The 60948-nt window shown below is 43.5% G+C and overlaps 2 protein-coding genes across 2 annotated transcripts; one reads left to right on the top strand and one right to left on the bottom strand.

Moving 5' to 3' along the window:
• Window positions 1-15601: 15601 nt before the first annotated feature.
• On the bottom strand, window positions 15602-27465 carry HSPE1 (heat shock protein family E (Hsp10) member 1). Its single transcript, XM_085870880.1, has 4 exons — window positions 27296-27465; window positions 16781-16945; window positions 16445-16534; window positions 15602-16039 (listed from the first exon to the last, which is right to left on the bottom strand). The coding sequence occupies exons 1-4, from the start codon at window positions 27296-27298 to the stop codon at window positions 15989-15991; spliced, it is 309 nt and encodes a 102-aa protein (XP_085727006.1). The 5' UTR covers window positions 27299-27465; the 3' UTR covers window positions 15602-15988.
• A 179-nt stretch (window positions 27466-27644) lies between these two features.
• On the top strand, window positions 27645-58538 carry HSPD1 (heat shock protein family D (Hsp60) member 1). Its single transcript, XM_085870879.1, has 12 exons — window positions 27645-27921; window positions 35756-35935; window positions 40146-40398; window positions 40581-40663; window positions 44178-44273; window positions 46139-46232; window positions 48407-48575; window positions 48742-48841; window positions 54266-54511; window positions 54618-54792; window positions 57435-57613; window positions 57854-58538. Exons 1-12 carry the CDS (start codon window positions 27814-27816, stop codon window positions 58010-58012), a joined length of 1842 nt encoding a protein of 613 aa, XP_085727005.1. The 5' UTR covers window positions 27645-27813; the 3' UTR covers window positions 58013-58538.
• Window positions 58539-60948: the final 2410 nt, after the last annotated feature.

Consider the following 60948-nt stretch of genomic DNA (forward strand, 5'->3'; position numbering starts at 1 on the left):
ATATATCTACATCTTCACATGTAGACAACAAATCTCATTTGAGTCTCTCTCAGCAACTGCTTGTTGGAAACAAAGTCTGACCAGCAACAGCCAAGGATTCTCCGAAGAAACCTGGTACCAAAGGGATTAAGTCTCCATCTCAGAGTCCAAGTCTCATATCCGTAGAGCAAAACTGGAAGCACCAAGGACCTGAAGACTTGGAATTTTGTCCTCCTGCACAGGTACTGATTGCACCACACCCCATGATCCAGTGAATCCATGACTCCCCAGGCCTGCCCCAGACATCTCTTGATCTCTGAGTCACAGCCAGCAGAGACATGAATATCACTGCCAAGGAAAGTGAATCTCTTCATGACCTCAACATCATCACCACAAACAGGTACAGACAAGATAGCAGCATCCAAGATGTCATTGAAAACCTGGATCTGAGTTTTGACCCAGGAAACCCATAATTCCAGTGGCTCCGACTCCTCATTCAGCTCCTCGACGGCCCCCAAACAGATATCCAGAGTCTCCACAAAGATGACTGCATTATCTGCAAATTCAAGGTCGGAGATATTGACACTCCCAAACGATGCACCGCAGCTTGATCTCTGACATCCTCCCCAGAATTCAGTCCATACAAGCGCTGAAATGTGTGGGGGCCAGTACACACTCCTGATGAACTCCAGTAACAATTCGAAATAAGTTGGAGATGGTATCACCACATCTCACAGCACTCTCATTTGCAGAGTGTAGTCCAGACATCAGATTGATTAGTTTTGGTGGCCCCCCAAGAAGACCAAGTTTCCTCTCGAGGGCAACCCCATTCACTGAATCAAATGCTTTGCAGGGATGAACATCGGCTGCAAGCATCCCCTGCCGAAACCCTCGCCTGTGTTCAGTGAGGCCCTGAAGGGCAAGGATACAGTCAATCGTTGACCTCATTGGTGAAAAGCCTAAATGCTCTGGGAGCTGGTGCTTAAGCAGATGGTGGCGAACCTGATCAAGAATTATTCGAGGCAAGACCTTGCCAGGCTCTGAGAGCAGCGTCTCCCCCTCAGTAGTTGTTGCAGTCCTGGCGATCACCCTTCCCTTTCCAGAGAGGGACAACAAGGGGTCTCTTCCAGTCAGTTGGGATGATGCCTCTGTTCCAGGCAGAGCACAGACCTGCATGCAATGACACAAGTGCAGCATTTCCACCAGCCTTGAAAAGGTCAGCATGGATGCCACAGATCCCATGAGCTTTACCCTATTTCAACTGGTTCATCGGAGCCTGTGTTACAAACGAAGGTAGATCACAGCTGATTGGAGGGTCAGCAATAGGGATCGTAACACCCGTGACATCCAACTCGAGAGCTGGTGGATCAGCCTGGTGCAGCCGCTCAAAGTAACCGGCCCACCGGGCCTTGACTTCTGACTCCTCTGTCAAGAACCTACCACCCTCTGCTCTAACTGCAGTACACCGAGGGATGGGCTTGGATGAACGAAATGCGTGAATTCCCCTGTAAGCAGGACGAGAATCACTTGACCACAGGTGATGCTCTACCCCCTCGTAGATTCCTTGCCCATAGCCCTCCTTGCCCACCATCAGGACATGTACATTTTTATGCCTCAATTCCCTGAACAGACTCCCTCAACTCCCTGTTTTATGCCTCAACTCCCTCAACTCTGGCATTAATCCTGGCCCTGCGACTCTGGTCAATGGTTTTTCTTGTATTTTGCGGAGTGAAGGGTTTTACAGTGGCTGGAGTGCAAATCCTGCCACCAGCCTCCTGAAAAACAGTAACCCAATTGCAGGAGGACATCTGCAGACACAGTTGGGTACTGGTACCAAAGGTTAAGCCAAGGTTAATAATGTTGAAGAATTACAATGAAAGCTCAGAAGATGGTTTCTATGATAATCGTTTTGCCAATGATAGATAAGATCTGAATCTGTTTGTGTCTCCTTGATGTGGATGGATGGATGGAGAACAAACCTGTAGTCCCCTCAAGTGAAACCAATCGGGGACTAATCAAGAAATGGGGAGTCAAAAGGAGGAGCTCCCTGCCAAGCTTTTATCCTTCCACTGTGCACGTTGAGTTGGTACATGAAGGGGTTTTGCATGTTTGTATGTCTTGAAGAATTATAATGAAAAGTAGAAGAAACAATAACAATAAAAGTATGAAATGTACGTTTCAATAATACTAGCAGAGTACCCACCCTCTGGGTGGGTCGAGTTTGCGCATTATTTTCTGAAAAAAAGTGTAGTCTATGTATTGCAAGAAGACTCTTGATATTTGTGTTTTGTGTTTGAAGGTGTCTAAGGATGTAAAGGTCTTAAGGATCTAAGAGGTGAAAGGGGTACAAAAGGTCTATCAGGATCATAATGGTTTTAAAGTTCTAAAGGGTTTGTTCCAATAGTACTTTAGGTCTATTGAGTCTAAAGGCTCAAAGGAGTCTTATGGGGTCTTAAGGGTCAAACAGGTTTAAAGGGTCTATATGGTCTCAAGGGGGTTTGCAAGTCTCAAGGGGTTAATGGATGGAAATTATTAAAGGTGTCTGAAGGGTCTAAAATGTCGAGATGGTCTTAAAAGTTATAAAGGGTCTAAAGTTCAAAAGGGTCCAAATAGGTCTAAGCAGTCTAAATAGTGTAAAGATTTAAAAGGTGCGCTCCAATAGTACGAAATTAATAGACGTAATGACGGTGCAACTGACATTCAAACAGTACATAATTAAAAATACGTAGTCACGGTGCAACTTGTGCTGTTTGTAGATAAGTATTTGATATATGCTTGAGCGCCACCTGCCGAGCGGTGAGTGTGTTGGAACCACTTGGAAGAAAGTACAGTGCATCCTCGTCTCTTGTTACTTGTATTGTCAGTGAACACTGCAGTTGGCAGGCAACAAGGATGGCTTATAATAGGGTCAGTAGTCACAGTAAAGTTCCCACATTCAGTGGTGACAATTTTGAACTTTTTGCTGAACAATTGGATTTATATTTCATTGCAAATGACATGGACAACAAAATCACAGAGGGTCATTCTTCTTTCGTTGCAGTCGTCTGACAACTATCGGCTTTTATGTAACTCAATCGCTCTTGGCAAGCCAAAAGACGACGTCTTGACGTCCCAGTCTATCATCCAGAAGATGAAGGAACATACTCGGCCAGAAAATTGCTGTACTGTAACTAGCGAGGTATGAATTCGATAATTTGACGAGGCCCTCGGCAGAACGTGGAGCTGATTTCATGGCAAGACTGAAACATCTGTCTGTCGCCTGCAAGTTCATGCCAGTTGAGCATCCAGCCAGGCTCAACGATAAATTTATTGCCAGTTTACAAGATCAGAAGATGGTTTCTGCGATACTTTGCATCAAGTTTGAAGACATTACATTTGTCAATGCAGTTGAAACTGGCTTGGTTGTCGAACAGTCCCTCAAAGATGTACGGGTCATCACCTGTCGGACCATGGAAATCGACACTGGAATCAACAAGGTATCTGGTTCACCTCAGACTCCAAGAACATCCTTTGGTAAGAAACAACACACGAGGGAATACCATGGGCCACAGTCACAACACTTCCATTCGGGTGACAAAGTGCCACTCAGGCATGTTGGGGGTGTGGAGGTTGACACTTCCGTCATGCTTGTTCCTATAAGGATATTGTGTGTTTTAATTGTCAGAAGGTGGGCCATCTGAAACTCATCTGTCAAGCGGCATCAACCACCATACACGTCATGGATGACAATGACGACAAGCCAGGTCAAGATTGGGTCTCTATTGACTTGGAACTCCAAAAGTTCTATATGTGGAGATTAACAATAATCCCATCACATTCCAAGTCCACACTGGTGCTGCAGACTCCAGCATAAGCAACGAGACCTCTCGTAGGCCGAACGGACTGAAGCTCGTCAGTTCGGACCTCACAGTGTAAACCTACACCAGCGAGAAAATAAAGCCGTTTGGGGTAGTGGATGTTTCAGTAAGCAATCAGGACCAACATGCTGGTTTCAAGTTATATGTGGTTCGAGAAGTGGACTATCCCTTCTCGATCGTGACTGGCTGATTCAGATAAAGCTGGACTGGTTAACCATTCACCTTGTGCAAACCACACCAAATCAGTTGGAGCATTGTTTGGAGCAGATCCTTCAAATACATCAAGGCCTGTTTTCCAATGAGCTTGGCAAACTCAAGGATGTACAGGCCATGTTCTGCATGAAGGAAGGCATGACTCCTCATTTTTTTTAAAACCGAGGCTGGTCCCACATTTCCTCTGTGACAATGTGAAAGCTGAGTTTGACAGGCTTGAGGCCTGTGCAGTTATTGAGCAGGTGCCATACTCAGACTGGGTCAATCCAGTCATCACGGGGCTGAAGCTGAATTGTGATGTTCGATTATGCGGGGATTTCAAGGCTACAGTCAACCCAGGTCTTTGTATCGATCAGTGCCCTCTTCCATCGATCGATAAGATGTGCACAATTGACAGGGAGTGGATTCTTTATGAAACTCAACCTGTGGGATGCCTATTTTCATCTTGTTCGTGTAGATCTTCCTGCACAATCCTTCCTGGATGACATACTTATTGTGGGTAAAACTGCTGAGGAATACCTTAAGAACATTGACAAAGTGCTAACTAAGTTGGAGGCTTGTGGTGTCCACTTGAATAGGGACAATTGTGTTTTCTTCAAGCAACATTTGGAGTACCATGGGCACATCATCATGCCACAATGGGCTGTTGAAAGGCCCACGGAAGGTAGATGCGATTCAGCACATGCCATTACCACAAGACAAAATCCAGCTTTGCTCATTCATCGGTTTGGCGCAGCACTACTGGAGATTCGTGAGCAATCTGAGCTCTGAGTTGGCCCCATTAACTCCGCTGCTCAGAAAGGAAGAAAGTTGGGGATGGAGATCCGATATATCCAGACAGAGGTAAGCATTGTGCTGCTGTCTGCTGCTGAATGGTAAAATGGACAGGAATATTAATTACATGCCGCTAGCAACACAGCTATTCCTACTTTTGGAGAACATCTCCTCCAGATTGGTTTGGGTTTACATCAAGCTCATTTCCATGGGTATTTGCTATTGCCGACACCACATACTTTATCCTGGGTACGGATTCTTACGTCATTTCAGTCTCCTCATAAATGTCAAATGCCTATTGGATGCTTCAACACAGTTTAGTGTTCTCGGTAAAGCTTCCACTGTTTCATCACTGAATATCACTTGCCTTCCCTCCATGCCCACATGCCCTTTTCAGGACATACTTTATGACTTCCCATCCGTGATGTACCCATTAGTGACAATCAAGCCCATAAAACACCAGATCACACATCACATCGGGAACACAGAACTCCATGTTTTTGTTTGTGCTTGCTGACTAGCATCCAAGAAATTATGGATTGTCCACCAGCAGTTTGACTATATGTTACAACGTGGGATCATCAGACTATCGTCCAGAAATCATGCTTCATCGCTAAACATGGTACCCAGAAACACACCTGGGGATTGGCATCCTTGTGGGGATTACCGGTCCTTAAACAACATGACTGTTCCAGACCATTAATCCATTCCACACATTCAGGATTTTATCGCTACTTGCCCTGGTGCTACAGTCTTCTCCAAGGTTGACCTCATTAATTCGTACCATCAGAGTCCTGTGGACCCAGATGACATCCCGAGGACAGCAGTCACCACGCTTTTCGACCTGCTCAAATTCTTTCAGATGCCGTTCGGCCTACTCAGTGCCGCACAAACCTTTCAACATTTTATCGATCAGGTGCTCCAGGGATTACACTTACGCTATGTGTTTTTAGATGATATTCCAAATGCCGGCACAACCGCAGAAAAACATGAGGAACACCTATGTCTCCTTTTCACCCATTTGCAGGATTTCGGCATCATCATCAATCCCACAAAGTGCATGTTCGGCATTCCTGAGTTGGATTTCCTTGGCCACTGTGTTAACCGCTCAGGCATCTGTCTGCTCAAAGAGAAGGTGCAGATTATTCAGGATTTCTCATTGCCATCCTCTCAACGCAAACTGCGGGAGTTTTTGGGCTTCATCAACTTTTATCATTAATTTATTCCAAACACAACCACAACACTGCAGCCACTGAAAGAGTTACTTGCAACTGGCAAACACCCTGAAGTGTTCCGATGGTCAGAGTCAACCTTATTAGCCTTCCACACTATCAAAGACGCACTGGCCAACGCCTCACTCCTGATTCATTTGAAATCGGAGGCGTCAACATACCTGATGGTAGACGCGTCTGGGGTTGCGGTGGATGCGGCCCTTTACCAGTTCATCGATGCCGACTGACGTCCATTGGCCTTCTTCTCTAAAACTCAGAAGCCAACAGCGCACAAGTACAGTGCGTTCAATTGGAAATTACTCACTGTGTACCTCGCCATCAATCACTTCCGCAACTTCTTTGAGGCCAGACAATTCTCTGTCCTGACTGACCACAAACCTTCAACTTTCACTCTATCCACCCATTCGGACTCTCACTCTCCTCGCACACTTTGTCAACTCAGTTAAATCTTGCAATTCACTTCCGACATCTGGCACATCAAACGAATTGCGAACCCGGCGGGTGACGCCCTCTCACGAATCGAGGTATTGGCGTTGTCTTCTGCCGACACACTGGCCATCAATTTAAATGTACTAGCAGCAGCACAATGGGAGGACACAGAGCTCCACCTTATACAGTCTGTAACCGGTTTGCTTACATTTTTCGAGATACTGCTCCCACGGCAAAACACTACCCTTGTGTATGATACTGTTGCGGTATTCGCGCCCGCCGGCGTGCTGACGGCCACGTAACTCGAATCGCGGCACGTCGCCCACCGGACGGACAATCCAGTCGTGACCCTCTCGGACTAACGCCGGGAACCAGTCACGGGTGGACCTTTCGGTCTCACCGCGATCGAGCCAATCATCCCCCGCGTGGGATAGGGTTGCTCGCCAAATTCGACCTACCTAAGTACCCACGCGGAGGGTAGACCGGGCGATCGCACCTCGCCGCAGGTCGACTTCGGACACGGGCCACTTAAGCGACCCGTTCCGTACTATCAGAATAACCGAGCGGTGTTATCGTCGACCTCGACGGTTCGATTAATTATCGGGCGTATTCAGCCCACTACCAACCCTTTACGTGAAGCAAGATGAGGATTCAATGGGAGAAATGACGAAGCGAAGCGGGAAACAGTTCAACACAAAAGCACATTTATTCGCGGCACACGGGAAGCACACATATTCAATTCTACCAAAAGCACACAGAAAAGAAAAACACAATTCAATTTACACAAAAAGCAAATGTAAAAGCGAGGACACAATGCAGATCTAATACCGATTACACGAGCACACGGCAACACTTATACAATTTTACTTCACAGACGGCGCCGACAACACATACCCAAAACCAAGGAAAAGAATACCCTCAAGGATGAGGCGGGCCTGAGGCCGAGACCGGGTCGGCCTACCCGTCTGGTGATGAGACGCGGAGCGGCGATGGCGCCTCAACTCCGCGGGCCTCGCGGACAGTGTCTGGTAGGGGGTGGGAAAGGGGCCCCCTTGGTCGCACTATCTCAGCGCGGGGGGAAACAGGAGGGGGTTGCTGATGCTCGGGGTATAGAGGATTTTTATTGTCCCGCGACGAGCGTCTCCACCTCGGCCAGGTCGCGCTGTCGGCCTCCCTGGGGTGCAGCTCCCTGCACGACGCGAGCACCCCCTCGTCTGCCCTCGCCGCCTCTCCACAGCTCCGTCCCCTCCGTTCCGACTCCAACGCACACGACGACCAGCTCCTTCTTGCCAACTCCACCGCCCGCGAAGTCTTGACTCTCTGCTCTCGACTCTCCTACTCTCCTACTCTCGGACTGACGAACACGGTCCTTTTATCAGCCCCGTAGCTTCGCCCTCTCATCCTTGACCCCCTCCCTTCGACCTTTCACCTCGCTCCCCATTGGCCCGAGAAAAAGTGGGCGTGAAGGCTTTTTGATCCATAAATTTGCATATATCGATCGCCCTGGGGGCGGGGCCAATTCGCCCCTCGCTCACCGATTGGACGGCAAAAAGTGGGCGTGTGTCGTTTTTGATCCGTTTTTGAAGCACAAAATCCGTGATTTTGTACACGCTGTTCGGCGCGCGCTCTGCACGAGTCCAACACCGGTACCCACAGGCGGCGCAAGAACGGTGGCGATGCGACGGTTGCGAGGTGTGACGTGAAGGTCGTGGCGGTTGTGGTGAAGCGGCGTTGTGGTTGGTGGTTGATGTTGTGGTTGTGGTGGTAATCATGGCGGTTGGTCCAAAATAAAGATAGCAAAAGAAAAACGGCTATCCTGAAGAGTCGCAGCACGCATAAATGACATGTATTCCCACTAGACAACGGGTTTGGGCCTAACTACACATGTACTTACCGAAATACCTCACCTAAGGGACCTGAATGGTGGTTTGCGAATTTGGTAACCACAACAATACTATACATTAGCGGGACAGTCACGCCCTTTCATTTCTGCGGCATTCCATCATACAGTCTTCGACATTTTTCACTCACTCGCGGACCTGAGTATTCGAGCAACCAAGCGACTCATCACCACCTGCTACGTTTCGCCAAGCATCATCACCGATGGACACCATTGGGCCAAGCAATGTTTTCAATGTCAGCACTCCAATATCCAACGTCATACTGTCGCACCACTTGATAGCTTTTCAACACCAAATAGCCATTTCGACAGGATCCATCCATACGGATCTTGCTGGTCCCCTTCCACCTTCAAATGGGCACTGCTATTTACTGACTTGTGTTGACCACGTCACCCATTTGCCGGGGGCTACACCGATAGCTGACATCACCGCACTGACCATTGCCAGGGCCTTTCTCCACAACTGGATCACACGTTTTGGTGTTCCATCAACCATTACTCTGGATCATAGTAGCCAGTTTGAATCGGCTCTATTTCGCAAACTGACTCGACTCCTGAGTACCGACCTTGTGTGAACCATCACTTATCATCCAGCAGCGAATGGTATGGTAGAGCGTTTCCACCACCAACTCAAGTCTTCCCTAAAAGCACATGACAACTCCACACACTGGACGGACGTCGTACCTATGGTTCTGCTTGGTACATGAGCTGATTTAAAAGATGACCTTGGATTCTCCATTGCAGTGCTTGTGTACGGTGCACCGCTTTGTCTACCGGGAGAAGTTTTCTCAGCAGTCGATGACACCTTGCCCTACGCCACCAACTATGCCAACCAACTTCGTTTGGCCATGCAGAGCCTCTGGGCGACACCGACACATATGCCTTCGTCACGCCCAGTTTTTATTCCCCAGGAATTTTATACGTGCACCCACAAATTTGTGGCATGACGCTGTCTGGAAACCCTTGTAGCAACCTTATGATGGACCTTACAAAGTTCTACAATGCTACAATAAGACCTTCATACTCGATATTAACGGTGGTCATGAGACTCCATAGATCGCTTGAAGCCAGCTTTTCTTGACACAGCACCAGAGCCGACCCTCCCACCAACCAACGGGTCGACACCTACTACTACAATACCCTTAACATCATATAAGACTCGATCTAGGCAGCATATACACTTACCAGCAGGATATTTATGAGAGTACATTTAGTTTGCTGACCATTTCTCTTTGCTGTGACTTTTTTTACATGGACAGTATTCATCTCTTCTCCTACAGGATGTTGTATTTTTGTTTGTACCTTCTATTTGATCAATGCACTAGGTGGAGTAGTGTAGCGGTATCATTTTGCCTTTGGTTTCGCAATATGTGAATACGATTTAGCTTTGGTTTAACGGGGTTTCCCGGCAGGGGTTTTGAGAACTTTTACCATTGCGGTTCAATAAAGAATTAACTCGGAATCCGAACGTTTTGGACGTTTTTTTCTTCCACGCTAAAACTGCAAGGAAATTCTCAACTTCCTCGCTCAAGCTTTGATCTCTACATAAGGACACACAAGGAAACTCAATGCAGGAGGAGGCCATTCAGGCACATCATGCCTGCATCACTCAACACCAGACCAATTTTATCCCTCAATACGATGCAATTTCATGAGGGGATGAGGAGATGAATGTGGATGAGACAAATGGCATGCCCAGGGATATCCAAAGGGTGCCAAAAAAAATTGGGAAATGTATTCATTTTCATTATTTAAATAAAAAAACTGAAAAAAGCAAAAAAAAATTCATTTTGTTTTCTTTTGTGTTTTTTGGGAGGGGGTTTTCTGAGAGGAGGGGGGAGGAGTGATCAAGGCTGTTATTGGGTGAGAAACACACAACATCAACTACACATCACCCTTTGATGAGACCACCACAAACACGACACTCTGCACACATGCACACAATCACCCATCGATACTGGAGCTACCTAAAAGTCCTGCCAACATCCCTACACCCCTCTATCTCCATAGCTTCCAGGTGCCTCTCTAATTCCAATTTAAACTTATCCACTGTTTCTGCTGCCACTACCTTTCCAGAGAGACCATTCCGCACATTAATACAACTACTCTTTGAGTAAAAGTCCCCTGCCTTACCGCCATCTTAATTCTCCTCTTATTTACTGTCAAGCTATGGCCCCTGGTCCTATAACTGTCTACTTTGCTGAATAATTCATCTGCACTTATTTTATCGATACCTTTCATTATCTTAAATATCTCCATCATATCTCCTCATAACCGTCTCCTTTCTTGTGTATAAAGACTTGTCTCCTACAGCCACTCCTCAGAGCTGAGTCCAGCTCAGCCCGGAATAAATCGATCGAGGCCGAACCCTCTCTAAGGCATCTATGTCCTTCGTAAGTTGTGGTGAACAAAACTGCACACATCATTCTAGATGTGGCCCTCACTAAATTCCTGTACAATGTTAACACCACCTCTTTTGATTTATAAATGACCCCCCTCTTAATACAACTGAAAACCCTATTTGTTTTACCTATAGCTGCCTGGCATTGTGCTGCCTGCTTACCTACCGTTTTTATTGCCACCCCCAGATCCTTCTCCTGTGTGACGCGCTCCAAAATTCTATGACCCCTTGCATCCTGTGATCTCTATTTTCATTGTTCTTTCCCATCCTCAACACCTTACACTTGTTCAGGTTAAATTCCATCTGCCAATATTTTGCCCAATCTATGCAAGTATCAATACTTTCCTGAACCTGATTACCACCCCCTCTGCTATCCACCTTCCCTTCAAGTTTTGTGTCATCTGCAAATATGGAAAGCTTTGTGTCACAACCTTTGCGACATTGATACTGTTACTCGTCAAGTATGAACCGCATGGAAGAGTGGCAGTGTCATGCCACATGCACCGTGTTTTCCTTTTTTACCTGGGCAATGCTGAGATTAAAGCACTCTTAACACGGGTAAATTTGTTCTCCTTCCATTCTCCACCACTCCCCCCCAAAAAAGAAGCCGGAGGGGCCTGTCATTATGTGATATTTCTAACGGGAAGGGATATCAGGATGAACGGTGGGCAAAGGAGGGGTGGAGTGGGATGTGAGAATGTGGACGGGGGAATTGGGGGAGGGGGGCGGTGGGGAGGAATATGGCTTAAAGCACTCTATGCATGGGTGAATTTGTCTTCCTTTCCTTCTCCTTCTCGCACAAAATTTTTGGCAAACAGGACGACTAATTGGTCCGTGAGCCAAGCGACGGGTGGGCTCTGCTAGTTCAACATGAAAAGGAACTTTTGTTGCACCTCAAACCATGAACATCTCATCCAGTTCCTCTCACACCATTTCATTAAGGCATCTCCCGTGCTGCACACTCAATGCTCACGTGACGCTGTATTAGATTTAATTACAGAGGCGAGAAAACATAGGGACGTTAATTTGATGGCAATGCGTGAAGGGTTTGTTTGCCATGTGTAATTCATTTCCATGAACAAAATCAATGCCAATGACCACTTAGGCCTAGACATAATGTACACCAACCTTGTTGGGTCATTTATCTGACTCTCCTTCATTCCTCCGTGAAGTTATTTACTGCCTTCCAACTGCGTGCAGCAGTTCGCAACACCCTGAGGGCAGAGCTATCAATTCAGGTTCCCACAACCCGCAGCAGGCCAGAGGGTCGAATGGATACCATTCTCTCAACCTCCCATTTGGGATATGGGGTACATGAATATTTGCAGGATTCGTACATGGATAGCTTGAAGCCTTGGGTATGGATGGGTGATTGTGTACATCACATGTGTTATGACTGATGTGTGAGAAAGTCTCAGCAAAAGGTAAATGTGCAATCAATAGTTACCTCCACCGCCAAAGGAGGTAGGAGGTTATGTTTTCACCCCTGTCTATTTGTTTGTCTGTGAACAGGATATCAAAATATTGTGGACGGATTCGGACAAAGCTTGGACAGGTTGGGTGCATGACAAGGACGAAATGATTTGATTTTGGTGAAGATCTGGATCCGGATGCAGACAATATAATTTTTTAAAAAGTGATTCTTCACCATTGAGAGATGGGGATAAAAACGATAAATAGCGTGATTTTTTTTAAAAATAAAAAAATAAAATTGGGCCCAATATGTTCCACTGGAGCAGGCACATTACATGACGAGGTATGCGCTCCACTGAGTGCCATTCTAATTGTTTCTTTTTCACCCTAAAATAAAACATTGTTACGGATCTGGAAACCATAAGCATTCAACATACAGATGTCCCAAAAGTCAGTTATGTCGTTAAGTATGTGTGCAGTCAGATCCCTTTCCTTTTGTCTCGTGGGAGAATCAAAGGCGTGCGTTGCGATTTATTTTTAGTTAGGTTATTAAATCTTTACATCCAACGAACCCTCCAACAAGCCATCTAACAAATACCCCATCTGCATGATCCCTCGGCCCATCACGATCCACCACCAACCACCTGCTTTCTCGCACTCTGACGTGCGAAGGCAAGATCTCGTGGTTCCGGTTTCTCGGCTCCCGCGAACGTTGTAACTCTTTCACAACCTTTGCGACATTGATACTGTTACCCGTCAAGTATGAACCGCATGGAAGAGTGGCTGGGGTTTCCCGGCAAGGGCCGTTGCAGCATTGACACTGTTACTCGTCAAGTATGAACCCATGTGGAAAAGTGGCTGGGGTTTCCCGGCAAGGGCCAAGGCCCCGCCCCGGAAAGGTATGCCGTTGGACCCTGTCCAATCAAAGGCCGACAGTGAGGTGTGTTCACCAAGGCCCCTCCCTGCTGAGAGAGGTCCATAAATTCCCGAACACTCTTTTTGTAGTCTTTTTGGGGTCTTGGGTAGTTTTGGTGGGTTTTGGCTGTCACAAAGTTTTTCGTGGGTTTTAGCTGTCACTAAAGGGTTTTTGCTGTTACAAAGGGGTGGTCGAGACGGCGAACGTGTTTCTGCTGGCCCTCTACAAGGAAGGAAAGGGCGACCCCGATGCCCCCCTCCGTGGACCCTGGCCATTCACCACCCGAGCTCCGCCACGAACCTCGAGTCCTACACGTGCGACTGGGGACCAAACCAGCGACCATTGTCAGGTGCCGCAGCACGGAGTACCCCCTTTCTCCGACGGCCAGGTACCCAACCGAACTCTGACCCCCAGCTTGTCTCCTCGGCTGTGAGGGTCCAATAAAGAACTCTGGGTTTCTTTTCATTTGTGTGTGTGTTTGTGTGTGGGCCCGTCTTTAAGTAGAACTGAATAAAGTGTTTATAAAACTGAATAAATAAAATACTTCTTGCCTATTCACGTTAAGTCTTGCTTTGTGTCTTCATTAACTGTAAATAAAACTTGTTAGACATGTTCCCAGTCCGTTTCAGTCCCTTCTTGAATTGGTCCAGCATAGTTCGGATCGGAGTTTAGGCGGGGTTTTATCCCCGATCATCAGTTAATTCCAGCCGGCATGGCTTTGGCAGTTTCTGCTCGGCTGCACCCGAACCGGAGTTGGAAGTCGGTACTCTACTGCAGTCGGTAGAGTGACCTGGTCTGAGCAAGACGTGCCAAGGGTGTGGTTTCCCCGGTAGTCAAAATAGCGTAGTTAATTAGGTAAATTGGTTATAGACAAATAGACCCTACGCTACGCGGTTGAGAATATTGGCGACCACGGTCAGTTAAACGACCCGCCGGCTCGCGGAGTTATCCGAGCGACGGCCTACAATTCCGGAGAGTTTGGTGGGAGACGACGCAAACCTCCCCCACCTCGTGATCGTTCTCGCCACTGACCCCCGGCTATATATATATAAAAATGAAAAAAAAAAAAATTATATATATATATATATATATATATATATATATATATATATATATATATATATATATATATATATATATATATATATATATATATATATATATATATATATATATATATATATATATATATATATATATATATATATATATATATATATATATATATATATATATATATATATATATATATATATATATATATATATATATATATATATATATATATATATATATATATATATATATATATATATATATATATATATATATATATATATATATATATATATATATATATATATATATATATATATAGCCTGGTGTGTTGGCGCAGTGGTTAGGACAGTGGCTTGGGATCCAAAAGGTCCTGAGTTCAAGCCCCGTTGGGCCATTGAATTAATACACCAGGGGGTTGACTCAGCCTGTCATCCTTCCGAGGTCGGCGAAATGAGTACCAGTGTACTGGGCCGGTGTATACCCCAGTTAAAATAGGTGTACCATATCCCTGTGTCATAAGAGGCGACCAGGGTTGTGTCAGGAAGGGCATCCGGCGTAAAACGTGTGCCAAATCACTATGCGGATCATACGGATGATCCGCTGTGGCGACCCCTAACGGGAGCAGCCCAAAGAAGAAGATTATATATATATATATATATATATATATATATATATATATATATATATATATATATATATATATATATATATATACACATACACATGTGCATTTTGTACTTCTTGGGTCTGGTGGGTTTTTTGGGGGGGGGGGGGGTCTCAATCATTAAATTACAGGTTGGAATACTAAAATTTGGACCCAACTGGCAATCATTAATGATTATATATATATATATATATATATATATATTGTCTGTGTTATTATTGAACTCCCTCAAACTTCTGTTTTTTTGTGGAACTTGAGGTAGGGGGCAAGAGGAGAGGGTCGAGAATGGTTATGTACAAGATATTATACGGATGTTGGATTTGAGAAATTTAGTCCACTTTTTGCATGCGAAATAGATGGCTCTTAAAGTCGAACCCCCCACCCCCCCAAAAAAAAACAACAACAATAAAAACATTGATTTGATTGCAAAAAGCAGATTTCCCAATTTCCACTACCTGCATATATAATATTCAGATTGTTTAAAGCATTTGAGATAAAGATAGATTACTTTTTATTGTCCTTATGGAAAACCATTAATGTAAGCAGACAAGTTTAGTGGATGAGCAAGAACAATAAAGGGGTGATTGGGTTAGCAGATAGTGATCAGACTGACTGCATGAATGGCATGACGAAGAAATAAAAGATTCCAAAATTGCATCAGACGGTCATCCGCCAAACAGCACGATAAAAATGCAGGCATTTAAAGTTTCTAGCAGGTATGAAATGTACTTACAAAAGAAAAAGAAAAAGAAAGATGCAATTCATTATTGCAACCAGTAAGAATACTTTATTTGAGTTCTTACACACGCTATCAATATTTTGCTTGGCTCCATAAAACAGCTTTGCAATGATCACAGGTGGGTTGAGCAGCAATTTGGAAATAAAGAAAAGATGTGAAATTGTAGACAATATACATCAGATGCAAAACAAGAAAAGAAAAAAAACAAAAGTCAAACTCGTTTTGTAATGTACATTTAAGTTAGCACATCAAATCACAGAGGATCTCTCATCACAAAGCAAGGGACAGTCAATGGAGAATTTGTATTTTTAATCTTCATTTGTTTTGTTTCAACTTTGTCTTCATCGATTTAGACCATGGGATATTAAAAAAAGAAAAATTAGAAAAAAAAGAAGTACACAGTGTTCAGTACTCAGTCTTCAAACTTCCCAAGAATGTCTCCATCACGGAACAGGAAATACTCCTGAAACAAACGGGGAGAGGGGGGTAGGTGAAGTGGGGAGAGAGAGATGATAAAGTACAACAGAACAAAGTTGAGATGGAGTTTGGCATATTTAGCACTGTTGATCAAAGTTTTCAAAAAAGATATGAAATAATATTAAATAAATAAAAACGGAGGTTGGTCAAAGGTGAGGGGATATTAGACTGGATGTACAATGGCATTAGAGTGAGAAGGTACAAGGTGGAAGAGTTCAGGTGAGGTGCAGCAAGGCAAAGCAAAAGAAGAAAACAGGGGAAAGGAAGTAGAGCTACAAATTAGAATGGGAATGGGTTGTCAATTGGCACTGCAGAGACACAAGGTACAATATGTGATTGCAAAGGGACAAGAAAGTTGGAGCTATACCAAAAAGTGCAACATAAAACTTACCTGATCCTCAAGCACCACCTTGGTTCCACCATACTCTGGCAGAAGTACATTTTCTCCGACTGTGACACTCATTTGTTTCACATACCCCTTCTGTTAAAATCGCAAGAAAGTTCCAAAAGTGGGTGATCACACACGATGTGCCAGCAATTCCACAATCCAAGTTCGATGTGAGCGCACGAGATATTGGAAGATGTTAATTTTAGTTGAAGCCCAGCCAAATACAAAGTTCACCACCCAAAATCTCAGTGCACAAATCCATATAATCTGTTCATTTTGAAGGTTGAGAAATATGAATGAAAAGGAACAGGCAAATCATTGTGGGGAGAGATTGCTTACATCAGTACGTGTTCCTGGTCCAACTGCAACTACTATGGCCTTTAGGACTCGTTCCTGTGCCTTCTCTGGAATCATTATCCCACCCTTGGTTGTTTTCTCTGCTGCAAAACGCTCCACCAGTACACGGTCAAACAGTGGCAGGAACTTCTTGAAAGCTTTGGTTGCCTTAAAGAGAGAAAAAAAAGTGGAAGGGTGAGATTTCAGTAAGGGGTAAGGGGGTGGATGAATTAACATGGGAAGCCCACTTTTTCTTTCTACATTAAAAAACTGCAGAAGTCCTCGATTTATGAATATACTTTCATTGCAAGTACATATACTTTCATTAATATTGTTGCGGCCGGCGGGGTCGGGTGAGAAGACCACTAGGTGGGGAAACTACGTCGATTCCCACCAGACTCCCCGGAATTGTAGGTCGTTGCTCACGGATAATTCCGTGACGCGGCAGGTCGTTTAATCGACCGTGGACGCCAATGCCTCAACTGCGTGGCGTAGGGTCCTCCTGTCTAGAATCAAGTTACCTAATTAACCACGCAGTTTCGACTACCGGGGAACCACACCCTCGGTATGCATTGCCCGAACCGGATCACTCTACCAACTACCGACTACCTTTCCAGATGGGATGCAATCGAGCGGCACTGCCAAGGACGTACCGGCTCGAAGGAATGGATTATCCGGAATAAAGACCAAGCTAAACTCAGATTCGAACCATGCTGGACCAATGGAGTAAAAGACAAAGACGAGCTGGGAACATTTCTACAATTATTTATTTACAATAAGCGGGGAAAAGCATGTGGCACAACAAAAAGGTTTATTCGGTATGTAATGCAGGGGAAAGATGAGAGGTGTGATGCGGCAATTTTACAAGCAACTTACGAAAGCGGACACAGTGCAGACCTGACGCGAGATTAATAAAAGCAATAACAATCACAACTAGAGGGGGAGCACTTGGGAGAGTGCAAAACCTCTGCCGCCAATACTGCTGGGTCACTCAAGTGAACCTTATATCTTATTCATTAAATATGATGTCAACAGTGCTGACAGTTATAGTTCTCTTCTCCAACATTTTTTTTTGGGGGGGGGGGGTTGGAAATCAATTAAAACATGTAGAAATGCAAAAAAAAGGAATCAAAATTTTGTTGAAAAAAAAGTTGCAAAAATGTTTTTCTCTAACAATTTTTTTTGAGGGGGATTGGAAATCACTTAAAACATGTAGAAATGCAAAAAAAAATTTTTTTTTCTCCAACAATATTTTTTTTTGGGGGGGGGGGTTGGAAATCACTTAAAACATGTAGAAATGCAAAAAAAAAAATTTTTTCTCTTAATTTTTTTTTTGGGGGGGGGGACCAAGTCCAAAATCTAATGGCATGATCCTTGGACCATACCTACCCCCCCCCACCAAGTTTCGTCGAAATCCGTAGAGGAGTTTTTCCGTAATACTGTTCACAAACAAACAAACGAACAAACAAACAAGCAGTCATAGACTAGTACTTACGAAATCGTCAACTTGACCTCTGACCTTGTCTAATAAAAGCTGTCTCTGGAGAAGGAAGCGACGCAAACCAGAAGTTTCTACGATGATTCTGTACCAAACCATCAAAAATCGAATGTTTTGGATGTTTGACCTCACTGTGACCTTGACCTTTGACCGATTTTGACCAAAATCTAATCAGCGCTGGCCATCACCCTCCTGAATCACGTGGTGTAATTTGACATTGGTAGCTTCTTCCGTTCGAGTTATCGTACCTACAAACAAACAAACAAGCAGTCATAGACTGGTACTTACGAAATCGTCAACTTGACCTCTGACCTTGTCTCATAAAAGCTGTCTCGAGAGAAGGTAGCGACGCAAACCAGAAGTTTCTACGATGATTCTGTACCAAACCATCAAAAATCGAATGTTTTGGATGTTTGACCTCACTGTGACCTTGACCTTTGACCGATTTTGACCAAAATCTAATCAGCGCGAGCCATCACCCTCCTGAATCACATGGTGTAATTTGACATTGGTTGCTTCTTCCGTTCGAGTTATCGTGCCTACAAACAAACAAACAAAGGGAAGGCATCAATATACTAACGAAATCTTAAACAGAAATGGGTGAAAACAGTAACCTCCGATCTTCGATGGCGGAGGTTAACAATGAAGATCTTATACAGGCTTATCTAATGGACAGGCACCAATACACTCAGACAAAATAAACCCAATGAAAGGCAAAGGACTTTTGCAGCCAGGGAGGGAGGGAGTTGAGGTCACAGTTTTTGGTACCTGAGCGTTTCGGGGGAAGGGATGGTCCGTGGTGTGGCACCCGGCAAAAGCTGTGCAGTTCGGTCTACAGCCGCACGTGTGGTAATCGTGTCTGCAGCAGGAGTTTGAGTGGAGGAGAGCGGAGTCCAAAATGGCGATAGTTGAGCAGTAGGCAGGACCAGACAAGAGGTTTGGTCGAGGTCGTGTGGGCGAGGCCCAGTACAGTAGGCGGGCCGTCGAGGTGAGACGTAGGCAGAGCCAAGCAGCAGGAACACTTTCACAACAATTCTATTCAACCTCTTCAACTTGCCATTCTCTTCAATGACCAAACAACTTGCAATTCTAACACGACCTCTCCAACAACTGGCAAAACCAACTCGACCCAACTCTTAGGATTGCTCCGTACTTTATAGATCACGGAGCTCGGGGAGGAGCCACGGCGAAACCGACGTCATCGTCCGATCCGAGCATCCCGATTGAACCGGGCCTTCATGTGGTCTGCCTTTCTGGGTGGGGTTTCGGCCAGACGCTGGTTTGGCCCACCCATCTGAGTGCAAAACGAACGTGATTCACTGCCCACGTCTGGTTTGGAGTAGACGGTGGAATACTCAAAGCGCCGGTCTACTCCATGGTGCACGTTGCGATTTTGCTTCAGAAGCGATCGTTGGGGAGGGTACCGTGGGTTGTCACGCTGTGGCAAGCGAGACGAGGGACAAGCAGGCAGAGGGTACCGTGGGTTGTCGTGGATTTTGCCTCAGAAATGAAATTGAGTGGGGATAAAATAAAAGGGAAATAAATTATTTAATAACCTAACTAAAGCCCATCACAACGCACCCCCGTGTCTTCCCACTACACAAGGAAGGGATCTAACTACAAGTATATTAATGGAATAACTGACTCGGGACAACTGTATGTTGTATGCATACGGTTCTGAGAACAGTAACAATATACTCGTACTTTCACAGCAAACCCATTTATAAACAAACCACATCCCTGGCCTCACCCCAATGTCTGATTTTGTTGAAATCTGAAACAACTTGGAACAAGTGTACCTTGGAAGAAATGGTACGTTGTAAGGTTCAGCGATATATTCATATACTGGTTATAATCGATATAATAGCATTAGAATTTTCAATATACTGGTAAATAAAATAAATAAATAAATAAAAAAATTAAAAACGCTAAATTACCAAACAAATCGAATAAAAGTGTTTCCTTCCAATCTTTAAATACTGTACACAATTTCAAAAGCTGATGCACTCAGCTACACCTGGAACAATGGAATGTATGACGTTAAGACGTACGAGGAAGTCGGTACAGTCGGTTTTAATTTTTAACCTTCAGCACTCAAGCACCGTACAAGTAATCGCATTTTTCTTTGCCCACGTGGCTGATTTTAAAGCAATTGCCAATTCGTTATTTTATATGAATCAGGTGTGCTTTAGAAAGCCTGTGCCAATTACTGACACGGGGATCCACGATAGTCAAACCGGCCTGTGCCGATTAGCAAAACTGATCTCGCTTTCAACCAACAGCATTTTTAATGCAAGTTGAAGATGGAAGTAAAATGATCATTCTAATCATGGGGGGAAAAAAAAAGTCGAGTGTCGGAATACTTTGAAAAATTACTGTGTGTCAATGATGTGTACATCATACGTGAATACGTAATGGACAGTTATGTATTTTTGGAACCTGCGTTAAAAAAAAAAAAATTAATACCGATTTACCAGTACGAGAACCACAGATATATCAATATCGGGAAAAAAAAAACGAAAAAGAAGATACTGACGGAGCTTAGTACGTTGTCAACCACTGACACACCATTTCTTCCATGGTGAACCAAAACAATAATAAATAGAGGGAGAGCACTCGGGAGAGTGCAAAACCTCCGCCGCCAATACTGCGAGGTCACTCAAGTGAACCTTATATCTTATTCATTAAATATGATGTCAACAGTGCTGACAGAGTTATAGTTCTTTTCTCCAACTTTTTTTTTTTGGGGGGGGGGGGGGGTTGGAAATCACTTAAAACATGTAGAAATGCAAAAAAAAAGAAATCGAATTTGGGGGGGGGACAAAGTCCAAAATCTAATGCCATGATCCTTGGACCATACCTAACCCCCCCCCCCACCAAGTTTCGTCGAAATCCGTCGAGGAGTTTTTCCGTAATACTGTTCACAAACAAACAAACACACAAACAGAAAGGGGTGAAAACAGTAACCTCCGATCTTCGATGGCGGAGGTTAATAAAAAAAGGTCAAGTTAAACATTTCAAATCTATTAACAATTAAAAAAAAAAAAACAACAAAGGTCAACTTCAAATCTATTGACAATTAAAAACTAGAGGGGGAGCACTCGGTAGAGTGCAAAATCGCCGCCGCCAATACTGCTGGGTCACTTAACTGAACCTGATATCCTTTTCATTGGAGTTCAAAACGGATCAGACTCTACTGAACCACGATTGAATAAACTAAACTAGATCGACGCGCATGTAGAAATGCCCAAAAAAAAAAAAAAGTGCAAATTTCTAACTTTTTTTTTTCTCGAACAAATTTTTTTTTTGGGTTGGAAATCACTTAAAACATGTAGAAATGCAAAAACAAAAATTCAAATATTTTTTCAAAATGGCCGCCATAGCGGCCATATTGGACTTTGGACCGAGTCCAAAATCTAATGGCATGATCTTTGGACCATATCTAATCCCCCCACCAAGTTTCGTCGAAATCCGTCCAGGAGTTTTTCCGAAATACTGTTCACAAACAAACAAACAGACAGACAGGGGTGAAAACAGTAACCTCCGTCCATCTTCGATGGCGGAGGTTAAAAACAACAAAATAAACCAATGTCACCTGCAGGGTGACCCGTATCTTGCCAAAAGGTGACCACGTGTGACTTATTTAAGGTCATACTGAGGTGAACAGAGCTGCTATCCACCAGGAGCGACTCCTTGAGGAATATTCGCCTCTGAGAGATTCCGATGAGAATCGTTCTACAGAGTAACCATGAAAAATATGCGTTTGCCTCATAACGTCACCAAATGACATCATAATGTCTCAAGCTTGACATATCTAGAAAGCACTCATCGAGGTGTTCAATTTGAGGTACTACAGGATATGGTTCCTAAAACTTGAAAATTTGACCTTAGGCATTTAACCATGAAGGTCAAGGCCAATCGCCACCAAAAATTAATCAGCTGAGCGCCAGACCATGAACTATATTCCCATGAAGTTTGAAGACGATCCAATCAAAATTACTCAAAAAATAAGCGTTTCGTCGACTCCCCTGATTTGCGACAAAGTGACCTTGACCTTCAAAATTTTATGCACTGAAAGGGACCTCTATAGGCCTCTGATATGCGAAGTTACAAAAATTTCCAATGATAGCTGTGCTCTGCAGAGTGATTTATACGTGATTACAGACAAAAAAAAAAAAAAATGAAGGTCAAGGCCAATCGCCACCAAAAATTAATCAGCTGAGCGCCAGACCATGAACTATATTCCCATGAAGTTTGAAGACGATCCGATCAAAATTACTCAAAAAAAGGGTTTCGTCGACTCCCCTGATTTGCGACAAACTGACCTTGACCTTTGACCTTCAAAATTTTATGCGCTGAAAGGGACCTCTATAGGCCTCTGATATGCGAAGTTACAAAAATTTCCAATGATAACTGTGCTCTGCAGAATTTTTTATACGTGATTACAGACAAACAAAAAAGAAAAATAATAAAATAAAAAAAACATACAAGCTGACCAACATATCTTGCAAAAACTTCGTTTTGCCAAGATAAAAATTAACACATAACAAGAACTCCACTTTATAACTGCTGGCAGTGATGACCGGGTACTCAGACATCCAGCTGATACTGTTGTGGGCCGGTGGTGATAAACGACCACTAGGTGGAGCAGTGGAGTAGTCTCCCACCGAACACCCAGAATTTAGGTCGTGACTCTCGGATAAGTCCGAGAGTTCACGGGTCCCTTATTGGACCGTGGTTGCCAATATTTCAACGGCGTGGGGTATGGTTAATTGCCTAATTTCAATATACCGAAATACCCACGTCGTCCAACTACCAGGGAAAAACCACACCCTCGACGGACCGCGGGCGGAACGGACCGTTTACCGAGCCCCATCCGGGTGTAAACCGAGCGGGGATTACCAAGATCCGTTGGTCCAAATGGAAACTTACCAGCCCGAACGGCCTTGCTATTTCTCAATACGCACCTTGCTAGGCCAATGAAGGAAAGCACAGAAAACGAGCTGGTACATTTAACAGGGGTTTATTTATAACAATAATTGGGGAGGGGGAGCACAAAAAGAGCAGAGTTATCACGAATAAAAGAAATGTAATGTACAATTAACAAGACACTTAACGATTCTCGTTAACAGACTGGCGCCACACACATACACACACACACACACCCAAATAAATGGTGGCCGCGGCCTGTATTTGCACCTGCTCGCCTCGTACGGTCTGCTCGAGCTTGTCCGGTGGCGGGACTCGAACCCACCGCCAACAACACCGCACCAAGCTCTGGGGACCAAGAACGGCGCCATGGACGCCAGCCAGCACGGGCACGGACCAGATGAGAACGCCAGCAGCTTCCTCTCTTTGCTTCGGCGAGGCTAACCTTTCTTGCTCTCGACGAGGCGAACCTTTCTTGCTTTTTCTCCATGGCTCGCCACTTCGTCTTATCCTCCCCATCCCCCGCGGGCCGAGGGCACCGCTCTGAGGGACTCGCCTCCGGATTGGACGAGGGGTTGTCGGGCGACTCATGGCCACCCTTCATTGGTCAAGCCGAGCACTCCCTCTGGCTGGGCGGGGCCACCCCTGAGGTGGTCAGCCCCCCTGATTGGCTGGGGCACGCGTGCGATGCTCGCCCTTTGCTCATTGGCTGGAGGAAACGTTCTATGCCCCTCCTTGGGGCGGAGCCTCGATCCGAAGCGACGGAGGCTCTGCCCACGCCCTGAGCCAAAAACACGTGGGCAATGGCGACCAGGTCGAGTGCAGGTCGGCATCGTTGTTGTAGATGTAATAAAAACCTAACTAAAAAAAATAACTCACAGTGCACACACGGAATTCCCATTAGACATAGGGGATGGATTCTAACTATAAACACATACTTATCGAAATAACTGAACTACGGGGACTCTGGCTGTTTGTGTGCAAAAAGCTTCCAGATTCGGAACAATACAACACGAGACTGAGATGATAATTCCAAAGTTTCGCTTTGATAGGATAAATGGTTCCAGAGAAAACATTATTTAATTGTGATACAAATACAGCCCTGCTTCGATACAGCGTGGGACTGACGAGTTATGAACCGGGTAGCACAAAGTGTTCAATCTATTTATTACGTATGCAGTTAGCCCTTTTTCTGGGGACATTGTCGTATCAATTGAATTGCTATTCCTGTACCCTCAAACGCATTCAGGTGCAGCCAAATGAGCCTTCTGGAAAAAAATAATCTAAGTTCTCAGATTCAAATAATTAAATAATTATGCCTGCCAAACCGCCTTGCCAATCGGGTTGAAATTTTAAACCTATGTTTCAAATGTAGGCTGGATTATAATTGTCAAGTTTAGCATATATTGATGCAGCGGTTCCAGAGTAAATATTACTTAATATTTTTCCTTCAATCCAACATGGCTGCCAAACCATGGGGCCGATGGAGTTGAAATTTAAACCCTTCATTCCACATGACTGTTCCATCATAACTCTGAAGTTTCACATTTATTTATGCAGCAGTTCTAGAGTAAACATTAATTAATATATTTCCCTTCAATCCAATATGGCTGCCAAACGATGTTGTACATCAAAGGGGGGGGGAGAACTTTTTGTTTGTCATGGAGAGGCAGTCATACAAGTGGAGTTTCACCTCGATCTGTTCAGCCGTTTCAGAGAAGACTTTGAAAGTTATAAATTTTCAATCGAATATGGCTGCCGTACCATGTGACCTATTACAACATAAATTTAAATTCTCCCTCTTATGTGGTAGTGGATCATGCTTGTTAAGTTTTGTGTTGATCAGACTAGGTGCGTTTTTATATCCAAGATGGAGGCCAAACCATGTGACTTGTGACATCATAATTTTCCCATATATGCAGACATGATTGTGTATGATAGTTGTCAAGTTTCACTTCGATAGGATATGTGGTTCCAGAGAAAACATTATTTAATATTTTCTTGAATCCAACATGGCTGCCAAACCATGTGACATCAATTATTCATTAACAAACTTATATTCTCTACCCTTGAGCAATACTATTGTGAAGTTTCCCCTTGATCTGCCAAGCCTTTCTGTGGAAGATGTTTGAAGGTTTTAGGGTAAATTCAGCATGGCCACCAAACCATGTGACCTATCAATTGGAAATTAACAAACTTGTGAAAGGATGTCTTGGGGAAAATGTGTGTGAAGTTTTGCCTCAATCTGTACAGCCGTTCTGGAGAAGAAGATTAAATTTTTTTTATTAATTTTCAATCCAAGATGGCTGACGAACCATGTGACCTATAACATCATGAATTTACATTCTGCCTCCAATGGTATAGGGGAGCACACGTGTGAAGTTTCGTGTTAATTGAATAAGGTGCGTTTTTCTATCCAAGATGGTCGCCAAACCATGGGACTTATGACGTCAATTTTAACATGTGTGCAGACATGATGGTAGATGATAGTTGCAAATTTTTGCTTCGATAGATTAAGCAGTTCCAGAGAAAACATTATTTAATATTTATCTTAAATCCAACATGGCTTCCAAACCAAGTGACCTATCAATTATTCATTAACAAACTTATATCCTCAACGTGTGCAGAATAGACTGGTGAAGCTTTCCCTTGATCTGACCAGCTGTTCTGGAGAAGATGTTTGAAGGTTTTAAGGTCAATTCAATATAGCCGCTAAACCATGTGACCGACCAATAAGAAATTGACAAACTTTTGAAGGGATGTCATGGGGAATGTGTGTGTAAAGTTTCGCCTCAATCTGTCCAGCCATTCTGGAGAAGAAGATTTAAAAAAAAAAAAAAAAAAAAAAAAAATCAAACCAAGATGGCTGCTGAACCAAGTCACCAATGACGTCACAATAATTTTTTTCTTCGGTGAATTGTGTAGATGGCGCTCAATAAATTTCAGATTTTTCCCATGGAGCATTCTACTTGACGAATTTTCACCGGGATACCGCTTCACCGATGACCTCACGAAAAATCACCCGTTCCCCATGGGAAGTTCATTAAAATGTATGAAGCGAAAATTTTTTCCATTGCATGGTTTCAGAGATAGAGGTACAAAGTTTATTGGTTTCAGAGATTGAGGTCCAAAGTGGGGGTGGAAGTTTGGAGGAAGGTGAGGTGGGAGTCCGGAAGGGGGGTCGTGGGGTGGGAGGAGGGACCTGGCGTTGCTCGGGGAATACGTGGGGCCCACAAGGTTCATCCCCACTCAAGCAGGGAAAAATGGCCTCATAAATACCTGTTTATATTATACATTCCTGATACAGTCTTGATGACAGAACTTTTCTTTTCAATGACACGAGAAAGGTTGGATAAACTTCAACGGGAGGTACACATACATACAATCAGTGCTGGATTAACCATTAGGCAGACAAGGCATGTGCCTTAGGGCCAGCCAAAAATTCGGGCCACAAAAATTTAGGAAAAAGGGACTAAACAAACTATTTTCTTTTCACATTAAATATTTGTCTTTTTTTTGTATTAAATATTTTGTTCTAAAATCAGTTCATCTTTTGTCTGGGGTCCATTTCATGAGCCCGAGATCTAATTTAAATTTTTCAGGCCATTCTCTAATATTTCAACATGTGCCTTAGGGCCAGCCGAGGCTTAATCAGGCACTGCATACAATACAATACAATACAATACATACATACATACATACATACATGTATCCATACACTTTTGACTCGGTCCGTGCCAGGTTCGTGTGTTCTCTGAAACACGTTTAAACACAAACCCCAGAAGGTTAAAGTGTGTTCGTGATGCGATTCTGACCGCACACCTATAAAATCACCATCAGACCTGCAACGGTCAAACAAGCATCTCCCTTCGCACATCGACCAAAACGACCGTCACGAACATCACAACAAATATATTAACAAAATAACTCGTTAAAACATCAACGTTTAATTATGTAAATGAACCAAGGTACTAATTAACCCCATTTGAAGAAAACTCATATTTGTGAGGTGAAGGAAGAACAAACCGAACGTCCTCGAACATCATCACACACGAGGTAGTTATCAATCGTCGTTCGAAAGGACAACTCACCATGTTTCACCTTCGTGCCGAATAGTTCACGCCGCTCACCACGTGCCCTTGCTCGTCCACAAGAAGAACCTACGAGAAGGAACACATGTGCACCACGTGTTTAATGCGCATGCGCATCGCGCTCTCCCAACCCGGTGTTCATGAAAATAACCCAACCTGCTCTTTCCTTCGTGTTAACACCTCGTCCTGTGTGTGGAATACGATGGTCAATTGGAAAAAAAAATTGATATAAAATACCGGAAGTGCTCGGTGACGTCAGGTCGTCATGGGGCCTGTCAGGGTTGAAAGGTGACGAAACTTCTGGAAATTGTAGCCCCGGAACCTGTATACGTCGGAGAATGAGATTATAAACAATATATCCTATGAACTCGCGACCGACACACTTAAACGGTCGTGGGTGATCCGAATTACTGAGGAAATCACGTCCATTGCTTGATGGTCAAGGGAAACGTAATAAGTGGAATATTCCGTTCGGGAATTTGTTATACAGAGTGCGGGGCCTTCGCCGCAGTTCCCGGATGTTGGCGCACGTGTTCGCGGCTGGGGGCGCTCTCACTTGGTTGTGTTCGTGCGGCCGGGCCTTGTGCAGCACGTCGTCCTTCGTCCGCTCGTTCACTACAACCAAGGTAGTATTCTTCTCTTCGCACTTCTCTCTGTGATCACATCGCTCGTCCTGAGTTAGGGTTTGGAGTGTTTTAATGTGTTGTTCGTGTTCGTGAGGATTTCTATTTGGTTTTTTGAGCCTCGATTTCATTCCGTCCCTTGGATGTTTCTGGAACGGCACGTGTGTGTGTGGGGGTCGAGTTGGGGGTTTTTTCCCCCATTCTGTTCGTTTCAATGATATTTCTCGGGTTGATTTATTTTCTCCTTTGTGATTTCACGTTTCGAATTTTATTTTCCCCCGTGCTGTGAATTGTGAGTTGTATTCAGAGTTTCGTGATCTGCCTTGACTTTCCGCTTGTCTCGCGAGACCACGTGGAATGGAGGGGTAGAGGAGGAGATTGTGAGGGACTGGAGGGGTAGAGGAGGACATTGTGAGGGACTGGGTACATGGGGGTTCAACCGCTTCTTTTGCTTTGACCTTCGAAATGGTTCGTGGAACTCGAGGGCGAACCGACCCTCCCTCCCTCATCTTGATCTGCCTTGGTGTCGAGACAATACCGACCCCTTACCCTGATTATAATCAATGAGTTTGATCTCCCACCCTCCTCCTCCCCACTCCCCCCCCCATTGATTTTTGGCGGGCTTGCTCCCCACCCTCCTCCTCCCCATCCTCCCCTCCCTTTGATTTTTGGTTGTTTGCTCCCCACCCTCCCCCTCCCATTGATGATTTTTTTATTGGTTTGCTCCCCACCCTCCCCCTCCCATTGATTTTTAGTTGTTTGCTCCCCACCTTCCCCCTCCCTTTCATTTTTGGTTGTTTGCTCCCCACCCTCCGCCTCCCATTGATTTTTGATTGGTTTGCTCCCCACCTTCCCCCTCCCATTGATTTTTAGTTGTTTGCTCCCCACCTTCCCCCTCCCTTTGATTTTTGGTTGTTTGCTCCCCACCCTCCACCTCCCATTGATTTTTGATTGGTTTGCTCCCCACCTTCCCCCTCCCATTGATTTTTGGTTGGTTTGCTCACCACCCTCCCCCTCCCATTGATTTTTGGTTGTTTGCTCCCCACCTTCCCCCTCCCATTGATTTTTGGTTGGTTTGCTCCCCTCCCTCCTCCTACCATTGATTTTTGATTGGTTTGCTCCCCACCCTCCTCCTTCCCATCCTCCCCACCCATTCATTTTTGGTGGGTTTGCTCCCCACCCTCCTCCTTCCCACCCTCCCCTCCCATTGATTTTTGGTGGGTTTGCTCCCCACCCTCCTCCCCACCCTCCTCCCCACCCTCCTCCCCACCCTCCCCCTCCCATTGATTTTTGATTGGTTTGCTCCCCACCCTCCCCCTCCCATTGGTTTGCTCCACACCCTCCCCCTCCCTTTGATGTTTGGTTGTTTTCTCCCCCACCCTCCCCCCTTCCCATTGATTTTTGATTGGTTTGCTCCCCACCCTCCCCTCCCCTTCATGTTTGGTTGTTTGCTCCCCCACCCTCCTCCTCCCATTGATTTTTGATTGGTTTGCTCCTTGGTTTGTTTGCTCCCCACCTTCCCCTCCCATTGATTTTTTTTTTTTTGGTTGGTTTGCTCCCCACCCTCCTCCTCCCATTCATTTTTGGTTGGTTGTCTCCCCACCCTCCCCCTCCCATTGGTTTTTTGTTTTTCTTCCCACCCCTTCCCCCCATTGATTTTTTTTTTTTTTTTTTTTTTTTTTTGTGGGTTTGCTCCCAACCCTTTTTGCGGGTTCGATTTTCGGCTTTCCATTAATTTTCAGTGTGGTTCCTCCGAAGCCCCCCTCCTTTCTTGATTTTTACCCTTGCTGAAGGAGAGGGTATAGTGTGACATTTGGGTCCCTTTGTTTGTTTGCTTGTTTGTCTGCACAGCACTTGTGTTTTTCTCCACAGCTGCTTGTTGGATTTGGACAACCTTTACCATGTGAGCGACAACTCGTATAGAATGTTTTATTGATAATTATGACGTCACAGGTCGCTTGGTTTGGCAGCCATATTGGAACAAGGACAAATGTGTCCAAGAGCAGCGTCCTAAAGCTTTTGTCGGCCAAAAAAAACAAAAAAAAAATAAACAACTTCCGATATTTCGTCACGTGCCTTGATTAAGCCAATTGCGAGACCCGTCATAATGTATTTACGATATATCATGTATTTACGAAATAAATAGTGTATTTACAAAATTACAATACGATAAATAGAATAATCTTTAAATAGTAACGTGAACTTTTCGAAACTTTAAAGCAAATGTCCGAATATATTTAAAAGTTCATGATTGACGCTCTCAAAAGGCACCGTCAATGCGAGGATGTGTACATGTGCTCAGTATTTAAGGAGATCCGGATCTTGTATATACAAGAGCTGAGTCCTAGAGGTTAAGGTTTTGTCTTCACAAGAAGAAGAAGAAGAACGCCGCGCTCTCTATGAGCAGCATTCGCTACGCGAGACCCTCCTAAAAACGGAAAAACTTTGGACCTCTATCATTGAAACTTGGCATGTGGCAAGTGCTCCTCATGGGGAATGAGTGTTTTGGGGGTTTTTTCGCGGTTTTTTTCTGCTCTCGTGGAACGTAGTTCCGGGGAGCTTATGGGATGGCCCGTAATCCATCAGTCTGTCTACAAATACTTGCAACTTCTCTGAAACTACATGTACAATTTCGATGAAACTTTACCACAGCGTTCATCACCATGTATGTACCAAAGTTCGTTTATGGTATTAAAAGAAAAATAATATCGGGCCTGAAGACTCAAAGTGGGTTGCTCCACCCCCCCCTCCCTCTAAAAAATATGTATTTCCTTTCTTCTCAAGAGCTACACATCCAATTCTGATGAAACTTGACCACAACCTTCATCACCAATGAGGTACCAAAGTTTGTTCACAGCATTCCAAAAGATTGGGGTCTGAGGAGATCTACAGAGGGAGTTTATGGGGTGGTTGTTCCCCCCCCCCCCAAAGAGATGTCTGCTTTCTTCTCTGAAACCACACACAATTTCGATGAAACTTGACCACAACCTTTATCACCTGTGATATACAGTACCAAAGTTTGTTCACTGCATTAAACAAAAAAATAAAAATAAACCAATGTCACCCGCAGGGTGACCCGTATCTTGCCAAAAGGTGACCACGTATGACTTCTTTAAGGTCGCACTGAGGTGAACAGAGCTGCTATCCACCAGGAGGGAGTCCTTGAGGAATATCTGCCTACGAGAGATTCCGATGAGAATCGTTATACAGAGTAACCATGAAAAATATGCGTTTGCCTCATAATGTCTTGAGCTTGACATATCTAGAAAGCACTCATCGAGGTGTTCAATTTGAGGTACTACACGATATGGTTCCTAAAACTTGAAAATTTGACCTTGGGGTCAAATATGTTTGACCTCAGGCGCTAACCATGAAGGTCAAGGCCAATCGCCACCAAAAATTAATAAGCTGAGCGCCAGACCATAAACTATATTCCCATGAAGTTTGAAGACGATCCGATCAAAATTACTCAAAAAATAAGGGTTTCGTCGACTCCCCTGATTTGCGACAGTGACCTTGACCTTGACCTTCAAAATTTTGTGCGCTGAAAGGGACCTCTATAGGCCTCTGGTATCCGAAGTTACAAAAATTTCCAATGATAACTGTGCTCTGCAGAATTTTTTATACGTGATTACAGACAAAAAAAAAACATACAAGCTGACTAACATATCTTGCAAAAACTTCGTTTTGGCAAGATAAAAATCCAAAGGTATTTACTTTCTTCCTCGTTACATCATTTATGGGTCACCCATGACTACTCGTTGTTCCCTGGTTATATTATCCAGCTGCTACCAGGTGAGTGCTCTGGGGTATTGCCCCTATTTTTTTTATGAAGTCAAAGGTACCTTTGTTCTGACGTCATAATTGCATCTGTAGAATTCCACATTTGATCAGTATGAAAACTTTTGAGGGTCATCTTGGGATAAAATGGTCCACAGAAAAATAAAAAAATTAGGTCATCGGTTACGTGATTCGGCAGCCATATTGTTTGAAAAAAAAATTCTCAAAAATCTTTTCTGAAGCGGCTGAAAAAATTGAGGTGAAACTTTACATGCATGACCGCCTATCCATGAGGAAGAAAAGGTTCACACATTATATCGGTCACATGGTTTGGCAACCAAAATGGATTGAATTATTTTTTTTAATGTTTTCTCTGGAACCGCTTAATCAATCAACGTGAAACTTCACAATTATGATCCAGTAGTTATGAAGAATACATGTGTCAAATTTTAAATGTGATTGGACGCACTGTCTGGTCGCCAGAATATATATTTTTTTCATCTGGGTTCTTTTTTTAAAACACTTGTTTTTTTGGAATAAGCCTCAGTTGGCTGTGCCTGAATTGGTTTGAGGGTTAGAAGAGTGGCAGCTGAAATGCGATCCTATCCAGATTCCTCTTGATTTCATTTTTGCTTGTTCAGGTTCCTTCTAATTACTCCAATGCAGGACTGTACCGATGTGGTCTTCCATTTGATTTGAATTGGATTTATTTTAATCCCATCCTAAATTGAATAATAATAAAAAAAAAAAGTCATGGGTCAGGGTCAGATGTATTGGTAATCAAAGCAAGATTATAAAGTGGCAGTTCTAATTATGTATCTTAATTACGTAAAATACCAGTACACAAACACCACACAAAATACACCACACAAAACAAGTCCTGGTGAGGATCTGCAATCTCTGCTCTTTTTTTGGGGGGGTTTTATTTTTGTTCTTTGTTGTTTGTATTTATTTATTTACTTTTATCATGTAGTGTTTTGCAGTGTGTGTGTGCGTGCGTGCGTGCGTGCGTGCGAGTTCACTTAAAATCATATCCCTTGATTTCTCTGTGTTAACTCTGAGTCCCATTCCCTTTGATGAAGGCCAAAAGTGGTGGTTGCTTGGGGTTTGGATGGGGTTCCCTATCCTACCCTGCCTTATCCATAGCCCTATCCCTAACCCATGAACCTTCTATTTCATATACAATGCCTATAGAAAGTCTACAGCCTATTTCAAAATTTTAACTTTTTGTTGTATCACGGCCTGGAATTGAACTGCATTAAATCAGACTTTTCTCACCTTTATTTACACATCGTAACCCACAACTTCCACGTGAAAAACAAATTCTACAAATTTCAGAAAATTAATTAAAAATACAAACCTAGAATATCTTGGTTGGATAAGTGTTCACCCCCCCCCCCCCCAATCGCAACTATAAATTGGCTCAGGTGTAACCTATCATGCAAAATAACACACCAAGTGTTGATTTGCTTCCACATGTGTTAAATTGTGGTGATTCTGATTATTACCTCTGCCACTGAAGGTGAAGGAGGTTTGTTTTCACTCCTCTCTGTCTTTGTTTGTTTGTCTGTCTGTCTGTCTGTGCAGGATATCTCAAAAAGTTGTGGGCGGAGCCACATGATATTTTGTGGACAGGTTCGGTGTGTGACAAGGACAAACTGATTAGATTTTGTTGAAGATCCAGATCCGGATCCAACTACTGGAATTTTTTTCAGTGATTCTTCGCCATTGAGAGATCGGGCCAAAAATGATGTGTAGCACGTTATCTCAAAAAGTTGTGGACTGATTCGGACAAAACTTGGTGGACACATTGGGTGCGTGACATTGAAGAAGTGATTCAATTTTAGTGAAGATCCGGATCGTTAAGTGATTATTCACCATTGAGAGATAGGGCTAAACTAATATATAGCACGATATCTGAAAAAGTGTATTGGGCCCGAAATGTTCTCGTGGATCAGGCATTACGTGGCGGAGGTATGCGCTCTACCCGAGTGTCGTCCTAGTATCAGAATAAAATCGACTGTTCCTGTAGGTTTCCTCTGTTGAGTAGTGCAATTCACAGCAAAGGTGCAACCATGCACACCAAGGAGCTTTCAAATGACCTCAGAGATAAAGTTGTGGAAAGGCACAGATCAGGGAATGGGTATAAAAAAATATTTCAAAGGCCTTGAGTATCCCTTGGAGCACAGTCAAGACAATCATTTGGAAGTAGTAGGCGTATGGTACCACCAAGACCCTGCCGAGATAAGGCCGTCCCTTCAAACTGGATGACCAAGCAAGGATGAGACCGATCAGAGAGGACAAGGATAACTTTTGAAAGAGATGCATGCCTTTATGGCAAAGACTGGTCACTGTGTGCATGTGACACCTAAATTCCAAGCACCCCAAAAGTATGGCCTGTACAAGACTTGTGGCCTCTACAAGTCAGGTGGCAAGAAGGAAGCCATTACTCAAAAAAGCCCACCTTAAGTCCCATTTGAGGTGTGCAAAAAAACACTCCAGAAATTCTGAAGTCATGTGGCAAAAAGTTTTGTGGTCTGACGAAACCAAGATGGAACTTTTTTGGCCTAAATGCAAAACGTTACACTTGGCGCAAACCCAACACAGCACATCACCCAAAGAACACCATCCTTACTGTGATGCATGGTGGTGGCAGCATCATGTTACGGGGATGCTTCTTATCACAGTGACAGGGGCACTTGTCAGGATAGAAGGAAATATGGATTGAGCAAAATACAGAAAATCCAAGAAGAAAATCTGCTGCCCTCTGCAAGAAAGCTGAAATTGAGATGGAAGTTCACCTTTCAGCATGACAACGACCCAAAGCACACAGCCAAATCTACACGAGTGGCGAAGGAACAAAAAGATAAATGTCTTTGAGTGACCCAGTCAGAGCCCCGACTGAAATCCAATGGAAAATCTGTGGCATGACTTGGACATTGCTGTCCATTAACGCTCCCCATGAAACTTCACTGAGCTTGAACAGTTTTGTTCAGAAGAATGGGTAAATATTGCCCAATCAAGGTGTGCAAAGTTGGTAGAGACTTATCCCAACAGACTCGCAGCTGTAATTGCTGTCAAACGTGCTTCCACCAAGTATTAACTAAGGGGGGGGGGGGGTGGACACTTATCTAACCAATATATTCCAGTTTGTATTGATAATTAATTTTCTGAAATTTGTAGAATTTGTTTTTCTCTTGGAAGTTGTCAGTTACAATATGTAAACTAGAGGGGAGCACTCGGGAGAGTGCAAAACCTCCGCCGCCAATACTGCTGGGTCACTCAAGTGATCCTTGTATCTTATTCATTAAATATGATGTCAACAGTGCTGACAGTTATAGTTCTTTTCTCCATTTTTTTTTTGGGGGGGGGGGGGTTGGAAATAACTTAAAACATGTAGAAATGCAAAAAAAAGAAATCGAAATTTTGTTGAAAAAAAAGTTGCAAATTTTTTTTTCTCTAAATTTTTTTTGGGGGGGGTTAGAAATCACTTAAAAGATGTAGAAATGCAAAAAAAAATTTCTCTAACTCTTTTTGGGGGGGGGGTGGAAATGACTTAAAACGTAGAAATGCAAATAAAAAAAATTTTCCTCTAAATTTTTTTTGGGGGGGGGGGTTGGAAATCACTTAAAAGATGTAGAAATGCAAAAAAATAATTTCTCTAACAATTTTTTTGGTGGGGGGGGCCAAGTCCAAAATTTAATGGCATGATCCTTGGACCATACCTAACCCCCCCCCCCACCAAGTTTTGTCGAAATCCGTCGAGGAGTTTTTCCGTAATACTGTTCACAAACAAACAAACAAACAAACAGAAAGGGGTGAAAACGGTAACCTCCATTCATCTTCGAAGATGGCAGAGGTTAATAAAGGTGGAAAAAGTCTAATTTAATGAAATTTAATTCCAGGCTTGAAGGCAACAAAAGGTGAAAAATTTTGAAAGGTGGGTGTATACTGAAAGTGGGCACTGTAGGTATATATCATGAGCTTTTATTTCCTCATCTGTGTTCTGCAGCTTGTTTCTCTCTCTTGGTTTATTTCTGTTTATTTATTCTTGCAGATGTTTCGAGTCCCATCTATGCTTCGGCGAGCTGTTCCACTTGCCCGGGCATTGCCCCAGTTGATGCCAAATACCCGGTTTTATGCCAAGGACGTGCGCTTTGGTGCTGAAGCTCGAGCACTGATGTTGCAAGGGGTGGACCTGTTGGCTGATGCAGTGGCCATCACAATGGGTCCAAAGGTGAACGGCACACCTGTTTTGTCCCATTTTTCATTCTCAACATGCTTTATATCATCAATTTAATATACAAGATAATTAAACTCTGGTTTCACCTCAGTTACTGATGTTGTGGTGTTTAGGCCCCCCCAAAAATATGTTGGGTTTCTGGTAACATGCTGCTCAATGAATGGGGTAGGTGGATAGGGATTTTTTTGGGGGATGTGTCCAAATGGAAGCAGTGCAGTATTTCAGATTCTCCATCTTTCCAACCACTTTGTGTATGTTGATAGTTGAAAAGATATAGAATCATGAACTTTAACATGTCCATTGTGAGATACCAAATTTGGGGTAAGTGAGAGGATTGAATGACACCAATTTAGTATCTCTACTCGGTTTCCTTTAAACATTGAAGCTGGTCTCAACAATGATAAAGACAGCATATCATGAACATGGCTCAACAGAACGTATGAAGGAATTGAAGAATAATAATCTCCCATTCATCATCCCTGAAAATCTCGTATATTCAGATATTAGACCCTTTCCAGTTGACAACTAGAGGGGGAGCACTCGGGGGAGTGCAAAACCTCCGCCGCCAATACTGCTGGGTCACTCAAGTGAACCTTATATCTTATTCATTAAATATGATGTCAACAGTGCTGACAGTTATAGTTCTTTTCTCCAACATTTTGGGGGGGGGGGTTGGAAATCACTTAAAACATGTAATAATGCAAAAAAAAATCAATTTTGTTGAAAAAAAAAGTTGCAGTTTTTTTTTTTTCTTGAACAATGCTTTTTTTGGGGGGGGTTGGAAATCACTGAAAACATGTAGAAATGCAAAAAAAAAATTTTTCCCCTTTTTTTGGTGGGGTAACAATTTTTTTGGGGTGGGGTTGGAAATCACTTAAAACGTGCAAAAAAATTTTATTTTCTCAATTTTTTTTGGGGGGGGGTGGAAATCACTTAAAATATGTAGAAATGCAAAAAAAAAAAATTCTCTAAATTTTTTGGGGGTGGGGGGGTAACAATTTTTTTGGGGGGGGGGGTGGAAATCACTTAAAACATGTAGAAATGCAAAAAAAAAAAAATTTTCTCTAATTTTTTTTTTAATTTCCAAGTCCAAAATTTAATGGCATGATCCTTGGACCATACCTAACCCCCCCACCAAGTTTCGTCGAAATCCGTCGAGGAGTATTTCCGTAATACTGTTCACAAACAAACAAACAAACAAACAGAAAGGGGTGAAAACAGTAACCTCTATCCATCTTCGAAGATGGCGGAGGTTAAAAATCCAAGAATACACCCTTTGGGGGCATCCATGAAATAAAAACTCTTCAAAATAAGAAACCTTAACCCACTCCCCCCCCCAAACCCCTCAACCAATGCACTTTAAATTTAATCTGTATAATCCAGCAACATAGTAATTGTAATACACCACCCCCCCCACCCAGTAACCCCCCTCTCTTCTTCTCCCCTCCTTCCCTTTTCCTCCCCTTCCACCTCTCTCCCTCTCTTCTCTCCACCCTTCCCTTTGCCTCCCCTCCCTTCCTCTCTCCCCTTTCCCCTCACCTTTCAACTTCCCTCGCCCCCCCCCTCTTCTCCTCCCTTCCCCCTCCTCTGTATTCCTGTCAGTGAAGCGACAGGTGGTATTTGCTGGTATAAAATAAAATGTGTATACTGTGCTGTTTGCAGGGTATAATAGGCCCCTCCCCCAACAAAGTACATAGTACCGTCTCTTAAAGATACACGCGAAACCGAGTTAATGATAAGATCTTGTAATTTTTCTTACTTTGAAACAAAACTGGCTTAAAATAATTTTCAAGAAATTCAGTACTGTATTTTAAAACATTCATTTCCACTTCATTTTCCATTTTCGAACTATGTTCAGGCAAAACTACTACTTCTTCACAACATACCTTTTAGTTTTTTTTGGTGGTAGCCGTTTTTCACCAGACACAAGTATGTCAAATGCAGACCTCATGGGGTCTGACATCTTCTGTGCGTGTCTTGGTGACCACATCGGCACTTTAAGTGAACAAAACGACCTCCAAGTGTTTTCACGGCAACCATAGCTTCTGTCAAAGTCTGGGAATGTCGATCCAGGGTCCATTTTTTGACTTTGAACAAGACACCATTGATTTGTCCCAGGTGGGTTGTGCAATGTTTTTTTATCAACATTTTAAACTTTGACCCCTTAACTGAAATGCAGTCACTGATTTTTCTCTGTTGAGACTACACCGGTCAACAATGGCAGCATGCCATACACAGTGGACATAAAATGGCCGCCCGGAAGTCGACCCTCGCAAAAAATCCATAAATAAATTGGGGTAGGTCGTATTATCAGAAACTCCAACTTAAAAAAAAAAAAAATTAGGCCTTGGTTTCCTCCAAACCATTACAAATGCAACCACCAAGGGAAGTAGTGTTACTTCTACCTGAATCAGTTTCTTTGAGAATTGTAATTGTAACGTTTCAACTGATTTAATAATTTTGCTTTCTTCTGTTGAAGCATTCATCTCATCAACTTAAAAATGAGAAATAAGCGTGTTACATATTTGTTTACATCTCTGAGGATATGAATGCTCAAATAGTTTACAACGGTGGCAAATGTTCGTAAACTGGCGGATGCACAAATGCTGCCTGTTGCCTCAATATTGTTACGGGCTCGGGGTGGTGCGGGTCCCAAATGGAGTTCTCAGGCCCTCTTCCTGGCCGACAAACGGCAGACAACTCCGCAGCATGATTGGTTGCTTAGCAACCACAGACACCGTCTGATACCCTTAATTTTGGGAGAGTCCATCGTCCAAATCTCGCTTTACCTTTCCGCCAAATGAATCACCCCAGATAAGGACCATGCTTCCCAAAGCCTCGCTGATGTCAATCAAAATTCAAAACGGCCGAGCAACGCATTAAGTGGAACGCTGGCTAATGTTTGACCATAACAAAATGGCGGGGCTGAACCCCCTGTTACTGATCACACACCATGTCTAACCAATGGAAAAAGATTATCAGGCAGTTTATAAAGATTAGCAAAAAGGCACATATATACAAGGCAGACTGTCACAAAAGAAAGCTCTTACCCTGAGCACATAAGCCTCCTTAGTCAGTCAACTTACTCACAGGTTCTACAGACAGAGGGGTGAAGCAGGTGGGGTGTGATGTGTCGAGCCCCTCCTCACCCATACGTGAGTCAGGCGGCTCGCGTCGTGGCGAACAGGTTGTGTGGTGTGTGTGAGTGGGATGTGAGTATCGTGCGAGTCCTGAAAAGCACTGTTGTGGACTCTTGATACTCCCCAAAACCAGAGGCTGCTGATGTCTTGGTGGCATGGCAAGGAAAGGGCAATGATGTTTACGTGAGTGCCGAACCAAGCCCAAATTTGTTGCGCTGCAGAGGGCGCTTTATCCCTTCCACTGATACGAGGGGAAGAGTTAATTTAGCTGGACAAAATGCTTTAAGATATAACAACACTCGGATCCCTTATGTGTTGGTATGTGTCTCTCCAGGGCCTCCGAAACTATAACAATATATAAATTTCAAACGTTGGATTCTGCCAATTGTGAAATTGTTTTTGAGTGGTTTATCTCCAAAAGTCCCCAGAATTGCTCTTTTTGTTTCTGATGTTGCAACCTTGCATCCACAATATTGTGTTGTGTTGCTGCAAATTGTCTCGTTGGATGTCTCAAAAATCATGTGGAAGTAACTGTCCAATGGGGCTTGCAGGATGGCCGAGTGGTACACATGCTCGCCTCTGCTGTGTAGCCTGGATTTGAATTTCAGCCCAGCTATAAACTGTCATCCCAGTGTTTTACAGGCAGGGTGATTCATCAATGTGTGTGCCGTCCCTTGGATGGATGTTAAACTGAGTGTCCCCTCTGCCGACATTAGTTGGATGTTAAAGATCCCGCGGTGTCCTTTGTAAAGAGTAAGTGAGCTATCGCCAGCACCCTGTACAAATTTCAAATTCCTGCCCGAACTATTGCTGGGAAGGCAGTGATACTGCTTGCTTGCAAACCACCCAGAATAACCCTTGCCAGATACTGCTTCGGCAGCACCGATGCTCTCAGAGTATGGTGCATCAGAAGTGCCTAACGTTGACTTTAAAGCTCTTGCTTTTCACTTTTCTACTTTTAATTACAAGTTTGTTAAAAACACTAGTTTGATTTGATGAGGATTTTTTTTTTAAACAACCCAACAAAATGAGCATTTGTGGATTACATGCTGTTTCTGTTGCAGGGACGAACAGTGATTCTTGAGCAGAGCTGGGGTAGCCCCAAGGTCACCAAGGATGGTGTGACTGTGGCAAAGGCCATTGAGCTGAAGGACAAGTTCAAGAATGTGGGAGCACGCCTCGTGCAGGATGTTGCTAATAACACCAATGAGGAGGCCGGTGATGGGACGACCACTGCCACCATTTTGGCCCATTCCATTGCTAAAGAGGGCTTTGAAAAGATCAGCAAGGGTGCCAATCCCATTGAAATCCGACGAGGTGCTCTTTCCATAAGCACTGAATGTATTGCAACTGGGCATTGTTTTTTAATTTATATTATTGTTTGTGGAGTTAAAAAAAAAAAAAACTTTTTATAATTGTTTTATATGAAATTATTTTGTACAGTCTTTAGTCCTGGGCATCGTGCTGATTTATTATTTCGCTATTTCCTTTTGTACCAGGTGTCATGATGGCTGTCAATAAAGTAGTAGAAGAGCTCAAGAGCATCTCCAAGCCAGTGACGACCCCAGAGGAGATTTCCCAGGCAGGTCCACACCATATTTATTTATTTTTGGTGCATCCTTTCATTTTGGCAATAAATTTTGTAACTAGCACAAGTAATTTGGTGAAGTTGGTTCATCCATAGTGGGCTTTATGAGGAATCATTTGGCAGATGCACAGACATCCATCATCTGTTCATTACCCTGTGCATGTGAAACGAAAAACCAAGTTAAGCAATTGCTTCACTTCTTATTATAGAGGAGCAACTTTAATTCAATTAAATGTTTTATTTTGAGCACAAAAACAAACCTTCGTTTCGCAGTACTTTGGCTCTGAATTTGTCCTGACCGTGCGTGCGCAGAGTGAGATTTAAAAAAAAAAAATTTCTCTGTCTGCTTGTCTGGCAGTCAAACATAATTCACCAGAGTTGGTGTCAAAGCCACCCAATGCTCGCCTGTTTATACATTTATCGTTTTTAAAAGACTAGTCTAATAATATTTTTTATAAAGCATTGCAGTGAAGTCTGATCCAAATAATTTTAAAGCAATATATTGTTGTGGTTGACGAAATTCACAAACCACCATTCAGGTCCCTTAGGTGAGATACCTCAGTAAGTATATGTGCAGTTAGGCCCAAACCCGTTGTCTAGAGGGAATAAATGTCATTCATGCGGGCTGCGACTCTTCAGGATAGCCGTTTTTCTTTTACTATCTTTATTTTGAACCAGCCGCCATTATTACCACCACCAACCACGTCTCAACAGCCATCACACAACAACCACCAACCACAACGCCGCTTCACAACAACAACCACCAACCACAACGCCGCTTCACAACAACAACCACCAACCACAACGCCGCTTCACAACAACAACCACCAACCACAACGTCGCTTCACAACAACAACCACCAACCACAACGCCGCTTCACAACAACCACCAACCACAACGCCGCTTCACCACAACCGCCACGACCTTTACCGTCACAACTCGCCACCATCGCATCCACACCATCTCGCGCCACTCGTGGGCACCGATACTGGACTCGTGCAGGGCGCGCACCGAGCAGCGTATTCAAAAACATCACGGACTTTCCGCAGAAAACGGATCAAAAACGACTCACGCCCACTTTTGTTCCGTCCAATCGGCGAGCTGGGGCGAATTGGCCCCGCCTCCAGGGCGTTGAAGTGAGGACGCTATATGCAAATTCATGGATCAAAAAGCATTCACGCCCACTTTTCCTCGGTCCAATGGGGAGCCAGTTAGAGAGGTGAAGGGTCGGAGGCAGAGGGTCAAGGGTGAAAGAGCGAAGCCACGGGGCTTATATAAACGGCTGCGTTCGTCAGTAAAGGGAGTTGTGCGGAGTTCAAGAGAGTCGTCGGTGGAGCTGGAAAGAAGTGGGAGAAGTCAAGAGTGAAGAGTTGGGACGAGCCAAGAGAGGAGACGGAGAGGGCGAGTAGACGGAGCTGTGGAGAGGTGACGGCGGCGAAGGCGGACGAGGGGGTGCTCGCGTCGGTGCCGGGAGCTGCAGAGGGAGAGGCCAGCAACGCGACCGAGGTCGAGGAGGAGACGCTCGTCGCGGGACCCGAGACAGGGTGATATCCGCCATCCCCCGAGCATCAACAACCCCCTCCTGTTTCCCCCCGCGCTGAGATAGTGCGACAAGGGGGCCCCTTTCCCACCCCCCTACCAGACACCGTCCGCGAGGCCCGCGGAGTTGGGGCGCCACCGCCGCTTTGCGTCTCATCATCAGACGGGTAGGCCCGACACGGTCTCGGCCCCAGGCCCGCCTACCCCCCTCATCCTGGAGGGTGGTTCTCTTTTCTTTTGCTTTGGGAATATGTGTTGTCGGCGCCGTCTGTGAAGTAAAATTGTATAAGCGTTGCCGTGTGCTCGGTAGTCGGATAGCTCTGCATTGTCTTCTTCTTTTACATGTGCTTTTGGTGGAATTGTATATGTGTGCTTCCCGTTCATCGCGAAATAAATGTGAGTTATGTTGAACTGTTTTCCCGCTTCGCTTCGTCTTTTCTTTCATTGATTCTCCATCTTGCTTCACTTAAAGGGTTGGTCGTGGGCTAAAACGCCCGATAATTAATCGAACCATCGAGGCCGACGAATAACACCGCTCGGTTATCCCGATAGTACGGAACGGGTCGCTTAAAGTGGCCCGTGTCCAAAGTCGACCTGCGGCGAGGTGCGATCGCCCGGTCTACCCTCCGTGTGGGTACTTAGGTAGGTCGAATTTGGCGAGCAACCCTATCCCACGCGGGGGCCGATTGGCACGATCGTGGTGAGACCGAAAGGTCCACCCGTGACTAGTTCCCGGCGTTAGTCCGAGAGGGTCACGACTGGATTGTCCGTTCGGTGGGCGACGTGCCGCGATTTGAGTTACGTGGCCGTTCGCACGCCGGCGGGCACGAATCCGCAACAATATATATATATATATATATATATATATATATATATATATATATATATATATATATATATATATATATATATATATATATATATATATATATATATATATATATATATATATATATATATATATATATATATATATATATATATATATATATATATATATATATATATATTTGTATATTGTAATCAATAAAAAATAGTGTGGTAGATAAAAACATTTGAAAGGAAAAAACTTTAATGTTGATGTGCTACAAAAAAGTTAAGTTTAAAACAGGTCAAAAATGTAAAACATTTGAATTTTTAAATTTCAACTTCACTACATCAATAATATACCCCAAAGGAACCTCCATGCCAAATATCAGCATCCTAGTACACACATTAAATGAGTGGCAAGCTTCTAAATAACTTGCACCAAAAACTTTAACATTTTCACGCTGGGTGTATCGCTATAGCTCTCTGTTCTTCGAACAGGTGAGCTAAAAATCATTTCAAACAGGAAGCTTACTATTATTTAAGGATGTCATAAAGAACACAAACAACAGGCACGAATAACTAATGTAACGTGTTAAATAAGGTGATTTAAAGGATGCTACATCGGCAGTAAATTTCAGGATTTTTTTTTCTTCTGTACGACCTTTAAAGTCTTTATTTTATTTCAATTGAATTTTATGCTTGAACACTGCAGAACACAAATTGCCTCTTTTTTGGCACTTTCAAAACCCTTCTGTTGAGTGCTTGGACAAAATAATACAGCATTTTACGTCATCGCGACCAATCAAATTTATCGCTCGTCGACCCCATCCACGTGTTTGTTTCTCAAGACCGCATGGGGTAATGTGTTCTATTAACTCTCTCGTTGATTCTGTCATTGGTCAATTTGAATGATTTTTACATCTTGGGGAAAGATTCCTATATTTTGTTTTAAGGGGATCCCCATAAAACACTATTTATGCAGAGATTTTCCGATAAAGTGCTGTATCAAATGCCATGCCTATTCATACATTGGAGGTATTTTCGTAACCACTTGATGGCAGGATACCATCCTTGTAAGCACAAAGTGAACTAAGGAACTGATATGAAGCAAATGTTTTGATGTGACATTTAGTTCTTATTTTTTTGTATTTCAATTTAGGTGGCCACAATCTCAGCCAATGGAGACCAAGAAGTGGGAGACCTCATTTCGGATGCCATGAAGAAAGTGGGCCGGAAAGGCGTGATCACTGTCAAGGTCTTGCCTCTTCCTCCTCCCCTCCCCTCTCGTGGTTTTGTTTACAATTTGCTGTTGGTGGTTCAATGGGCTGCTTGACTTTGCAACAGTGAACAGTCGGACTGTGTAGGGTGTGTTAAATTAAAATTGGGTCGGGATTCAAACTGTGGCTAGAAAGCTCAGAGGCGAGTGTGCGTACCTGTAGACCATCCTGCCAGGCTGAAACTCATTTGAGCTTTTACCAGGGCATTAATTTGCTTTCCCAAAAGCATGGAGCAAATAAATTGATTTTAAATATTGTTTGAGGACCATACCGAAAGTCATGAGCACATTTATTGTACAGTAAAACAAAGGTACATGTAAGAAAACTGATATTGTCAATAGTAACTGGACATACCCCATTCCTTTTCTCCAAAATACCCAGAAAGATCCATGCATTTCTGCCAACGCTGCACAAGCTTAAAAACCCTGCTATGGAAGAAGTCCGTTCCAACACTTAGCAACCAGCTAAGCATGGCTATCTGGACTGCCTCGTCGTTTTCATAGTGCTGGCCTCTTGTGTGATCTTTCAAAGGCCCGAGCAGCTGGTATTCCGAGGGGGCCCAAGTCTGGACTATACAATGGGTGGGGGGACACTTCTCAGCCATTCTTTGAGATTTCCGCCAATGTCAGACGTGAAGTTTGAGACCGAGCATTGCCATGTTGAAAGATGATCGCTTTTTTTTTTAGTCGGCACTTTTCCCGATGTCCACATTTCAGTTTCCTGAGCATCTGAACATAGAAAGCCATGTTTATTGTTTCCCCTTTGGGCAGGAAATCAACCAGTATACATCACTCGGCATCTCAGAAGATGGTTCTCATAACTGTGCCGGCAGAGGGTACTCTTTTGGCCACATTTTTTTTGGAGATGTGGAGTGATGCCATGCCATGCTTTGCTGCTTGGTTTCTGAGTCAAAATGGTGGAACCAGCTTTCACCACCAGTCGCGATACGGAACAGGAACATGAAGTCATCGCCCTCGGCAGCATGTCCTTGAAACAACTGTGATCACATATCCATGCGTGTTTTTATTTATCTAGTTCCGCCGTAGTGAAACTAAGAACCCAATGGGAGCAAACTTTCTCATAATCCAAGGTCGCTATCATCTCCTCTACAGCATGATGTCCTATGCCAAGCTGCGTTGCGATCTCCCTAACTATGTTACCCTTTAGTCCTCACTGATGAGCACATCAACTTTCTGCTCGTTGCGTTCAGTCTTGGCACTTCTCGGCTGACCAAAGTGTGGCTGATCGGCGATGTCTGTGTTTCCATCTTTGAAGTTTTTCACCAACCTTCTGACACTGCTTACATCCATGCAGGCATTTCCGTACACCTATCTCAATCGGCCATAGATATCTGCAGCTGAGTTGTTCTCCTTCATGAGGAATTCAATCACTGCACATTGGCAAAATTATATATCGTCGACAGCCATCTTGGTACAATGGCTTGTGGGAATACCATTGCTGTACATGCGCCAAGCCTGTTTTTATGTTGGAGTGGATAAATGGATGGACGTCACTAATAACTCGTGTTCTGCTATATTTGGCCGAAACGAGTAGAATCCACTGATGTTCATGCCTTTTGGTACGGCCCTCATACAAATCGAATTGGAGGAAGAGAAAGGGGTTTCATCTGATTAAGCAGCTCGTTTAACAGCTGGCGTCTGCGAATGTTGCTCTCTGTTGTTAAAAGGTTGAGAACCTGCCTGCTCTCAAAAATAATAGAATCAACTTTTACCTCCATTATAATGTGTGATGAGTTCTGAATTGACATTGCTGTTCCAATTTCTCCAATCCTTCCTCCTCTTTCCACCCCCCACCTCCTCACCCTTCCTCCAAACCCAAATAGGATGGTAAAACTCTCCATGATGAGTTGGAGCTTATTGAGGGCATGAAGTTTGATCGTGGCTACATTTCTCCATATTTCATTAACACTGCTAAGGGTACTTATCCTTCCTCTTGCTCTTGTTTTTTGGATGAACTTCAGGTTCCATTTCTATTTTATTAACCCCCTGCCTCTTTAGGAATGACCAAGTTGCAAATCTTAAGGCCCGGTCACACCTTGACGTTTTAGCCAACGTATGCCGATTTTTGAATTTTTTTTCTAAAACGCTGGCACACGTTGAATACGTTATGGGTAAGTTTTGATAACATTGAGAGCACGCTGAAAAACACTGCCATACGTCGTTGTACGCTGGCTTTAAACGTTGTACTTTTCGGTTGTCCTCAAATTTTTTCATGCTTGAAATTTCACGACGTATGCCGGCGTATGACTCACACGTTCCGCTACGCTGGCCACAAGTTGTATGCACGGTCTGCGATCGTTGACAGAAGTCAACACATGCTACTTGTAAGTTAATCATAAGTTGAGACACGCCGAGGTAATGTTTAGCGTACCCGAAACTTATTTCTAACCGATGATTAACGTGTTGTTGGCACGTTACGCGATCGTTGCCACACATCGACAGACGTTACTTTTAAGTTACTCATAGGCTGAAAGACGTCGGTATAATGGATCGTCCTTGCGTCAGCGTCCACGGCCACGGCCAGGACACTTATTTGCAGCATTCTTCAAACTTTTCTTCGGCATGACGAGGATGTTCACACTTCGATGTCTAGCTTGGCTATGATTCCAATTGTCCATCGGCAGCGTCTATTTAAAATAGTCGAGTTTGAGCGTTTTAACACGTTCAGAAGAAACGCTTCAAATTTCCAAACCCCAGCGTCAAAAAACAAAGGCGAGTGACAGCAATTTAAATCGTTCATTGTAAACAATGAAAATAGCCGAGTGGTACCGTTTAAAAGTCGTTGAGTGTAAAAAAAATCCAATTGTTGAGCGCAAGCGTCTCCTTTCAATAGTGGAGATGCAGCCATTTAAATCGTTGAGTGGCAGCTTATGAACCTACCCGTGGACACGCGGACGCAAGGACGATCCATCATAACCCACACCCTCCCCCTCACACTCACCTACTACTGCCAACATGAACAAACTACTACTGATACTGATACTGATACTGATACTGCTGACATGGACACCGACTCAAAAAGGAACTCAAACACTGTTGGGTTCCCCTTTTATGAACACCATTTTTATATACCAATTCCCAAAACCGCTGGGAACACGTCTTTATATGGCAGTTGTAAGTTAGAAACACGTTCATTTATTTTTTTTTGTCGACCGGAAGACGTCATTGGAATACGTCTACATACGTCGATGTGTGTTGGGACTATGTAAAGAATTGGTTCAAAGCACGTCAAACATAAGTTAGAAATAAGTTTCGCGTAAAAAAGACATTACCGCGACGTGTTTTGACTTATGAGTAGCTTATAAGTATCCTTTGTGGACGTGTGTAAGCGTCCACATATCGTGTGTAAAACTTATCCCCATCGCATGCGGAACATGTGTCATACGCCGAGTACGTTGTAAAATTTTGAACATGTTTAAAATTTCTTGACGTACTCTACTTACTACGACGTATGATAGCGTACTTTAGCGTTGTACTCACGTATACCAAACGTACTCATACTGTATTTGACGTGCCCCAACGTTTTAGACACATTTTTCTTAGGTCGGCATACGCTGGCAAGATCGCCAAGGTGTGACCGCGATGTTGACACTTCCATTTCTACGGCAGTTATGATTCGAATCGTTGTGCGTCAGCCTATTAATAGGCTACGTCACGACATCGTCGGCGATGCGTGCAACGCGCTATGCCTAAGTTAGACTATCGTTGGGCATCGGTTGTGTAGGCCGACAACAGGTTCAGCATTCGTTGGTATAAGTTATCTATAACACAACGAAACGTTCTGTGTCCATTACTAATATGTTGTGCATAAGACCAAGTCGTTATGAATACGTCCGAATCTTAAAAAAAAAAAACATCAAAAGTTCAACGCAAGCCAGCGTTTTACATACATTTTAATACGTTGCCATCGCTGGCTAAAACGTCAAGGTGTGACCGGGCCTTTAGTCATTTGCATTGCTTGTGGTAATTTTTCTACATTTGCTGGTTCTTTTAAACCTTGTGAAAGATGCCATATATTATCAAATATTGATGGTTATGGTTTGTCTGTATTGGGAAACAAAAAAAAAAATCGATCATTTTTCTGTTTTCAGGCCAGAAGTGTGAGTTCCAAGATGCATTGATTCTACTGAGTGAGAAGAAGATCGCCACCATCCAGTCCATTGTGCCAGCGTTAGAGATTGCCAATGCACAGCGCAAGCCTTTAGTCATTGTGGCTGAAGATGTTGATGGAGAGGCCCTGAGCACCCTGGTGCTGAACAGGTCAGCATGCAAGGGAGGAGAGTAATCTGTATGGAAATCCAAAGAACTTGTACTTTAAAAGGAAGAGTTGTGTGATTTTGATCGGGAGCTGAAGTTTTTTTTTTTATTTATTATTATTTTTTTTTAATTTAATTTATTTATTTATTTATATATTTTTTTCATCCAGGCTTAAAGTTGGACTTCAGGTGTGTGCTGTGAAGGCTCCTGGCTTTGGAGATAACCGGAAGAACACCATGAAGGACATTGCTGTTGCCACAGGCGGAACGGTAAAGGAATTTATACTTGAGCAGTGTTCGGGAATGGGTACATTGAGGGTTAATGGGGTTGGCAAAGATCAAGAATGGAGAAGTGCTCAGGGATGGGTCGAAGAAATGGAAGACGGCATGAGATGATTATGACGTTGTCCTGATTTTGGAAGGGAAGAGTGGGATTGTGCATTTTTTGGGGGACCATGGTCCTAAAAGTTGGAGAGAAGAGGAACAAGTGAGGTGAGCAGTGAGGGTGGCTATATGAATGTTAATGGAAGTTGTGTTGGTGAAAGAAAGTGCATCCTGTAGGGTTTAGGGATTGATGTGAAGAACTGAAATATTGGGAGGAAGGGGGGAGTGAGGTGGTTTAAAAAAAAAAGAGGGCCCCAACCTCTTTGAGAAATCAGATCATGTGCCTTGGTTTCCTGGTGGGAGAAGCCATTGATGTTCAGAGCTTTGTACTTCAACATCATCCAGAAAAAACCAGTGTGCTGCTCAGATAACCTAGAAGTATGCACACTCTCCTCTGGGTTTGAATCCCGACCCAGGTATAAACTGTCATCCCGGTGTGTCGCAGACAGGGTGTTTCATCATTGTGTGTGTGTGGTCCCTCGGATGGCCGTTAAACTTTGAGTTCCATCTGCCAGCATTAGGTGGTGGACGTTAAAGATTGTGGTCTGATAAGCAGAAGTCATGGCTGACCGTATATAGGTGGGTTAGTGGCTGATTCTTCGGAAGAAGCATGGTGAAAAAGTGACACTTTCATGGGTTAAATGACATGTTGAAAGTGTATGAGCATCGAATCACAACAGACATTGGAGTCATATTTATTTATATTTATATATTTTTATTTATTTATTTATATACTGTATATTGGCACTAATCTTGTGGATGCGAGTGTTTGTCATCGTTTTCCAAGCAGGTGGGAGGTAGCATGAGGTGAATAACAAGCTTAAAAGAACACATTGGTGAACAGATGCGGCGAGAACAGCAAAGCAAACTTTTGAGAACATTGGTTTGGATGCAATCTGGGCCCATTGTTGAAGGGCTAGATATGTTGACATTCACAAGTGAGAAACTCATTGTTCAGGAAGTAGTGAGAATGGAGAAGTTTGAAGGGATGGGTTGGAGACTCGTGCTTTGATGACGATCACAAAGTTGAAACATTCAGCCTTGTGAGCAGAGGTTATGGAACGATACATGTATCCGGGACACGTATGAAACATTCTAATTTTGATGTTCTGATATTTATTTATTTTTGGGGTTGGGAGGATGGGCGGTTAACTTTGGAAGAAAGTTAATAAACCTCAAAAATCGTATCAAATCTTTATATGTTGTGAAATAAGGTTTGTAGGTGTCAGACAAACCCCGCTTGTGACAATCCCAGTATTTTTGCATCTCTTCGTCGCACCTTTTTTGTCTTGCATGCCGAGTCGATTTGTTGTCAAGCCGCCTTTCCATTGCTTACTTGAACTCTTGAACCAGATTAAGCACGATGTGAGGGTGAATGTTAGATGTGCGACCCTTCCGGCCTTCGTTTTGTTTCTGTTGGCAGAATAAGTGTACCTTTGTATCGGCCACACTTTCTTGGCAAAACATGGTTTAAATTAATTCTGCCGATAACCGTGCAACCATGTCTGAAAGAGGCACGTTTTGGTCATAATTCTTCTGGTTACTTGTCCTCCATTTGAGAGGAAAGGGGTTAACAAATGGTGCAAGTGTATCGTCATGACCAAGAACATAAAGAATGAATGTATCGATTTAAAAAAAAAAAAAAAAAATTCTGTAAGTGGTAACATCACCCTCGTCCTCCCTCAACACGACCTTCACAGTCCATGTTGGTGATATTTTTGTATATAATGAGGAAGTGTTTGTACAGTATCTCACAAAAGTGAGTACACCCTTTACAAAAATGTACATATTTTGTTGTAACTTTTTACTTAGATGTATTATAAACACAAGACTCAAAGAAATGATAGAGTAGCCATTCTGTCATACATGTACAGGCCCAAAACATTTATTCTTTATTCTGTGGAAACAATCTGGCATACTGGGCATATCTGTGAAAGGGGGGGGCGGGGGGGCAAAAAAAGTGAGTACACCCTATGTACTTTCTCACATTGAAGCATTATTGTTTTCAGTACTTTGAATGCCCACCATTGTTTTTGAGCACAGCAGCTTGTGTGGTGTTACTCGGACAGCGAGTACACCACACAGCGACCGCAGCAGCTACTCGGTGTGGAGTTGACCAGAGTTCCACATGTCTTTGCTGCGATCCTGTTCCACTCCTCTGCAATGACTTCTCAGAGTTGGACACCTTTTGTCCCTCAACCTTACATTTCAGGATGCCCCACAGGTGTTCCATTGGGTTTACATCAGGTGACATGCTTGGCCACTCCAACACACTGACCTTCGACTCCCTCAGAAAGGCAGTTGTCTGCTTGGAACGATGCTTCGGATCGTTATCGTGCTGAAATACAGCTCCTCAACCAAGTTTTCGCAGGGAGGGTAACATATTCTCCTTCAGGATGTCACAGTACATCGTAGAATCCATGTTTCCCTCTGAACTTGAGATCTCCAGTACCGGCAGCACTCGTGCATCCCCAAACCATGACACTCACTACCACCACCATGCTTGACAGTAGGGATAACGCACTTGTCTTGGTACTGTTCCCCAGGTCACCGCCAGACACGCTGCACTCCATCAGATCCAAACAAATTGATCTTCGTTTCATCAGACCAGAAGACATGTTGCCAGTAGTCCAGGGGCTTGGATTGATGTGCTACAGCAAACTGTTTGTGAGCTTTCTTGCGGCTCTGCTTCAGGAGAGGCTTATGCCTTGGATGATGCCCATGCAACCTGATACTATGTAGTGTGTGATGTATGGTTTGCGCACTAACAAACTGGCCAGAAGCTGTCAAAATCTCTTCAGCAATCTTGGCGGCACTTTGTCGTCTGTCTTGGAGGACTAGATTGTGAACTTGGCGAACAGTACGTGTAGTCATCTTTACTGGTCTGCCCTGGCGAGCGTAACTCATTGTTGTACACTTCTTGGAGAACCTCCGAATGACCTTGGCCATGGTGTTGGGGCTTACTTTCAAAGAAGCACTGATCTTGTATCCTTGGCCATCTTTATGTGGGGCAACGATTCGATCTTTGACATGTTTTGAGAGCTCTTTACCATGAGGAGCCATGCTGCTTTCTCAATGGCGATTGGTACAGTATTTCCTATGCGATTATTTATTCAGCAAGCAGATAGACAATTACTGCATTGAGTACACTTCACTTTTAACATACCACGGAGGTTGCAGCTCTATGGACATTGTGTGTATTGTTTGGTGCATATTTGTACCTTCGACACTCTTTGACTTAAATATGCAGAAAATGATGAAAATGGAAGCTGTTTTACCATGTTTGACTTACTTCTTGTGCAGACAATAGCAGGGGTGTACTCACTTTTTGTTGCCTCCTCTTTCAGAAATATCCGTAATATGCCACATTGTTTTTATGGAATGGCAGTTTTGTGCCTGCATACATCTTGCAGAATATCTACTCTGTCATCAACTCTAAGGTTTTGCTTCCAGCAGAGCTGCTTAAAAAGTTACACTGAATTATTTACATATTTGTGAGATACTGAATATATATTTGTTCACACTTTACCCATTGGTTGGACAACTGGCTTGACGCCACCCACAATTGTAACCTGAAATAAATAAATACGTCCGCCATTTTGGTAATCTTAAGACTTCTTCGGAAGTGTCAGTCACAATCGCTGTGCCCTCCGTGTAATTTTTCCGTTCTGTGTAAAACAACCTGAGTGGCTGTTGAGAGGATCATCAAATATCGAAAGGTTGGAGTCGACAGACGTCATGAGCCTTGTGATGGCAACAGTACGGACTGTATCTGCCTCAGGCTTCAGGCCTCTGGTGTCAGCCAATGAGCTCGGGCAATTGGAATTACCTGAGCTATAAAACCACGATGTATTATAATATATGCACATAAGCAGTACACATGTTTTTAACTCATGTACGTAACCTGGGTTTTTATTTTTATTTTTGGGAGTGTTTGAGGCAGCGGTCTGTTGCCCATACACTGCCCAAATATAGGGATGTGTCAGGAAGTATTGCATGCTTGGATCATTATCACCCACTGAGGGTACTCTGCTAGTTTATATAAAAATAATTAAATCCAATTGCAAAATATCACATTTTTGTCCCCTCCTTGTCCCGATGCCATTCTTGCATGATATTCCCACCACCCCAATAACTTGTGTCCACATCTTCCAACCTCTCCTCCCCAATACTATATCTACATTCCACCCAATACATTTTCTGTGCACACTGGCCGCTCCCTCCACGGCCCCCTTCCCACCATGTCACACCTTAGTGGGGTTGCTGTTTTTTTTTTTTTTTTTTTTTTTTGTTTCACAGCAAACACAATTATCCTCAAAGTAACTTGGTTATTGGTTGCATCAGACTTGCCTGAAGCAAATTTTCCAAAATAATTGTTTATCCATGTGGTTTGAGCAAGTTTTGAAAATGGCTTGTTCTTCTCATTTAGGAGTACTCTTTGAGTACTCAGGAGTAATATTTCTGCAGGAGTACTCTGACGCGATGTCGTACATTCCCACATCATTTGAGATATTTGGTTGATTTACCAGAGCGAGAGTTGTCTGTGGTTCAAACCTTTTATTATTACTCGTTTGTGGCCATAAAAAAATATTAAAACCGCGAGCAAGAAACAACCACACAGGCCGTTTCTTCGCTCTCGCGTGCCCGTACGTGCGTGGCCTGGAAGTTCGCATATTATTCGCAGTTACGATTATTCGCAATTTAGTTTTAATGCCAAAATATTCAATTAGCGCCAACGTATTTTGCCTTTTCGCAATGACATCGCAAGGAAAAACAAAAAGAGAAGAGAAGAGAAAAAAAATTACTTCCTGGTTCAGAGCATACCAGCACTCTGATGTTACCGAAATTTATGCACCGTCTAATATGAAAACGATCATAACTTGGGGCATTGTGTTTATCTATAAATGCGCATAAGAAATTATTAGAATACACAAAGTCATCACTCTCCGGAAGCCCGTACATTGTAACCCATAATGGGGAACGCAACTGAGTTTCCCTTCCCCATCGGCCGCGCCCACGCAACAACGTGTCTTGTCATTGGTTGATAAATAAATGGCCATAACTTGGGAAGCACTTGTCCGATTAAAATCAAACCTTGAAAAGGCACATCCTCAGGTCCCCAGCAATATACCTGGCAAGTTTCAATTGGATCGGACCAGTGGTTATTGAGAAACAGCGGACACAGACACACACACACACACACAGACACACAGACACACACACATTGCTGGAATTATAGATAGATTATGAAATGAATTGTGCACTTTTCCATATTGTTTGGACTCATGTGCTTTATTAACTGGTGTGTAGGTGTTTGGAGATGAAGCTTTGGGTCTCAACATGGAGGACATCCAGGTGAGCGACTTTGGTCGTGTGGGCGAGGTTAACATTACGAAAGATGACACGATGTTGCTGAAGGGGAAAGGTGAGCGTGCCGCCGTCGACAAGCGCATCAGTGAGCTTGAGGAGCAGATAGAAGAGACGACCAGTGACTACGAGAAGGAGAAGCTCAACGAGCGACTTGCCAAGCTCTCCGATGGTGTTGCCGTTCTGAAGGTGTGTTGTCATAAACTTAAAAAAAAAAGAGGTTGAATGTGAGTTTCCAACCCTGTGGAGATTTTTCATCGCTCTTGGGTGCACGATATGGCGAATGTACAAACAGGTTGGTGGGACGAGTGATATCGAAGTCAACGAGAAGAAAGATCGTGTGACCGATGCCTTGAATGCAACCCGAGCAGCTGTTGAAGAGGGTATCGTACCTGGTGGCGGCTGTGCCTTGCTCAGATGCCTTCCTGTTCTCGAATCACTTCCCACCACAAATGAAGACCAACGAATTGGTGGGTCCACATAATTTTGCCAATACTTGCAACAGTCGTTACCTCCACCACTGAAGGTGCACGGAGGTCGTTTTCATGTCTGTCTGTCTCTGTGAACAGAGTATCTCAAAAAAGTGTGGATGGATTTGGACGAAATTTGACAGGTTTGGTGTGTGACAAGGATGAAATGATTAGATTTTGGTGAAGATCCGGATGAAATTTTTGAAGTGATTCTTTGCCGTTGAATAATGGGGCCAAAATGATACATAACACGATATCTCAAAAAGTTATCTGGATTATGACCAAACTTGATGGATGAGTTTGTTTGTTTGAAAAGAACAAGCCAATTAGGTTTTGATTCAGGTCAGTAGATCCAACCTATCGGTGGAATACAAGATGTAAACTGTTCAGCGTGTCTCTGTTCATGCGCTCCACCGAGTGCCGTTCTAGTAGTTTTAATATGTGCTCGTCTGGTGCCATCAAATCCAAGTACAAGGTTGCAAGGTCACAAATGATGGACCTTTTGGGGGGGGGGGGTGCACCTGCCATAGATTCATCGGTGAAAATATGGGTCACCATGTTCAAGTTCATTATATTAATGTATTTATTATATGTGAAATTAATGTATTTGATGTAATTAATATTTAATTTTTCTATCGGCTTATAAAGCTCATGGAAGAGTTGTTGCATGTTGACAGACTAATTATACAACACCAGACTTCACTTGAGTCAAACAGCCGGTGACTTTGGGAGAGGTGACACGACTTGCACTTTGGGTGCCATCTTGTGACGCCTCATTTTCCTTCCATAGTCAGCGGTGCAATTGAGGAGAAATCTCCCTGTTCCCTTTTCATGAGGACATAATAGAAAAGTAAATGTAGGGCAAAATTTCTGGCTAAAAAAAAAAATGGCCAGACAACTCTGCTTTTTAGCCAAAATGGTTGGAGATTCTTTTTTATTTTATTTCCGTGTCTTCTATCTGTTGACGTCCAACCCAGCATTCACAGGTGAGATTACCAAGTAAAAAACCTGAATGAACACCCTTTTTAGTCTTGCCACAAAGGGGATGCGAGACTTTGTGCGCATGCGCCGATACATTTTCGCTTCAAAAATGTTTTCTCTGCAACCGCTCGTCTGATCAATGTGAAACTTTAAATGGAGGAACTCCCAATGGAGAATATTTTATTGATCACTCTGATGTCATAGGTCACATGTTATGGCAGCCATATTGAATTAAAGGGGAAAAAAAATTGGTCATTTTCTCTGAAACTGCTGAACAAAGTATTTTTTGAAAATTGGCATCAGTCATCAACTCCCGATGGGGTATACAGTGGAATGACTGTCATCGGTGAAGTGGAATTCCAGCCATAATTGGTTAAATCCAAATCCTTCAAATATGAAACTTCATCTATCTGATCGAAGACCCAATGTGGGTGAAAAATTAAATTTGTCATCGGTCACATGGTCTGGTGGCCATATTGGATTGAAAATAAAAACTTTTACAAACTAGAAGGGCACTCGGTAGAGCGCATACCTCCGCCACGTAATGCCTGATCCACGAGATCATATCAGGCCCAATATATTTTTGAAATGTCATGCTATACAGTACTATATCGTTTTTGGCGCTATCTCTCAATGGTGAAGAATCACTGAAAAGTAAATAAATCTCGTATCCAGATTTGGTCTTCACCAAAATCGAACCAATTCTTCCTTGTCACACGCCCAACCTGCCCACCAAATTTCATCTGGATCCATCCACAACTTTGAGATATTCTGTACATACACAGATAAACAAGCAGACAGAAAGGGGTGAAAACATAACCTCCTTCACCTTCGGTGGTGGAGGTAATAAACCTTCTCCAGAACCACCTCACAGATCAATGCAAAACTTTATACATATGATTAACCAGCGATGAGGAATATAATTTGATTTAAAAAAAAAAAAAATTTTCATCATTTTCATTCACGCAATTTAGTCTTCATGTTCACAAAAGTGGTCGTTACATATCCTAATAATCAATAAAGCTGCAGATTATGGCAATGTATGTGATATAATAGAGTACATGGATGATACCGGTATTGCGTAGTAATAGTAGCTTGTTCAGTTAACGATGGCATGTTTGTTCAGCACGAGCACGTGAGGATAGACGATGCACTCTGTGAGTGCTGTTCTCGTTGCCTTTTGTTTTGGAATTCAATGTTGAGATTGAGGATTTTTGTTTGACTCGATAATCCTTTAGGAATTAGTTTCTTGCCTTGCATTTTATTTTTGTTTTGTAAGATGTTTTATTTGGTTAAACACATGTAAATAAGGTTGTGGAGCTGTGACCCTTTTGGGCATTGTCGGATCGTAGTACGGCTCTGCTTCGATTCCGGTTCAAGGTCGCGGAATAATTTGGATTATTTTCTATTGAGGATCAAGATCGTATTTTAATTGACATATAACCTTTGTATTGTTAGCAAAAACCCAAGTGGCTCATACTGCTTGCTGTATATGGTCTGGCCTATAAATGTTTGTCTCCTTCTTGAATTCTTTCGGGGATTTTGTGATTGGCAGTAAAAGGGCAGCACTGTCTACAACACCGTAATCGATTCTCACGGCTTACAGTCGATACAAGCCTTATCTCGGATACCAATGTACGTTTGTTGGCTTTGCATTGTAGGTGTTGAAATCGTTAAGAAAGCACTACGCATGCCAGCCGTCACCATCGTGCGTAATGCTGGCATGGAGGGGACCTTGATTGTTGAGAAAATCCTTCAGCTGCCAAATGAAATGGGTTACGATGCTATGGCTGGAGAATTCGTGAGCATGGTGAAAAAGGGCATCATTGACCCCACCAAGGTGAGAATGAATCCGCTTTAAACTAAAGTCGAGCCCCCTCTCCCAGTTGGTGTGACCTCAGAACTATGCAGTCCATCCCAATAAGATTACCAATAGTTTTGCATGTTTAACCTTGATATGATTTGAAAACTTTCACTCCAATCATTCCCAAGATGACACATGATATTTACTGCATAATTACTTGTCATTTAAGAAGGGAAGCTTTGAAGTCCGACTGTTAATTGCTCTTTTTCACTGCAGGTGGTGCGGACGGCTCTCGTGGACGCTGCAGGTGTGGCCTCCCTTTTAAGCACGGCCGAGGCGGTTGTGACGGAAATGCCGAAGGAAGAGAAAGCGGCAATGCCGGGCGGGATGGGCGGGATGGGCGGGATGGGTGGAATGGGTGGGGACATGTTCTAAACTGAGAAGAAAATGTGAAACGCTGATACGAGACGCAAGCTTTAAGCTGCAGTGTATTGTGTATTTGGCACGTTTATAATGTTCACCTCGCTGTAATTTAATTTGATTTTGCAACAGTCTTGGGAGCATTTTCCATCTTTTTTTTTTTTTTCTTTTCTTTTTGTCCTTGTGGCATTCTGCAAGGTTGTGTTCATCTTATTTTATTGTCTGTCTTCGTAAATCATGACTGATTTCCAATGCCGTGAAAGAATTGCATTTCGAGGTGAAATTGCCCTTTTGTGTACCAAGCAGTCAAGATGCATTCATTTGCAAATGTGGTTTGAGATGGCAAGGTGGTTGTTTTTATTTTTTTTTATTTTTATTTTGCATATTTTGATTCCAATTGGAGGTTTGTGCAGATTGTGGATATTTATGCAGATCCCCAGTGGCAGTGAGCCCTTTTTGTCATGTGTGTTTGAAACTGCCTGGAATACACGTAAAGCAGAAGGTTTTGTACTCTAATAAACTTCACTACCACTGGCTGGCATATTTGGATTGATTACATTTACTTTGTGCAGGGTTTTTTTTGGGTTGGCGGGGGGGGGGGTGGTGGCATCACTTGCTCACCTTCCTCCCCCATGGCTCAATGCTGCATTATGATGGCCAAATTTGAATCGAGATAAAATCATTCAAGGAATTGTGCAATCAATTGTTTTTCTTCAACTTGGCCAGATTTGAGAATATGCAGGACTTTTACAGAGGCTCGGGGAAGGGGAAGGGGGACTTAGCAAAGGTTAAGTGGGTAAGCTTGTGCAACAGGGAAACTACATTCGAAGCAATTAGCCGCTCCCATTGCCTTCTACGTGTTATGTAATGCTAATGAAGCATGACAGGTGCAAACCATGCATTAAGCTGTTGAAATCCCATGAACAACAGAGCATGCAATGAGTTATAGCTGTTCTCCTTCCGAAGCAGTCCCATTATTGTCAAAATCATTACTTCTGCCACTGAAGGTGTGCGGAGGTTCGGTTTTCACGTTTGTGAACAGGATATCTGAAAAAATTGTGGATGTAATTCGGACAAAATTTGGTGGACACGTTGGGTGTGTGACGAGGACTAAAGGATTAGATTTTGATTTAGATCCAAATCGTTGAACTGTATACAAGACTGGAAGAATTAGGAGCGTTACAAATTTGTTGCCACCAAGTACCATCTTGGGAGGCCCACTTGTAGCAGATAAGATATATTTTGATTCACATGAGAAATTCTAGGGAGATATTGAATGTCAATTTTGAGTGAAAGTCAAAGTTGATGTGAACACTTTCACAAACGCAACGCAAAGCAGGCTGTGATGAATCATTCACTGTGCGGAGAGAAGGGGCTGTGCGGTGGCGACAAAATGGTGTGTGCAACGTGAACAGACACAACCCTTCCAGTCTTGTATACAGTTCAATGATCTAGATATTATTATTTTTCAAGAGATTCTTCACCATTAAGAGATGGAGCCAAAAACGAGAAATACCATGATGTTTCAAAACATTGTGGTGAGTTGGTGAGATGACAAGAACAAGCCGATTCGATTTTGGTTCAGCTGTGGATTCAGATCCAGCCTATCAGTGGGATACAAAACGTAAACTGTTCAGCATAGTGGAGGTATGCGCTCTACCCAGTGCCGTTCCAGTTGTACAGTATCCGTAAGACGACTTTGAACCATCACCCTCAATTTGCTCACATCACAACTATTAATATGCAGTGATTGCAGTGATGATGCATTCCAAGTTGAAGTGCTTTCCCAAAAATCATAATGGTGAAAAACAAAAATTGATTCATTGCTTCTTCAGATTTGTTCCATCTCTCGAACAGCTTTCTGACCCTCTCCAGCTCTTCCAGGATACGGCACTGCTGACACCGCACGTGAAAGGCTGAATGCCTAAACTCGGTGTTTGCATTGAAATCTTGTGTCCAAAACCCATCGCTTTCTGTACCCACCTTACCCAGTCGCACCCAACTGTCCCTGGACTCTGTGTCCTTTTCTCCTGACAAGGTGGAGAGCTTGCTGTCAAACCTCGACTCAGATTCTGCAACCGGTCCAGACGGCATCAGCCCACGTGTCCTAAAAACCTGCTCCTCTGCTCTTGCTCACCCTCTCTCTGTTCGATTCAACCTCTCATTTGCTCAAGATCATCTGCCATCTGCTTGGAAATCAGCAAATATTACCGCTCTGCATAAAAAAATGTGCAAAAACAGATCCCTGCAACTACAGACCAATCAGCCTTCTCCCAATCATCAGCAAGGTTATGGAATCCATCATCGCTTCAGACATCAAATCCTTCCTCGTCTGCAATGGCTTGATTTCCGATCATCAATTTGGTTTCAGACCAGGCCACTCTACCCTGGATATGCTGCTTCTCCTCTACCAACAATGGATGGAGGTCCTCAATGCCGGACATTAAATCGGAGCAATATCCCTAGACATATCGTGTGCTTTTGAGAAGGTCTGGTACCCTGCCCTGCTCACCAAACCCTCTTTCCATGGTATCCAAGGCCATCTCCACTCATGGCTCGCAGACTTCCTCTCCTGTCGCAGTCACCGTGTGGCCCTAAATGGAATTCTTTCATCCCCCCCCTTCCTGTCCAGGCTGGAGTTCCTCAAGGTAGTGTTCTGGGCCCTGTTCTTTTTCTGGTTTTCATCAACGATATCTCTGACTCTGGAAAATCCTCTTTATCTCTTTGCTGATGACTCCACCCTCTGTCGTACCATCTGTCATCCTTCAGACTGGCAAGCAGCAGCTTCTTCACTCTCTGCAGATCTGGGTAAAATCACAAACTGGTCCAACACGTGGAACATGTCTTTCAATCCGGACAAATCTCACACTCTCACTATGTCTCTCTGAAAGGACTGTTTAGAACCCCCCCTCCCCCCTTGTATTTTCTCAACAATCCTCTGGACAAAGTCC

This window comes from Eptatretus burgeri, chromosome 2, assembly GCF_056783735.1.
Source record: "Eptatretus burgeri isolate ZD-2024b chromosome 2, Ebu_testis_v1, whole genome shotgun sequence".
NCBI classification, from domain to species: Eukaryota; Metazoa; Chordata; class Myxini; order Myxiniformes; family Myxinidae; genus Eptatretus; species Eptatretus burgeri.

Coding starts and splice junctions, on each gene's coding strand:
- HSPE1 (XM_085870880.1), bottom strand. Junction 16,535..16,780: donor GACCAGGAACACGTACTGAT/GTAAGCAATCTC, acceptor CGATTTTAACAG/AAGGGGTATGTGAAACAAAT. Junction 16,040..16,444: donor AGGTGGTGCTTGAGGATCAG/GTAAGTTTTATG, acceptor CGTTTGTTTCAG/GAGTATTTCCTGTTCCGTGA.
- HSPD1 (XM_085870879.1), top strand. CDS start 27,814: ATGTTGGCGCACGTGTTCGCGGCTGGGGGCGCTCTCACTTGGTTGTGT. Junction 48,842..54,265: donor CTGTTGCCACAGGCGGAACG/GTAAAGGAATTT, acceptor ACTGGTGTGTAG/GTGTTTGGAGATGAAGCTTT. Junction 54,512..54,617: donor ATGGTGTTGCCGTTCTGAAG/GTGTGTTGTCAT, acceptor ATGTACAAACAG/GTTGGTGGGACGAGTGATAT.